The sequence below is a fragment of the Lactuca saligna genome, chromosome 4, assembly GCF_052625555.1.
Source record: "Lactuca saligna cultivar CGN05327 chromosome 4, ASM5262555v1, whole genome shotgun sequence".
Classification (NCBI taxonomy): Eukaryota; Viridiplantae; Streptophyta; class Magnoliopsida; order Asterales; family Asteraceae; genus Lactuca; species Lactuca saligna.
The window spans coordinates 121,684,285-121,756,373 of record NC_136420.1 but is presented as its reverse complement, the minus strand read 5'-3'; the positions used below and the strand labels follow the sequence as shown (position 1 = coordinate 121,756,373).

General features: G+C 34.0%; 6 protein-coding genes across 8 annotated transcripts; 4 read left to right on the top strand and 2 right to left on the bottom strand.

Annotated features, from left to right (window-relative positions):
- Positions 1-25,668: 25,668 nt before the first annotated feature.
- On the top strand, positions 25,669-28,532 carry LOC145042714 (adenine phosphoribosyltransferase 5-like). The gene is made up of 7 exons (XM_078991179.1): positions 25,669-25,859; positions 25,939-26,049; positions 27,258-27,350; positions 27,873-28,022; positions 28,109-28,167; positions 28,230-28,292; positions 28,379-28,532. The coding sequence occupies exons 1-7, from the start codon at positions 25,769-25,771 to the stop codon at positions 28,391-28,393; spliced, it is 582 nt and encodes a 193-aa protein (XP_078847305.1). The 5' UTR covers positions 25,669-25,768; the 3' UTR covers positions 28,394-28,532.
- Positions 28,533-38,030: 9,498 nt separating this feature from the next.
- LOC145042713 (uncharacterized) lies at positions 38,031-40,256 on the top strand. Its single transcript, XM_078991177.1, has 5 exons — positions 38,031-38,529; positions 39,138-39,264; positions 39,376-39,584; positions 39,657-39,830; positions 39,925-40,256. Exons 1-5 carry the CDS (start codon positions 38,317-38,319, stop codon positions 40,009-40,011), a joined length of 810 nt encoding a protein of 269 aa, XP_078847303.1. The 5' UTR covers positions 38,031-38,316; the 3' UTR covers positions 40,012-40,256.
- A 3,946-nt stretch (positions 40,257-44,202) lies between these two features.
- LOC145042712 (signal recognition particle subunit SRP54 2) lies at positions 44,203-46,797 on the top strand. 2 transcript variants are annotated; one of them, XM_078991175.1, is made up of 9 exons: positions 44,203-44,680; positions 44,784-44,883; positions 44,958-45,111; positions 45,189-45,339; positions 45,424-45,572; positions 45,670-45,770; positions 45,865-46,022; positions 46,089-46,203; positions 46,270-46,797. In XM_078991175.1, exons 1-9 carry the CDS (start codon positions 44,450-44,452, stop codon positions 46,599-46,601), a joined length of 1,491 nt encoding a protein of 496 aa, XP_078847301.1. In that variant the 5' UTR covers positions 44,203-44,449; the 3' UTR covers positions 46,602-46,797. The 2 variants fall into 2 exon arrangements, with proteins under 2 accessions (XP_078847301.1, XP_078847302.1); XM_078991176.1 differs by having other exon boundaries at positions 44,567-44,680; positions 44,745-44,883.
- Positions 46,798-49,763: 2,966 nt separating this feature from the next.
- LOC145042710 (PX domain-containing protein EREX-like) lies at positions 49,764-53,033 on the bottom strand. Its single transcript, XM_078991174.1, has 9 exons — positions 52,599-53,033; positions 52,328-52,429; positions 52,073-52,171; positions 51,914-52,000; positions 51,712-51,820; positions 50,898-51,118; positions 50,586-50,795; positions 50,209-50,409; positions 49,764-50,058 (listed from the first exon to the last, which is right to left on the bottom strand). The coding sequence occupies exons 1-9, from the start codon at positions 52,860-52,862 to the stop codon at positions 49,891-49,893; spliced, it is 1,461 nt and encodes a 486-aa protein (XP_078847300.1). The 5' UTR covers positions 52,863-53,033; the 3' UTR covers positions 49,764-49,890.
- A 4,371-nt stretch (positions 53,034-57,404) lies between these two features.
- On the bottom strand, positions 57,405-59,699 carry LOC145042709 (PX domain-containing protein EREX-like). 2 transcript variants are annotated; one of them, XM_078991172.1, is made up of 8 exons: positions 59,390-59,699; positions 59,163-59,273; positions 58,919-59,017; positions 58,759-58,845; positions 58,558-58,666; positions 58,072-58,463; positions 57,767-58,000; positions 57,405-57,673 (listed from the first exon to the last, which is right to left on the bottom strand). In XM_078991172.1, the coding sequence occupies exons 1-8, from the start codon at positions 59,588-59,590 to the stop codon at positions 57,521-57,523; spliced, it is 1,386 nt and encodes a 461-aa protein (XP_078847298.1). In that variant the 5' UTR covers positions 59,591-59,699; the 3' UTR covers positions 57,405-57,520. The 2 variants fall into 2 exon arrangements, with proteins under 2 accessions (XP_078847298.1, XP_078847299.1); XM_078991173.1 differs by having other exon boundaries at positions 59,163-59,300; positions 59,390-59,520.
- An 8,052-nt stretch (positions 59,700-67,751) lies between these two features.
- Positions 67,752-71,284, top strand: LOC145042708 (zinc finger BED domain-containing protein DAYSLEEPER-like). Its single transcript, XM_078991171.1, has 3 exons — positions 67,752-67,774; positions 67,864-67,970; positions 68,935-71,284. The coding sequence occupies exon 3, from the start codon at positions 68,951-68,953 to the stop codon at positions 71,018-71,020; it is 2,070 nt and encodes a 689-aa protein (XP_078847297.1). The 5' UTR covers positions 67,752-67,774; positions 67,864-67,970; positions 68,935-68,950; the 3' UTR covers positions 71,021-71,284.
- Positions 71,285-72,089: the final 805 nt, after the last annotated feature.

Here is a 72,089-nt window from a genome sequence, read left to right as displayed (position 1 = left end):
TGTAATGCAAATGAGCCCCATTTTATGTAAGTCGAATGTATAGCAAAAACATAACTATGTTTATCATGCCTTATCTTGTATTATTTGGAATGACAAAGGACTCTATCACTCAGTGAGTATTTTCTATTATATAATTATACCACAATAGAAAACATAGGTAAGATATGAAATCATCAAAGATTAACACTTTGCTCAACACGTTACAAAGTGTGATGAAAGTTGTAAGCTGTTAACTTGTTTTTAACATTTCTGCACTGTTTTGGAAAAATCACAGAAAAATCATATGAAGTCAAAAACTGAATCAATAAACTATGAGAGTTTAGAAAATGTGTTTAGTTTGTTCATAAATTTTATTATGATTTTTAGATGTCTCTAACTTTTGTGAAAGTATTCATATTCACAGACTGGTCCGAATTCGTAGCTACAGTGATAGGCAGTATTGTAAAAATCACCATAAATTGTAGAAAAATTGTATGGACATGTGCAAGTAGTCAGTTTAAAGGTATAAACCTGAACTATTTGCACCTAATACAGTTTCGAAAACTAAAAAGTTAAATGAGCTCAAAACAGTTCGTTAATGAATATTAAGTTTTCTGTTGAAAGCTGTTGTTTGAGTTTAGTTATGTTGTTGGTGATTTTAACTTGTATTCTCCCCATAAAACTTTAAGAAAACAGGAAAATGTGGGGGGTATGAACTCACCTTGAGTGATTTCAGTGGATGGATTTTGAAGAACGGAAGTGTTCAACTCAAGAACACTTAAAAGATTGCTTGAAGATTCGAAGTTCTAACATAAATATGATGAAGTTGGTGTAAGAAATCTATGATTGAAGTAGAAAGAAGTGGAATAATCATATTAAGGACGACTTTACTTAACAAAGGTATATAAAGAACTTGAAAATCAACCTTGAAATCTCGAAATCCTTAGAGAGAGAAGTGGGAGAGAATGGAGTTTGTTCTTTGGTGGAAGAGGAGTGAAGGTGAGGAGAGATAAGAGTTTTTCCAGCCTTTTGTTCAAGAGTATGGCTGGAAAAATGGTGGGAAAAGGACAGTGATTAGCTAGGTATGGTGGAATAGTGACTGGGGATGGTCATGGAGTGGGTATGGGAGGTTGCTTGTGTTACACACTAAGGTAAGGTCAACACTCCACCTCAAATACCTCACCCACTAGATTTTATTCCTAGATAAAGATTTCCCAAAAAATGTGTTTAAATTATAAATATTCATGGTCTTATATGTTAAAATATGATTTTTGGAGAAATTCCACATAAAAAACGGGCTTAGGAGGCGAAAGTAGTCGAAAACCTGACAATATGGATCGAACCTGCGAGGTTCGGTTCTTGGAAGTGTTGAGAACCGAAGGTGTGAAGAAAGAACCGAAGGTGCGAGAGGGAACCGAAGGTGCGAGAGGAGGAACCGGAAGTGAGGCTCACTCTCGGCTGTTGTCTGCGAGGTTCGGTTCTACTGTTGTCTGCGAGGTTTGGTTCTGCTGCTGTCTGCGAGGTTCGGTTCTGACAGGTTCTCTTCTGACAGGTTCGGCTAAGAGGGTTCGGCTCCTTAGAGGTTTCGGATCCTAAGAGGGTTCGGCTCCTAAAAAGCTGTTTTCGCGTTAACTCTCCGTTTCGCGTAGTTTTTGGCTAAGATAAGGGTCGGGATGACTCAGATGACTATAAAAATTTGAGAGAGAGACTCTGAGAGAGATTTAGGAGAGATTTCACATACACAGAGAGATATGGGAGAGAATTCACATACTTAGAGAGATTTGGGAGAGATTTCACATACTTTAAGAAATTTGGGAGAGATTTCACATACTTAGAGAGATTTGGGAGAGATTTCACATACTTTGAGAGATTTGGGAGAGGTTGAGGGAGACTTTTTTGTGACCTATTTGGGTATTTAGCTTTGCAACGCAAGGTTCATATACCCTGTTAAGCTTAGTTACGATGGTTGTATGCCCTCGAGGGATATGAAATAACGTTTTATAGAATAGTTTCATCACTTACCCTCATTAGGGTTTGGAATTTCTAAACGAATGAACTTTCCAAGTGATAACTTCTTATTAAAATAATGAGTTGCACAATAGTACATAGTGTAAGACCTAATATACAAGGGTTAAATGAGTTGACCGGTTTGACCGGTTGACTTTGACTTGATCGTAAATTGTCGATTGTCATAAATAAACAAATAAACTCCAGTTACATAGTTTTTTACACTCACTATCTCACACATTGACATACTCTATATTACTCCTAGTTACAGATAGCATTGGAGTAGACCAATTCATAATAGAATTGTTTAGCAAAAACATAGTGTACCTCTATTTGAAGAATAAGAGGTATTATCATCATAGAATTAATTGTGACTTTATCCATCAAGTAATCACTAACTACGGGTTACTCTAATACTTAAATCTTCATTAAGTACTTATGAGTGTTAGTCGCAATTTCTATAGCTATATCTAATCACCATGGACAATTTACTAATACTCCATGACAATCTTAAATCACTACTTACTTCCAAAATTATGACTAATTATGGAGGTTTGAGTAAATTAATACTCAGGAAGTGGGTTCCAAATATGCAATAGGAGAATACAGTGATAAGCTAATGAAATGATTGATCTCCATCATATATTAAGCTCTCTACTTAATACACGGAAAATTAGATAAATACTTATACTACTTAAGTTCCCAAATCTAAAAAAACTAAACTAAATGAAACTTAGGAATGTACTTCATTTCAAATTATGGATTCCTACCAAATTGATTTGATACAACTTGTCATGCTCAAGGCATACAAGTCATCAGATCAAGTACATGTCATGGAATGTATGATTGATCCCATAACAAAAGCATGTGGGACTCAACTTATTTCCTCCATCTCAACAGTGGTACTAGGACATTAGCATTGCTCAATGTCATGCCATGATTTATAAGCATGTCTTTTGGAGTTATGTATCTCGAGTTTCCTCAATCTTCCATGTACTTTGGCTTAATCCAATGAATTGCTTAGATGTATCTCCATAGATCCTTACATTCATTATATATGTGTGCTTATCCCATATGTTTCATATCAAAACAATATCTAAGCTAGGATTTTACAAAATGAAGACATCATTCCCTACAAATAGTATATTTTCCACATACAATACAAGGGTGACAACAGTGCTACCACTAGCTTTCACACATACACACATACACACACACACACACACACACATATATATATATATATATATATATATATGGTTCATCTTCATTTCTTGAAATTCAAACTCTTTAAATTCTCTCATTGGAACAAAGATTTCAATTTCTTTATGCTTGTTTCGGTATGTAAATGAACTTTATAAGCTTACATATCCTTCACAATCCATCTTGGTTTGAATATGTGGATTTTTTTCTATCCAATCTTGTCATCTTATTAAAGATGTACTTACACTTAGTAGTTTTAATGTCAAGTGTTGGATCAACTTCATTTCAAACATACATAGACTGAATTCCACTCTCCATAGCCTTCTTCTATCTTGCAACATTTAGATCATAACATAACTTACAGTAGTTGGTATACTTTGATTGTTATCTACCAGTGACTCGTTTACCTTAGTAATATAGTGTCAATATAACTAGGTGTATGACATGATTTATTAAATTTATAAGGAAGAGGTAGAGGTATGTTGGCTTACTTAGTAGGTCTTTCAACCTCGAATTGAATGCTAGGTCCAAATTTACGTTCTTTGTTGGTTGACTCTTGAAGCTTATCAAGATTCATATCTATATACGTTTACTAGAGAAAGAGTGTCGACTTAGGATGGGAAGACCACTGGAAAATAAGTCAAGAGGAAGGAAGGGCATAATATTATGGGGATGAGAATGGGATTGAAGCGGGTCCACATTAAATAAAAATAATCTTAAAAGTTAAAAAGTATTTAAAAATTACAAATTAAGGGTAATGTAACATCCCATAAATTTTGACTGATAAACTGTGTACATGAATTATGATGCAAAAGGGTATTTTGGTCAAAAGTGACAAAACAATATAAAATCTCAAATAATATATTGATTTAATACATTATTGCATGCTATCAAAATCCTTGCAATCTAGTTTAGATAATTTATTAGTGCATTATTGTTGATAAGGGTGAAACTGGAAATTTGACTAGGTACTAAACTATAGACACAATTACGGTATATGTAATTGTGGAGTTATGCGACGTGTAAATACTCAACCAAGACATATCAAAAAACTTCTAATTGTTTTTAACATAAAAATTAAAGTATGTTCCTATCTTAAGAAACAACAAAGACGTAATGCATTATATAGGAATCACACAACACATCTAGAAGTACAATGTTGAAATAATATGATGGTATAAACGTGACACGTAAAGATTAAATAACATGGCAACATTTAGTAAGAATGTGACGCGTAAAATATAAGTTACACGACGCATCGAGCAACAATATTATATCTAGAGTATGAGGTATAAAAATGTGGTTATTAGTTGATATTGTCAAATTTATTCATATATTTTTAGTGATATCTTAGTATTTTTAGCAACATTTTATATTAAAAAGATGGAAATGATACTTATATAGCTTATAATTTGATTTGAAGCTTTCAAGATGCTTTTATATAAAAAGGAACCAAATTTGTATGTTTTACAAGAAGATGGAACAAAATAATTGAAGAAAAAATATGAAAATTCTAAACTTAATGGTGCGATAATATGTTCTTAGTGACACCAAAACGATGATGAAGTGATAACCTTTGTCAACTTAAACTTGGAGAACACCCGATAAGATAAGGTTTAGCGACACAATAAATTATCCTTAGCGACGTGAACCCTTCAAAGATGGAAACCTTAAAAATACGGATAAACTTTCACTTTTAGGTGACTAGAAGTTGAATAAAAACAATTGTGACGACAGAAATCCTAGAGCTAATCTGAAGAAGAAAGATCATCATCAAAGCAAGATCCGAAGGAATCAATTAAAAGATATATGGTGGAATCATTCGATTTTGTTATTCTAATTATGTCTAGTATAGTTTTATGATTTTCAGTTGTATTTCTAACTTGATGATGGGCTAAAACTCATTTACTTTCGTTTAGAATAGATGAACCTCCAAATTATATATTGAATTCAATGATTCCAAATTAATCACTTGTTTATAATATATGCTTGCTTAAAATCCTAATGTGTTAAAGCTACTATTTTTATTTTTTATAGTTGAGTATTACTTAGATTAACGAACATCATTTATGTGTATGCTTGAATTATATAAATTGTATGACCCGTAAGATTGTATGACTAATGTCTAATCAAAACCTAGGTTTATGTATATATATATATATATATATATATATATATATATATATATATATATATATATATATATATATATATATATACACACAATCGCATATATGAAACAAAATTAATTATCTATAAGTTCAATAATTAAGCAAGTCTCTCATATTCCATACTAAACACCAGTTTTTAGGATAAACAATTCAATTGATCATTGTACTTAAGAATCTATTAAAACTGAAGGATTGGTAATCTGATTAGAAAACTAATCAATTTTGGAATCAATAAATAACAAAGTTTAATCCATTACATTATCTAAGAAATGAACCACAGTCGAGATGAGAATTGAATCTAAACAGAAGTACCTTTAAAATCCTGTTTACAATCTTTTTCTTCTCATTATCTATTTAGTTTTTGTAATATCGATTTCCATAATGGATTAGCTAAGGAATTAGTGGGGTCAAACAGGGGATTAATGGTATGAATTTTGAGTAAAATATAAGTCCATGGATGGCCACTATGTGGCATGACCCGTATGAGATGCGTACCTAATTTAAGACACCACGACGTGACACTACGATGGTCACTACGTGATAGCTGGGCTGGCACAAAACCCTAAGTTTTCGGGCTTAGGCTTATTTAAAGGAAGTGATGGCTAGGGTTTACTCCACCCTCAACCTTCATCACCTTTGATCAAACCCTAGCCTCCTTGAAGCTTTTGGAGTTCATTTTGCAAGTTTTGGTGATCTTCAAGGAAGAAGAATGAAATTTGGTGCATAGATCGATCAATCAAACCATCTCCATTCTTATGTGCATCTTCTGGACCATTTGTGAGTTCTAAAATTCCCTTCTTGGTGATGTCCTCTTATTAGATCTAGGTTATTTGGTATGTTTTAGTCCATATTTGAGTTGTGGATGGAAGAAAGTGATAAACTTTGCAACTTTATGGTTTTCCTTCATCCTTTGGTTATTATATCTTCTGGATCAAGAAAGTTGTATGCAAATTAAGAGTCTTGCATGAGTTTTAAGACATATTCTTACTTCTAACCTAAAAAAGTGGAAAACATGAATAGGTCATGCATGTCTATAAATATTGGATTTTTATGGACTATTATGCTCCCTGGAAGCCCCTTGGAAAATATGGGCTGAGGGCTTAACTGATTAATTGCTTAAGTAAATAAGTTGGTCGCAACTTATCACCACGAGTGACGAATTGGGTGTCACGACGTGGAGAAGATGGGAATCGCAACTGTTTTGCCGAGAAGGTGCCACGATGTGGCCAAGGGATGGCCACGCCGTGAAGGTCAACTGATGTTGACTTTGCTCAGTAACTTTTTAACTTGGTTGACTTTTGGTTTAATTGCTAGTCTTAGAGTGTGGATCAAGGTATGGCTTTGGGTATTTCAATAGGTGGGTTGGAGTACCGGTTTATGGACTTTTCAATTTGTGGTTGCATGACTGCGAGAGTGAGGTAAGACTTCTCACTATACTATGTAGGATGCTAGTTTTATTTGTGATACTTGCATGGAAGACCAGGATATATCTCGTAGAATATGTATGAAAGAATAGGATCCGACCCCTAGCATATGTACGAAAGACCATGTTAGGTGTATATCATGCACCTTTTTGCACAACTTTTAGTCCCTTTTTATTCATCTATTTAGCTTAGTTATATTTTATTATTCTTTTATAAGTATCATATTCATGTTAGTCCATGGAGCAACCTTATTTGCACACTTTCATGTCTCTTTCAAGTAAACCGGAGGTTGGAGCACGCTTTTGGAGGTGACGGATGTAACATCCTGAAATCCAAGTAAAGCTATTAAACCCTTCCATTTTGTCAAGATGTCAAAGTTGGTCCCTTGAGAGAGTTCTTGTAGCAAATGAGTATGCTGGGCGTACTGGGGGGTACGCTGCACGTACTCATGCACTTAATTTGGATGCGGACTCACCTGGGTACGTTGGGCGTACCCAGGGTTACGCTGGGCGTAATGGGTCCAAATGCAAACCCTAAATGTTTGGCTTGTGCATTATTTAAAGGATGATAAGGCTCATTTCTCAGCCTCCATATCAGAGAGTGAAACCCTAAGAGAGAGCCTTCCATCATCCATAGCCCGAGTGTGTGTGTTTAGAGCTAAAAGTGTTTTGGTGTGTTAGTGAAGAAGAAGGACAAGAGCTTGTGGAGGTTACGGCTTGAAGTGCAAGGTTGGATCTGAGATCTTCAGAGAAAAGAGCTTCATCTAGAGGTATAAAGTTCAAAACTTTCCTCTTTATTTGGTTTGATGTTGCATGGACCATAGGGTTAAAAGTCCCAAAGGTTGAGACTTTATGAGTGTAATGTGCTCCATGGACCTAGATCTGTCCCATTTCAATGGTATTTGTGTTATAGATCCATAAAGTTTCCATCTTGGTCGTTGATATGAGGTCATGCTTGAGTTATGAGCTCTCTAGAGTTGGGAAATGGAATATTATGGGTGATAGTGACTTGTCTAGCCATGAATTAAGAGGCTTAGAAAAGGTTTAAAGTCACCTACTTTATGGATTAAGAGGCTTAGAAATGGTCAGATCTAGAAGTTGGACGTGGGTCTTTACTGTTTAAGACCCCAAAAGCTTAGAGTCTGGAACTGAGAGTTACGCGGGGCGTAATCTCAGTACGCGCGGCGTAAGGGGTCGTGCACCCCGTTTCTGTGAAGACACCTGGTACGGACAACGTACATAATTGGTACGCGCATCGTAACCCGGAGAGTTGACTTTTGTTGACTTTTAGGGTTTGGTCAACTTTAGGGTCTTAGAGCCATGAGAGGGGTAAAATGGTCTTTTACCCTTCTGAGAGTACTAAGAAAGGGAATAGTCTAGCCTTGAGAGATGTATTGATTTAGAGTGTTTATTTCATATGATTAGGCAGAGGCTAGACCAGATTTTACAGAGTTCGAGATTACCAAGTTACCCTAGGTGAGTCTTCTCACTATACTTTACCTAGAGTGGTAATTAGAGTTACGTGATGGAGTATTTATATGTTTTTGCATGATGGGATTTCTATGTGCTTTATGCTATGTATGTTACAGAGTTTATAGAGTTTGGACCGTAAGGTCCACAGAGTTAGGGCCAGAGGGCCCATCAGAGTTATGGGACCGGAAGGTCCCACTGAGACGCATTGACCAGAAGGTCAAACATAGTTATAGCCTCGAGTGTCTAATATGTGTTTGCATGTGGTATTTTGGGGAACTCACTAAGCATTTGTGCTTACAGTGTTATGTTATGTGTTTCAGGTACCAATGAGGATCGCGGGAAGGCATCGGCTTGATCAGTACACACTTGAGGATCTTTTACATATTTGATCTTGGGATGTGATGTTATGAAATGATTATGTGATAAATTGATATTTTTATAACAATTATGAATGAAAGTGTGTTTTTAAATGTGAAAAATTATTTGAAAATTGTGGGTGTTACAAGTTGGTATCAGAGCCTTGGTTTGAGGGATTCGGGTGCACCTTCGGGCGTATCTAAACTCAAAGTGAGGATTTGAGAGGTTTTCAAAATAAAATTCACAAAATTTTCTCAAGAGAAAAAGGTTTTTGAAAGAGCAGAGCAGATCAATGTGTACGATCAAACAGTGCTCGAACGGTGATTTCCCAAAATACCCTTACATAATGAGTTATGCGATATGATATGATATGATATGTATGCTAGATTAGGCTAGGTATTCTTATTAGCACTAGAGTGACCTGATTTGTGATGCCTTAGCCTAGGGATTTTGCTGCTAGGAGATGCTTGAGAGTGAATAGATGGCAACGAGGAGCTTATGAGAGATCTGCTAGAGGGTAGACTGTGTATAGAGAGAGTAGAGTACTTGGGACTTGGGATCCTAGGAGGAGGACTTAGGATGAATACTGATGCGATGTGGATGGTAGTATTGGGCCCGTACTACTGAAGACACAGGAGCAGTGCGCAGCCCAAGTAACAATCCTTGGGGTACCGGGAACGAGTAGGGTCAAGTTATCGAGTGCGTGTATGTTCGAGCGAGTCTCTGATATGTTTTATGTTGTATTTCAGAGACATCATGGTTGGGACACACCACAGACCGAGGACCAGCGGGGTGAGAAATGAGGAGCTCCGCCAGATGTTTCATGAGGAGGTGGTTGCATCCATACGTGTAGAAATTCCAGAGATGTTTGGGTCTATCAAGACCACTCTGATTGAGACTTTCGATGAGAGATACGTGGCGGTTACTGAGGCTACAGCCGCTGCAGCTACCGTAGCTGTTGCTGCTGCCAGACCTCAGGGTGGCGATTCGTTGTTGTTCCGGGAGTTCAGCAACACGAAGCCATCAAAGTTTGATTGAACGCAAGATCCAATTGCTGCGATGAGATAGGTTTCTGATATTGAGGGATGCTTCTATACATGTTCATGTCCATAGCATCTAAGGGCCCGGTTTGCACTGAACCAGCTTCGCTTGGGAGCGAAGGACTGGTGGAAGTTTGTGACGACGCACTTTTCATCTACTGAGCTTGCCGCGGTGACCTGGGAGAGGTTCACCTCTATGTTTCATGATGAGTACGTTCCCCCGGTAGAGAGGGAACGTTTGGCCCAGGAGATTCTGACCCTCAAGCAGGGTACTGAGTCTGTTACTGTGATCACCAGGATGTTCCATGAGAGGGCGATGTTCTGCCCTGAGCACGTGTCTACCGAGCAGGCACGTATGAGTCGGTATTAGAGTATTCTGAGGAGGTACATACGAGAGTTTGTGGCAAACTCGTCATACCGAACATTTGCCGAGCTTCAGGAAAATGCTCGAAAGAGGGAGATAGAGCTGGAGACTCATGTTAGGGAGGAGGCGGAGTTTCAGGGGAGAGATCGGCGACCGGCTCAATCCCAGCCGGCAACCAAGCGGGCCAAGCCCGCTGATTCGAGATCAGGGAGCCAGAAGGGCCGTACTTGTGGCAAGTGCAGCAAGGGTCATGAGGGAGTGTGTATAGCAGGGTCTTGCTACAAGTGTGGCAAGGAGGGGCATATGGCTAAGGATTGCCCCAAGGGATTTGCAGTCTATTTTCATTGCAACCAGACCGGACACCGGAAGGCCGAGTGTCCGCAGCTGCAGGGATATGCCCCTGCTGTTGTTCGAGCTACAGAGAGTCGGTCGGTGAAGGTCGAGGCACCGAAGGCACGAGGGAGAGCTTTTCAGTTGACCGCGGAGGAGGTCCACGTGGCGCCCGATGTTGTGGTTGGTATGTATTCTTTCACGTAATTACTATGATGTTTATTATATGGAGTTCACATTATGTTATGCGTAGGTACTTTCCTTGTGTGTTCTGTGCTTGCTTTGGTGTTATTTGACTTGGGTGCCAGTCGGTCTTTTGTATCATTAGCCTTTAGTCAGCACATCAGTATCCATCAAGAGGCGTTGATTCGACCTTTGCGAGTTTCCATAGATGACGAGAGAGCAGTGTATGCCACAGATGTGATTCGAGGATGTGTACTCAAGATCTTCGGTGTTGATTTTCCGATTGATTTAGTATCGATTGCTATGGGAGATACTTGTGTCATTGTGGGCATGGATCCGTTGAGTAGATTTGGAGCGGTTATCGACTGCAAGCGATAGCTGGTGACCATACAAGACCCTAGTGGGGGAGTTCTTACGGTTTATGGTGAGGGTACCCGTTCTGGGTCACCATTTTGTTCAGCCGCAAGAGCGAGGCAGAGTCTATAGTAGGGTTGTAGTGGGTTTATGGCTTATGTGGTGGATACGAGAGTAGGTGCAGATAGATCGAGGTCGGTTGATGAGGTCCCAATAGTGCATGAGTTCCTGGATGTTTTCCGCGAGGAGTTGTCGGGTGTGCCTCCTGAGAGGCAGGTGGAGTTTCGTATCGATTTGGTTCCAGGGGCAGCGCCTATTGCCAAGGCGCCCTATCGCCTTGCACCTCCAGAGATGCAGGAGTTATCCTCGCATCTTCAGGAGCTACTGGGAAAGGGGTTTATACGGCCGAGTAGCTCGCCGTGGGGAGCGTCGATCCTTTTTGTCAAGAAAAAGGATGGTTCACACCGGATGTGCATTGATTACTGGGAGTTGAACATGCTGATGGTCAAGAACTGTTACCCCTTACCAAGGATCGACGATTTGTTCGATCAGTTGCAGGGAGTGTCTTGGTTCTCCAAGATTGATTTGAGGTCTGGATATCATCAGATGAGGGTGCATCATGAGGATATCTAGAAGACAGCATTCAGGACACGTTATGGGCATTACGATTTCGTGGTGATGCCTTTCGGGCTCACCAATGCATCGGCGACATTCATGAACCTCATGAACAGGGTGTGCACGCTGATATTAGATCGTTCAGTAATCGTGTTCAATGATGATATGTTGGTGTATTCGAGATCTAGAGAGCAGCATGATGAGCATTTGAGGGAGATCCTGGGGGTTCTGAGATCGGAGAGGCTTTACGCCAAATACTCCAAGTGCAATTTCTGGTTACGAGTGGTACAGTTTCTAGGATACCTCGTCAACCAAAATGGGATATTGGTCGATCCGGCCAAGATCGAGGCGGTGATGAGTTGGGAGGTGCCGAGATCCCCCTCGGACATCAGGAGTTTTCTGGGGTTGGCCGGCTATTATCGGGTATTTATCAAAAATTTCTCCAAGATTTCGATTCCTCTCACCAAGTTGACCTGGAAGGGCATAGCATTCAATTGGGGTCCAGAGCAGCAGACCTCGTTTGAGACACTTCGCCAGAAATCATGCGAAGCCCCAGTGCTGGCCCTTCCGGAGGGAATGGAGGACTTTGTGATATATTATGACACGTCGATATCGGGACTGGGTGCGGTGCTGATGCAGAGAAGGCATGTGATAGCATACGCTTCGAGGCAGTTGAAGCCTCATGAGGCAAGGTATCCCACCCACGATCTGGAGTTGGGGGCAGTAGTGTTCGCCCTCAAGACCTGGCATCACTATTTGTGTGGGGTTCGGTGTACTATATACACAGACCACAAGAGCTTGAAGTATTTGATGGATCAGCCCAATCTGAATATGCGCCAGAGGAGACGGTTGGACGTTGTAAAGGATTATGAGTGTGAGATCCTGTACCACCCGGACAAGGCTAACATGGTAGCTGATGCCTTGAGTCGTAGGGCAGAGGGTTCCCCATTACGAGATGTTTGTTTGAGATTGACAGTGATGACCCCGGTGTTGGACATCACTCGGGAGGCCCAGGTAGAGGCCATGAGACCGGAAAACCACAAGCGAGAGCGGGTGATCAGACAGATATTTGAGTTCATTGCTGATAGTCGAGGGCTTATGACCTTCAAGGGCCGGATTTGGGTGCCATTTGAGGGCGAGACACATGCCATTTTGATGGAGGATGCGCACATGTCGAGGTTTTCGATCCATCTCGGGGACACTAAGATGTATTTGGACCTGAAAAGAGACTATTGGTGGCCCTGTATGAAGAGGGATGTGGCGTGGTTTGTAGAGAGGTGCTTGACCTGTCCTAGGGTTAAGGCCAAGCACTAGTGTCCACATGCATAGTTGCAGCCACTTGAGGTTCCCCAGTGGAAGTTGGAACAGATTTCCATGGATTTTATCACCAAATTGTCGAGGACTGCGAGAGGCGTCGATGCAATTTGGGTGATCGTCGACTGGCTGATGCAGAGCGCACATTTTCTTACTATCAATGAGAGCTCTTCCACAGAAAGGCTGGCAGAGGTGTATGTGAGGGAGGTGGTATCGCGGCATTGTGTACCGATCTCAATTGTGTCAGATCGAGATGTGTGTTTCACTTCCAGGTTCTGGAAGAAGTTCCATGAGGAGTTGGGTACTAGGTTGCATTTCAGTACCGCTTACCACCCAGAAACGGCCAGATAGAGTGAGCGGACGATTCAGATGCTCAAGGACATGCTTCGGGCATGTGTGTTCGACTTCGGAGGGAGTTGGGACACGTATCTACCTTTGGCTGAGTTTTCTTATAACAACAGCCACCATTCGAGTATCGGTATGCCTCCCTTTGAGTTATTGTATGGGCGGAGGTGTCAGACTCCCATCTGCTAGGGGGAGGTCGGGCAACGAGTGTTAGGTAGCTCTGAGTTAGTACTTCAGATGACAGAGTAGATACAACAGGTCAGACAGAGATTGTTGACAACTCAGAGTCGCCAAAAGAGTTACGCGGATAGGCGACGATCCGAGCTCGAGTTTCAGGTCGGAGATTTTGTACTTCTGAAAGTGTCTCCTTTGAAAGGAGTGATCCGATTCAGGAAAAGGGGAAAGTTGGGGCCCCGGTACATTGGACCGTTCAGGGTGATCGCAAGGGTGGGCAGGGTAGCATATCGATTGCAGCTACCTGGGGAGTTGAGCCAGATTCATGATACCTTCCACGTGTCTCAACTGAGGAAGTGTATAGCCGACGAGTCGGCGGTAGTGTCGTTAGAGGATATCCAGGTGGACTCAGGGCTGAATTATGTTGAGAGACTGATCGCGATCTTGGACCGGAAGGTCAAAGTTCTGAGGAACAAGGAGGTGCCTCTGGTTCAGGTCCAATGGTAGCATCACAAGGGGTCCAAGCTAACTTGGGAGACGGAGTCAGAGATGTGGGAGCAGTATCCGAAGTTGTTTTCGGCATGAGACTTCGAGGGCGAAGTCTGGTTCTAGTGGGGAGAATTGTAACATCTCGAAATCCAGATAAAGCTATTAAACCCTTCCAATTTCTGAAGATGTAAAAGTTGGTCCCTTGAGAGAGTTCTTGTAGCAAATGAGTACGCTGGGCGTACTGGGGGGTATGTTGTGCGTCCTCGTGCACTTAATTTGGACGCGGACTCGCCTAGTTACGCTAGGCGTACCCAGGGTTACGCTGGGCGTAATGGGTCCAGATGTAAACCCTAAATGTTTGGCTTGTGCACTATTTAAAGGATGATAAGGCTCATTTCTCAGCCTCCATATCAGAGATTGAAACCCTAAGAGATAGCCTTCCATTGTCCATAGCTAGAGTGTGTGTGTGTGTTTGGAGCTAAAAGTGTTTTGGTGTGTTAGTGAAGAAGAAGGAGAAGAGATTGTGGAGGCTAGGGCTTGAAGTGTAAGGTTGGATCTGAGATCTTCAGAGAAAGGAGCTTCATCTAGAGGTATAAAGTTCAAAACTTTCCTCTTTATTTGGTTTGATGTTGCATGGACCATTTCTAGGGTTAAAAGTCCCAAAGGTGGAGACTTTATGAGTGTAATGTGTTCCATGGACCTAGATCTATCCCATTTCAGTGGTATTTGTGTTATAGATCCATAAAGTTTCCATCTTGGTCGTTGATATGAGGTCATGCTTGAGTTATGAGCTCTCTAGAGTTGGGAAATGGAATATTATGGGTGATAGTGACTTGTCCAGCCATGCAAAGGTTTAAAGTCACCAACTTTATGGATTAAGAGGCTTAGAAATGGTCAGATCTAGAAGTTGGACGTGGGTCTTTACTGTTTAAGACCCCAAAAGCTTAAAGTCTGAAACTAGGAGTTACGTGAGGCGTAATCTCAGTACGCGCGACATAGGGGGTCGTGCACCCCGTTTCTGGAAAAGACACCGGGTACGCCCAGCGTACATGTTTGGTACGCGCAGCGTAACCTAGAGAGTTGACTTTTGTTGACTTTTAGGGTTTGGTCAACTTTAGGGTCTTGGAGCCATGAGAGGGGTAAAATGGTCTTTTACCCTTCTAAGAGTACTAAGAGATGGAGTAGTCTAGCCTTGAGAGATGTATTGATTTAGAGTGTTTATTTCATATGATTAGGTGGAGGCTAGACCAGATTTTACAGAGTTCGAGATTACCGAGTTACCCGAGGTGAGTCTTCTCATTATACTTTACCTAGAGTGGTAATTAAAATTTGGACCGTAAGGTCCACAGAGTTAGGGCTAGAGGGCCCATCAGAGTTATGGGACCGGAAGGTCCCACTAAGACACATTGACCAGAGGGTCAAATAGACTTATAGCCTCAAGTGGCTAATATGTGTTTGCATGTGGTATTTTGGGAAACTCACTAAGCATTTGTGCTTACAAAGTTATGTTATGTGTTTTAGGTACCAGTGAAGATCGCGGAAAGGAGCTGGCTTGATCAGTACACACTTGAGGAGCTTTTACATATTTGATCTTAGGATGTGATGTTATGAAATGATTATGTGATACATTGATATTTTTATAACAATTATGAATGAAAGTGTGTTTTAAATGTGAAAAATTATTTGAAAATTTTGGGTGTTACACCGAAAGGCATTGGTGAAGACTGCGGGATGATCGGGCGCAAAACGGAAGAACTGAAAAAAAACCAAGTTTGGGTTCGGAGTCAGAGGGCTACACGGGGCGTGTTGAGTTTGGCCTAGAAATCGAACACTAGGCGTGTTTGACCATTCCATGCATTTTGACTTCACTAAACACGACTCGTGTTCATTTAGCCTATTTGGACACGGGGCGTGTTGGTCGAAATGAACACTTTTGAGCATTGTACTTTGGAGCTGGAATCGAGGATTGATGTTATGTTTTCATTCAACACGACCCGTGTTGATTTACTCTATTTTGACACGGGCCGTGTCCGACTTAAAAACTGCCTTTTGGCAGTTTTTTCCATTTTTCTTATGTCGGGAATTGGTTCAATTTAGGGGGTATCAAAACATATCATAGCGCGATTGGAGAGGAGAATTCGAAGGTTTTTGCAAGGGTTTGTTCGTTAATCATTTGGAAACATTAATTATCGTATTTGTAAGTTGTAATTACACTTAATTTCATCTTTTAGACTTCTGATCTTGTTCTAGCCACATGTGGCTAGAACCATAACATCTCCAATTTCATGTTTTGACTTTTTGGTTGTGAATCAATCATATGACCTGATGTTTGTGTTTAAATTCTATCTAGTGAAACTGATTTTACTTCAATTGAATGTTTGATTCTAATAATGATTCTTATTGGCCATTTGAATTAGGGTTAGGTCATTCAAGTTATTCATTTTGCAAAATCCGTAATTGTTTTGTGAATTGAACTAAGTAACAAGCATTAAATTGATTTCTTATGAATGAGTTTAATGTAAATCTTTTCACACATTCTTACGCTCCCAAGCTTGTGAGGAGTATTGGGTGTTGTTGGGAACATTCACAATAAGCTTAATGCAATCTTTTAATCTACTTCTAAGAGCTTGTTTAGATTAGGTTAGTAAGGTTAGAATTAATCAAAGAGCTTTGTTTGATTGATTAATGTGGTGAATGGAAAGTGTTAGAGCTTGTTAACACTTTCAAGTACCAAATAAGATAGAATGAAACAAATGTCTTGTCATCTTTGATTCACATTGCTGGATTGTCATACATGGAGTTGGAGTCCTTACAAAATCTGAACTTAAATCATTTGTTTAGTTGTCTACTCATGTTTTAAATTTGTTTGTTTATTCATTGCATTCTAAACCTCCCTCTTTATTCTTGGTGACCATAGTACCTTACGCAAAGAGGTATAGACTAATTATCTTGTGTCTCTGTGGATCGAACCTACTTACCTTGTATTACATTTTTAGTCCAAGCAGTAGTGTTTTTGGAGTCATTTGTACCCCTTTATTTGTTGGGTTTGACACTCCTAACAAATTGGCACCGTTGCCGGGGAACATGGTGTTACTAAGTGTTTTATGCCAAGATCTTTTCGTACAGGTAAACCATTGCCAATTATCTCGGAGATAGAAAGGATTGCAAAAAAGTTAAGGAAGCAAGCCAAGCTTCGTAAGAGGCAACCGGTTTTTAGTACTTCTTCATCATCTACTCCCCCAATCATCAACATTTGGGAGGACATACCCCTCTCAAGTGTATCAGCCTCAGAATCAGAAAGTCTATCACTCTCACCACAACCATCCTTACCCATAAATACCACTCCACCCTCTTCACCTGTTCATAATATCCTAAACACTTCACCTACAGAAACATCACCACTTCTCAAGCCATGGCAGATAACCCTGGAGGGAATCAAGGTCCACCAAACCCACCACCTAAAAAAACTCTCCGTCAATGGTCAAGACAAGAGGTTACTCAACAACCTCTTTGCATCACATACCCAACTGCCACAAACCTTGAACTAAAATTCGAGCTAATCCACTTACTCCCAACTTTTAGAGGCCTGGAAAATGAAGATCGTCACAAGTTCCTCACCGAGTTCCATGTAGTATGTGTGGGTATGAAACCACACAACATCATAGAGGACCAAATCAAGCTTAGGGCAATCCCCTTTGCAGTGCAAGATACAGCCAAAGATTGGATTTATGACCTCCCACCGAGAACGGTGACTACTTGGGTAGACCTTGCGAGGGTGTTCTTGGATAAGTACTTTCCCGAAATGAAAGCTTCAGTCCTACTGAGGGAAATTATCGGAATCAAGCAACACAAAAGAGAAGCTTTCCACACATATTCGGAAAGATTTAAGAAACTTTATGCCCGTTGCCCAAAGCACAGGATTACCGAGTATCATATCCTACAGTACTTCATTGAAGGCATGACCCCAATGGAAAGAAGACTTCTCAATGCTTCTAGTGGCGGATCTTTACCCGATAAGACTCCAACCAAAATCCACAATCTAATAAAGAACGTGGCTGAAGATTCCAAACATTCAAGCCATGATGAAGAATTGTACACGGATGCACCCCGAGGTGTAAAGGAAGTTCAAACTCCTCCGATTGAAGCTCAATTGTCCGAGCTCACAAAAGTAATAATGATTCTTATTGGCCATTTAAATTAAGCTTAGGTCATTCAAGTTATTCATTTTGCAAAATCCATAATTTTTTTGTGAATTGAACTAAGTAACAAGCATTAAATTGATTTCTTATGAATGAATTTAATGTAATTCTTTTCACACATTCTTACACTCCCGAGCTTGCAAGGAGTATTGGGTGTTGTTGGGAACATTCACAATAAGCTTAATGCAATATTTTAATCTACTTATAAGATCTTGTTTAGATTAGGTTAGTAAGGTTAGGGTTAATCAAAGAGCTTGTTTTGATTGATTAATGTGGTGAATGGAAAGTGTTAGAGCTTGTTAACACTTTCAAGTACCAACTTAGATAGAATGAAACAAATATCTTGTCATCTTTGATTCACATTGGTGGATTTTCATACATGGATTTGGAGTCCTTACAAAATCTGAACTTAATTCATTCGTTTAGTTGTCTACTCGTGTTTTAAATTTGTTTGTTTATTCATTGCATTCTAAACCCCCCCTTTTTATTGTTGGTGACCATAGTACCTTGCGCAAAGAGGTATAGACTAATTATCCTGTGTCTCTGTGGATCGAACCTACTTACCTTGTATTACATTTTTAGTCCAAGCAGTAGTGTTTTTGGAGTCATTTGTACCCCTTTATTTGTTGGGTTTGACACCCCTAACAAATTGGCACCGTTGCCGGGGAACACTGTGTTACTAAGTGTTTTATGCCAAGATCTTTTCGTACAGGTAAACCATTGCCAATTAACTCGGAGATAGAAAGGACTGCAAAAAAGTTAAGGAAGCAACCCAAGCTTCGTAAGAGGCAACCGGTTTTCAGTACGTATTCATCAGCTACTCCCCCAATCATCAACATTTTGGAGGACATACCCCTCTCAAGTGTATCAGCCTTAGAAACAGAAAGTCTATCACTTTCACCACAACCATCCTTACCCATAAATACCACTCTACCTTCTTCACCTGTTCATAATATCCTAAACACTTTACCTACAGAAACATCACCCACTTCTCAAACCATGGCAGATAACCCTGGAGGGAATGACGGTCCTCCAAACCCACCACCCAAACAAACTCTCCATCAATGGTCAAGACAAGAGGTTACTCAACAACCTCTTTGCATCACATACCCAGCTGCCACAAACCTTGAACTAAAATGCGAGCTAATCTACTTACTCCCAACTTTTAGAGGCCTGGAAAATGAAGATCATCACAAGTTCCTCACCGAGTTCCATGTAGTATGTGTGGGTATGAAACCACACAACGTCACAGGGGACCAAATCAAGCTTAGGGCATTCCCCTTTGCAGTGCAAGATACAGCCAAAGATTGGATTTATGACCTCCCACCGGGGACGATGACTACTTGGGTAGACCTTGCGAGGCTGTTCTTGGATAAGTACTTTCCTGAAATGAAAGTTTCAGCCCCATGGAGGGAAATTATCGGAATCTAGCAACACAAAAGAGAAGCTTTCCACACATATTCGGAAAGATTTAAGAAACTTTATGCCCGTTGCCCAAGCACAGGATTACCGAGTATCAGATCCTACAGTACTTCATTGAAGGCATGACCCCAATGGAAAGAAGACTTCTCAATGCTTCTAGTGGCGGATCTTTACCCGATAAGACTCCAACCAAAATCCACAATCTAATAAAGAACGTGGCTGAAGATTCCAAACATTCAAGCCATGATGAAGAATTGTACACGGATGCACCCCGAGGTGTAAAGGAAGTTCAAACTCCTCCGATTGAAGCTCAATTGTCCGAGCTCACAAAAGTAATAATGATTCTTATTGGCCATTTAAATTAAGCTTAGGTCATTCAAGTTATTCATTTTGCAAAATCCATAATTGTTTTGTGAATTGAACTAAGTAACAAGCATTAAATTGATTTCTTATGAATGAATTTAATGTAATTCTTTTCACACATTCTTACACTCCCGAGCTTGCAAGGAGTATTGGGTGTTGTTGGGAACATTCACAATAAGCTTAATGCAATATTTTAATCTACTTATAAGATCTTGTTTAGATTAGGTTAGTAAGGTTAGGGTTAATCAAAGAGCTTGTTTTGATTGATTAATGTGGTGAATGGAAAGTGTTAGAGCTTGTTAACACTTTCAAGTACCAACTTAGATAGAATGAAACAAATGTCTTGTCATCTTTGATTCACATTGGTGGATTGTCATACATGGAGTTGGAGTCCTTACAAAATCTGAACTTAATTCATTCGTTTAGTTGTCTACTCGTGTTTTAAATTTGTTTGTTTATTCATTGCATTCTAAACCCCCTCTTTATTGTTGGTGACCATGGTACCTTGCACAAAGAGGTATAGACTAATTATCCTGTGTCTCTGTTGATCGACCCTACTTACCTTGTATTACATTTTTAGTCCAAGCAGCAGTGTTTTTGGAGTCATTTGTACCCCTTTATTTGTTGGGTTTGACACTCCTAACAGACCAGGATCCTGGAAATTATATGTAAGACTAGGATCTGGCCCCTGACATTTGTAGGTAGGATGCTAGTTGTCTTCGTGATACTTGCATGGAAAACCAGGATATGGCCATTGGCACTAGTGTGTAAGACCGGGATTCAACCCTTGCCATTGCAAGGAAAGACCACGATTGGCCCATGGTAGAAAGTGACTGTAAAACTATGTTTTGGCCCATAGCATTCATTATCTTATGTATGATATGTGGTATTTTGGGGGACTCACTAAGCCTTGTGCTTAAAGTTTCATGTTTAGATGTTTTCAGTGTTTCTTATATTAAAGAAATAGTGTGGCTCGATTGCATCACATCCATTGGAGATGTCCGCACATAATAACTTCTTGACGATACTCTGATAAATGTTTTGAATAAATGGTTTTATATGGATCTTTAAAGTTGTAATTTGAATAAATATTTTTATAAATCAAAATTTTCGGTTTGAAATTTGGGACATTACAGTTTTACCAATTTAGACGTTAGTAATTGAGTTTAGAAGTTTCTAACTTTAAAATCAGAAACCTCCTCCCTCCTTTAGTATTATTTTCTTTAATTTAACTAATATCAAAATTATAAATTTGAACATTCTTGTTCTCCGAGAGTTCGATACATTTATTTACCATCACTAAACTTTTAGACGATTGGGTTCACTACATGTGTGTGTGATAGTTGAGTTGTGATAGATTAGGATTAATAACACTTGATAAAATTTTAGTGTAAAAAACACATCATCAGTCCATTTATCACATATATGAGTTCCAATGCTCTCTTTAAGGCAATTTTAAAGTTTTAAAGCTTAGAATTTAAAGCAAATCAAAAGGGGATGCAAGGGAAGAAAATAATCAAACCATCTAAGTGAATCAAGGTGCATTCTTTCACCTCTAGTTAAGCTTCAATGTTCAACAATGGTGGAGGTCGAAGAAATTTACTATAACTTTTTCCAAGTGCTTTGAATTTCCAAGTCTGATATTGTTATAAGTATCATGATCATGATTCTAAGCTTATTTTGATAAATATATGGTTGAATTCTTAAATTTGAAGAAGATGAACTTAAACCCTGATTGGGTAAGATGTTAGATAAGTAAAATTATGTCTTCATGAATCAAGACATATCTATGAGATACTCGTAAAGCATAATTGATTTTGTTCACAGAAGTTTGGAATGAGAAATTCATATGATCAAGTGTATGATCATTTTATATATGAGTTGGAATTAATCTCTTTATGGATTAAGACATGTTGTTAAGAGCTTAATGTTCTATTTGAATAAGCTTTGGCAAGCATATTAATTAAAGTGCACCAAGTGAAGGATAAAAGTCAAAGTAATAGTCAGTCTTCACTAACTAAACAAGGTGAGTTTTATGAAGCTTTTTAACTTGGAGTACACAACTTAATAAATTAAGAACTTTTTTTTAAAGATACTATTTATAAAGTTAAGTATTATACATGTTTATGTTTATATGATTTTGAAATAAATAAGTCTATGTTATAAATTTTGGTAAATGACTCGTGTTATACATGGTTGATTTGAAATTACTTAATATTGTTATATGATTAAATTGTAAAGCATGGCATTGTATGTGATTGAATCTTGGAAAGAAAAATGTGATCATGCATCATTGTGTGAACTCCATAGTAATGTAAAAGAAATGTAAAATTCGGCTAGCCTATGATGTCCCACAAGGAGACTAATGAGATTCTGTTGGGAGAGTATCTTTCATCGTGAAACATGATTCTTTGAACGATGAGGCCATAATATGATGATTTCTTTTCATGAAGTAGTCAACAACTACACTCGCACAAGGTGACTTTTTGGTCATTATCGACTAAGGATATAAAATGAAAATTAAAATGACCAGCGAAACTGAACGGAACCCGTAAGTCTGCATTGTGTGAAAACATGCATTGCATAATTAGAAATCATTTTAAAGCTATTGAATTTTTTTGGGGCAAATGACATAATAGTCCTTAAGTTTTCACAAAAAAATGTTGGTCTTACCATTGAACGTGTTTTAGATCCAATAAAGTCGGGTGTTTTGTGTAATTTGTTCATTTATACATTTTTAGTCGGTTTTCAGGTATAAAACCCTTGAGTTTTCAAAATTGTTCGTATTTACGCTTAAATTTTTAAAATTGTTCGGATTTACCAAATGTTTGAAATGTTTTAGGTCTTAACCTATATGACTCGCGAGACAATTTGTCTTATGTATGTGTTTGTTTTTAATGTATTGTATCTCACGATCAGATACAAAAAACTAGAAACCGAAAAGATTAGGAGCGAGCTTAAGAGACCGGACATAGTTTATAAATCCACGGTTTTACAATGATTTTTGCCTACATCATTTGTAACATCCCATATATGTCTTTTGGAAACAATTAAAAATGTTTTGTGTGTGTTTTCGTTGGGACCATATTTTGATAGATGTGCATAATGCCATAAAATATTATAAAATGATAGTGCAAATTAAAACGTCGGCTGTTACAAGCAATTTGTTATTTTATATGGATTTAACATTTAAAAAAAAAGTTTTCAACTTTAAAAATCAAACCCCAACAAAATCATAGTAAAAAATTACTTTTGGACTTCATTAAAATAATATAAACAACATTTACAGTTTTATAAAAACATCGGTACTACATGGATAAACAAAATTGATTCAGAATTTATAGGTTCATATCAAATTTTGCATGTACGTACGGTTTGGTTTTATATTATTAGTTAAAAGTATTAAATAAAATTGTTTATTCAAAAAATGGGTAGTCCTAACTCCTGTTCAAATCTAAGCCATCAACACTAGAAAAGGACTAGGTCACTTTTATGAACTGCGAGAGTGGAAACAGAAAAGTCAATGGTTCAATTGTCTTTTGATAGTATATTAGAAAATATTATCAGATTAAAATAAAAGTTTATTTAAATAAGTAAAATATTATCTCCTACTTACATTATAAAATTCTACGTGGTTATTATAAAGTATTTGCCAAAAACTTCATATCAGTAAAAGTATAAATATATATTTATATAATTAACAACACAGTTTATATCTTATAGATTTATTTTTTGCTAGAATTTAATGGTGTTTTCGTATATCATTTTCATTCCCTATTTTTAGTGGTTAGACTTGACGTTTAATATAATATGTATTTTTTATACAATTTAATTGTTTATTTATTAGTATTCAATTTGAACCTACCCATTATTTTATTTATAAAGTTTTGTACTTTATCTATTATCCATTATTATTAATTATTGTTAATCTATTATTAATAATACAAAATTACAATACAATATCTTGATTATAAAATCATACATACACGCATGCATGTATTAAAAACATTTGCTTTCTAAAAATCCAATAATTGAAACAAAAAATAAAATAAAAGTTTTACAAGCTATACTTCATGTTCCTACATCATTTATAAAGTCTAATAAGTTAAACAAATATAAAAGAAAATTTTCATGATAATCCTTATAAAAGCCAAGTGGGAACACAGCATTTATTTTGTCATTTATATGTCTGTGATAAAATATCTTTTAACTTATATTAGGAGATAGATGTTTTTTTTTTTTTGTTACATGTTAAACTCAATAATTTAGCTTATTAGGTTTATAGAATTCAAACATACCTATATTTTTAGAGAATGCAACATTCTCACAAAAGAAGTAAACTAAGGTGTTGTTTGTTTTTTGTCTGCAGATCTGCGTGATCACTTCTGTCTGCGCCGTGCAGACCACGCGCAAACATATGCTCTCGCAGACTGTTTGTTTTTTGAAAATGCGCAGATCTAAAAACGTCTGCGCGAGGTCTTCTTAGCGCAGACATGGACCAATGTCTTCTAACGTCTTCACAAGTTCAATAAACCTAAACTAAAACTTAAAAAAAAATACTTATTTTTTTTTTCTTTCGCCGCCTCCCACATCTATTATGTTGAAAGAAAACACCTTTTAGATTTCTTGCTTATAAGTGATTATAATTTTTTTTTTATGCTTATTTAATTATTAATGTATATATCTTTTATTAATTTTTTCTCAATAATATTAAAAGAAAAAAATACAACATAAAAACTATATTTCTACTTTTATGATTGCGACCAAATTTTTTTAAAAAAAAAAGTGATATGCCTATTGAGACCAAAAAACTGAGTCATATTAAAGTTTTTATAAAAGCAATGCATTTCGATTCTAATATAAATTATATAAGTCATTAATAATTTTTGTATATTAATAATTTCTATTCTAATAAGAATTGTCTAATATATTACTAATTTTCGTAGTTCATAATTTTATAAGGAAAAAAAGACTCGGTGATGAGCATTTCGCACGATACGATGAACCCAATGTCTCGTTTCAAAATAATAATATGGTCGTTGATGCACAATATATATTGAATTGTTTTAAATGTTATTGTTATTGTAAAACCAAACTTTTTTATTGTAAAACTAATTTAATTGCATAAATTTTATTTTCAGTGTTGTATAATTATTATTATTAAAATTTTGGTGTTGAAAAATCATTTTATTTAAAGTTCTGTTTATTTCAGCAGTCTGCAGACGTTAAAAAACAAACAGTCTTCTTATTGCAGACTGAAGACGTTTGGTCCATCTCTTCTGCTGCAGAGGCTTGCAGATGTGGCCCGCAAACTGCAGACATTTTGACTTCAGAAAAACAAACAACACCTAAGAGTGTGTTCGTATGTAGTTTTTGATAACCTTTAATTTTAGCTTTTAGAAAAAACTCAAAAAAATAAAATTTTCTTTTAGCATGTTTCTAGTTTTTAGTTAAACAAAAAGTTTAAATCCAAAAATCATTTCAGGTAACATTTAATAAAAAAAACCCTTTTATAATTTTATAAAATTGACTTAATTATCATTTTCTAAAATCAATGATATTTTTTAGATAAGTTTTTTTATATAAATATTATATGTTTTAAAAACTTTAAGTATTTTTGTCAAACCTTTATATACGCTATAGTTTTTAGATGTTAGCTACCAAATATTTTTACCAAACACCCTCTATTCAAATCAAATTTTTTTACATACAATTTTATTTGATAGTTTAATGATTTTTTTTTCTTTTGAATCTTTAACATCAAAGTACAAACACATTTTCACAAAATCCATTGAAATTAATAATTATTTTATAATAATTTGGTTGAGAAGAAAGTACATGTTTAATTCGGTTATAAATAAGCGCACACAGGACATGCTTAGATAAGGAAGTGACTAACTGTTCCATTTTTCACTCGCCCCCTTCCGACCATTTTCACCGGAAAATTCTCTATTTACAGAGACATGTTTGCAGAAGAAAATGGCTTACATGGAGACCCAAGGATAAAGGCCATTTCAGATGCCATAAGAGTCGTTCCTCACTTCCCTAAACCAGGTATTTTGCCTTGTTTTTTCACTCAGGCTTTTCGTCGAACAGGTTGTGGTCTAATTCGTCAACTCCTTCTTTTCTTCAGGGATAATGTTTCAAGATATCACAACGCTGCTGTTAGATCAAAAGGCGTTCAAATACACCATTGATATCTTTGTCGATCGTTACAGAGATAAGAAAATTTCAGTTGTTGCTGGTATTACTTCTGTTCACTCCTTCTCTTATAAGCTTTCATGCATAGATTCTCTGTTAAACATGTGCTTCTTCCTTGTTTGGTTTCTCTGCAAAATTTAGGGAAAGGAATATGATACTCCACCAGTTTATCTTATTCTATTTGCATGAGTAGATCAGTGTGTCAGTTTGTGAGTATTTTATTTTATGATTTTTGAATTCTTTTTTGATGATTTGGTTTCTGCAACGACTATTATCCCAAAACATTTTTCCTTTCGATAAAATGTTCTGTGAAAGAGGGAAAATACATGCTCTGATTGCTGAAATTAGGGTTCTTAACATTTAGGAATTTTGTGGACCAATTTTGTTGTTTCTCAGGTCGATATCTTACAAGATGTTCATCTTTTCAAGAACACTGTTAAATCCAACCTTGTGGCAACGATTTAACCTTTTCTGGATAATAAATAAAATAAAAATAATAGAATATTTCATGTTTGATCTTTGACCTTGTGGTCAAATCAATTAAATCAATTAAAACTTATCCAATCTGCCCCAAGATCCTAACTTTTTTTTCCCCTTGTGTATTTTTTGGTTTAAAGATTATTACAAAGAATGTAAATTTTTGTTATTTGAGGGTTTAAATTTTACAGGGGGTCTATTATGTAAAATTTTCTTTTTCTCAACAATAAAATTTAACCTATTTTGGCTTGATATTGTAGAGACAAAATATGATTAACATTATATAAAGTACATTTTGTAGCTCTTTTTATTATCTATTGTTCCTATTCATTTCCCCCCCTTAGATTTTTTAAGAATGAATGATGTAATATGTGGACCCCATAACATATCACATGGATTGTTCTTATCTAATCTGAAATTAACATATCAATATTAAATTCTGTCATTAAGCGTTGATTAAATATTAATGACATTTTTATAAAAAAGTGACAACTAACCTTGTTAGTTAGCTAGATTTTTTAGAGACAAAACTTAGCAATATCAATTACATCAATCACGACTAATCTATTAATTCATTATTGATTGATGACAAAACATATTTGTAAAGTATAATCTCGTCTGAATTTATTAAGTTATGGCCTCACAAATGAAAGCTCTGTTTATATATATTTACTCTTTGATACAATCAATTTTTATATGGTTTTTATTTGCAACTATTATTTTGAATAGCGATTAAAGAAAATTCTATAATATAATAATAATAATAATATATAGGAGTGGAAGCTAGAGGATTTATATTTGGCCCTCCAATTGCATTGGCTATTGGTGCTAAATTCGTTCCATTACGCAAACCAAAAAAATTGCCAGGTATGCATTAAATCTTTTAGATTTTTTTTTTCAATATTATAACTTGACACCAATAATTCATCTATTATTTTCTTATACAAGATCGGTTTCTTATATATATATTATTATAAAGTTGTTAACTTTAGGGAAAATCTTGCCTTTTGCCCCTTGGTTCAAGGGTGATATTTTTGCCAAAAATGTATGGAAATTTGTGGTCCCCATAATTTAACTTTTTCCCTTTTCTATAAAACTAAAAATTATTTTTTTTGACAAATCATTTTCAATAAATCAATATTGATCTCATTTCGAAGAAGACATCTATTTTAATTTTAAATGAGTATTTCCTTACAAATAATTTTATATGTATTTGATTATAAATTATAATAAAAAATTATAAATCGTACCTCCTAAATTTAAAACAATCTTATATGTAAACCTAGTACTCTAGTATAAGTGGGACCCATTTTTTTTTTTTTAATGAAACGGAATCTATGTACCTGATTTACATCTGTCAGATATAATCTAACCCGCATTGAATTTCAGGTGAAGTTATATCTGAAGCATATGTGCTCGAGTACGGTACGGATTGTCTAGAGATGCATGTCGGGGCGGTGCAGCCAGGGGAAAGCGTGTTGATTGTAGACGATCTGGTGGCCACAGGTGGGACCCTCTCGGCAGCCATAAGGCTTTTAGGTATACATTTTTTATATTCAAAATAGCATCTTACTTTTACTTTATCACAATAATAAAACACATTTTCAACATGTTTTTTTTTCTAGAACGTGTTGGAGCCGAGGTTGTTGAATGTGCATGTGTAATTGGATTACCACAAGTGAAGGTAATAAAATTTATTTTTTATATTCTTTTGTTCCACTTGAATTTAAAGTTATGTGCCAACAGGGTAATTGGAGGCTAAATGGCGTACCAATGTATGTTCTCGTGGAGCCTCGTCTAACCGACTTGGTACTTTTTTTTTTTTTAATTTAATAATGACCAAATTACACTTGAGTGTTTTTTTTTTTTTAAATGCTTGAATGTTATTTAAACAGGAATGTAGCTTGTGAGAGATGTTGAAGAAAATATTATTGGGAAAGCTTTTGGGGTTTTGGAGTAGTGGGGATTTGTTGGGGAGTCTTGAGGGCTTAAAACATGACTGGAGCTTTTCAGAAGAATTGGTTTTGTGGGGAGATGGTGGCATTGGTGTAATTGTTAGGGTTTTTTTTTTGGGGGGTTATTAGGGATTTTACCCGTTGGAAGATTAGCTTTATGGGTGCATTTTGTAGGTGGATACATTACTTTAATTGGATTCAGAAGTTGGATTATGAATATATGGTTTAGTGATTTCTTCATGAATCATCATTGGTTTTAATTCAATTCACAACTTTTTCTTCCATCATAAAAAATAAATACCACAAAAGACTAATAATGATTCATGCATTTTACCTCGTAATCAAACCTCGTGAGTATAAATCGCTTCGCAAATTTTGTTGTACTATTGTTTTAACTACTAACAATAATTGCGCACACATGGGGAATGATACTGCGATTGCTACCTTGTGGGAAAAATTAACCTTAAGTTGCACGTTGGTGTGTTGGCCCCATTTTTTACCCAATAATCTATGGACTTTAAATACTCATTGAAATAATCTTTGAAAGGCTGTAAATCTTCCACGATTTTCTCGTTACGACCTATTGAAAACATGCTATTATTAATATTCCAAATTCATGTGTTCCAATCCATTGCACCGGTCGCCCAATGACTATTGTTGTAGTTAATGAGAAGTAAAACATGTATAATAATATGAACATTATATTAAAAGATTCTAAATTACAAATAATTTCAGGTTTATATAAAAAAAAAAGTACTTGCCAAATCAATATTACCCTAGACGTGGACCCATTACCAATTAGGATTTATGTATCATAGCGATAGAAAGACATTAAAACAAATGAGAATAATCGTCCGGAGTCTCGTATCTAATAGTAAAATATTCCACAAATCAATATATTGGTGATAAAGGGGTAAATTTTAAGGAGCCATTTACTCAATTGTTTTTGTCTAATTGGTGCAATTGCATCCAAAATCTGATCTGAGAGATATGTAACTCTTTTATTATGGTCTCGACGCTTTCATTTGATCATAAATACAAGTGGGAGTAATGTTATATTTTCTAGCACAAATGAGCTTAAAGGGACATTTTCTCGAGCTATCTTCTTTGTCAGTCCTTCTTCCTTCTCAGAAACACCATTAGAATGGAGCTTTCTACCAACCAATCAGCAAACAACTCGACTTTGTTTAATGTAGGTTGTAGTCGTGGATGTTTGCTAACAGCCTAGTAAATGAATGCAAAATTGTTTATTAACTTTAAATAGTATACTAATATATAATTAAACTCAATATACCCAGTACGGAACTACAAAGGAAAGACATGCCTCCTAGATAAATTAAAGCAAAGGTCGATATAACTACAAAGGAAAAACATGTCTCCTAGATAAATTAAAGAAAAGGTTAACATTGTATGACCTTGTCATGAAGTGATTAGTATGTCTTGCAAACTCAACATATACTTTGACAAACTTATCCCATATCTAAATATGTAAAGTCATAAAATGACAAACATTAACAAATCTAAATATCATTGTAATGAACTTTATAAGTAAGTTGATAGTTTACCTTGAAAATATTCTGTGGATACTATACTTGTAATCATTCTCTTGTGAGTGTGTGTGTGTGTGTGTATATATATATATATATATATATATATATATATATATATATATATATATATATGGGTAAAGTGAATATACCTAACAACCTTATATAAGCTTAGGTACCTAACTTCATAATACTACATCGGTTTGTATCATATTTACAATGTAATTGCCTTTGGTTCTTAAATTTCAACCCCATAATGTGATTACTTCCAAAATCTTTTGACTTTCACCAATATCTTTCGTTTACATCACGTCTTTCTATCGAATACCACCTGATGGGCTTCATATCCTAGCGCTACAAATGAAAGGATGTAGGAGAAATATAATGATGAATTTCCAAATTTTTTTGAAATAAATCAAGTTTAGGGATGAAGTTTAAGAACCTTGGATGATTGCAATGAAAATTTAATGCAAAATAATGTAGTTTGATGATGTTAGGTACATAAGCTTATATAAAGTTGTTAAGTATATTCACTTTACCCTATATATATATATATATATATATATATATATATATATATATATATATATATATATATATATCTCGTAGAATCTTTGAGACCTTTAGTTTTACCTTTGCGGCCCATAGGGTTTGTTTAGTGAACCTTATGATCATTTTGATTTACCTTTTAGTGAATAACTTTTACTTTATTTGGTTTATAAGCGTGGGTATTTTTAACTATTTTACCCTTTTTAATGTTGTGTATTTACTTAAACACAAAGCAATTAATCTCTATTGGTCCAGTATCTTATCTTAAATAAATAATTATTGTTTGATCGGAGTAAAAAAATTATAAACAGTTTTTAAAATTGTTTATTAAATTGTGAATTGCTTATTTTTGTAAAACGGAGAAAATAAATAAATAAATAAAAATAGTTAAATACAAATGTGACCTACAGCTTATTACGAAAGCCCGGTAAAGGCCCAAGTCCAGTTATCATAGTGCCCAGTTTTGTAAGTTATCTCTAGGCTGTAGAGATGACCATCGATATAAATTGTGAATACAATCGTTCTCGTGTCATGAGAGAATTAAAAACACACAAAGTACGAAAAATTTATTGTTCCTTTATTCAAACAATATGCATAAAATGGTGTAGTTGAGCCAATTTAACGTGAACATTTCATATGATAATGATAGAAACTACTTTTTGTTGCAATTCTTTACTATGTTGTTTAGCAGTGTTACTATGGTTATACTAATATTATTTGTGTATTTCTCTATATAAAATAATTTATCAACAAGTCAAAATAATTGGGAAATAATATCATAATCATAACAACCAGATTTTGTTTGAACGCTTTATTAAAACAAAAAAGACCAACAGGAACTGGCCCATACAACCTGAGAAAGTAAAAGTACAAGATGCAACGTTTATGTTGGATTATTTACTGCCATATTGTAAAGAGTAAAGTAACCATACGATTTCTAGAAATAAATCGTTTAAAGTGAAATTATCGTATTCAGGTAACTTAAATTGTATCAGTAGGTATGATATGATAGGGCTATGGAATATTTTCGTAGTTGTCGAGTGTTTGAAAAATTGTAGGTTTTGTTTGGGATTTTATCGTAGGCTTCTTAACGAACTCTTATATTAATGCGCTTTTCATGTAACACAGAGTTCTTAGATAACTTGATGGTGGAAGTGTTGTCACTTTTATGACAATGCTCTTATTGATCTCCAAACCCAGTTCTTCAAGTACTCTTCTAACCTAAATTGCTTGATAGGCACATGTTGCATCTGTAACATATTATGCTTTAGTGGAAGATAAAGTAACAATATATTGCTTATTTAATGATCAACCCACAACTCCATTGTCCCATAGGAACACATAATCAGATGTATCTTATATCGATATATCCTGCAAAATCGTTGTCCTTGAACTCTTTCATTGATCCTTATCCTGTTACTTTTATACCAAATCTCAAAGTCAAGTGTGCCAATTACATACCTCAACACCCTCTTTGTTGCTACATAATGTACTTCAGTGGGTTTAGCCATGAATCTACTTATTAAGTTCACCAAAAATTGTATATTCGACTTAGTAGTGGTGATGTACACAAGACTTCCTATGATTTGCTTAAAAAGAGTCTCGTCAATTCTTTCTCCTTCATCAGATTTCAACTTGCGCCCTAGAACTAATGGGTTAATCGCAACATTGAAATCCACCATCTTGAACCTTTTAACTATCTCAATAGCATGTTGGGAAATATGTATGTCATGAGTGGGTTGTAATACTTCAATACCGAGAAAAACCTCATCTTACGTACATCAGAATGTTATTGGTATAATTTTTTCATGAAACAAGTCTCTCTCTCAATAAACCGTATAAACAGAGTACAAATACAGAATAGGCTATATTGAAAATACAACGGGCTTAATATGTTGAATACAATACATATATAGAAATACAACTATACGCTAACATCCCCATGCAGTTTGAATGGGGTCATGAGACCAAATGTTCAAACTGGATCTAAAGTCAAGGAACAAAGGAGTCAAAAGACATTTTGTGAATATATCAGCATACTGAGAGGATGAAGGAACATGAAGAACCTAGATTTGACACGTAGCCACGTGTTCACAAACAAAATGAATATCAATCTAAATGTGTTTGGTGCGATGATGTTGAACTAGATTGTCTGTCATATAAACCGCACTAACATTGTTGCAATAAAAAGTTGTGGCTTTGTCTGGAGGCCAATGCAATCCAAGACGTCTCGGCTACCGCATTCGCAACACCACGGTACTCAACTTCAGTAAAAGACTTGGAGACGTTGGCCTGTCTATTGGATATCAATCTCAATATGCTCAGCTCATGAAGAAGATCACGAACAAAATGAATATCAATCTCAATGTGTTTGGTGTGATGATTTTGAACTGGATTGCCTGTCATATAAACCGCACTAACATTGTTGCAATAAAAAGTTTTGGCTTTGTCTGGAGGCCGATGCAACTCATGAAGAAGATTACGAATCCAAGACGTCTCGGCTACTGCATTCGCAACACCACGGTACTCAACTTCAGTAAAAGACTGGGAGGCGTTGGTCTGTCTCTTGGATGGCCAAGAGATAAGGTTAGAGATGAGGAAGATACAAAAAATAGATGTAGAGCATCTAGTGGTAGGACATTCGTATCAGAATAAGTAATCAACCCTTGAGAAAGGGTTGTAACGCCCGTAGATCCGGGCTAGTCAATTTAGAGGTAATAGGGGTCGAAAATGACTTTTCTACAAAAGATTATTTAGAATAAATAATCTTAACCAAGTTGTATAATATATCACAAGGTTTCCGTACATATAAAAAGCGTCAAAATCCGAGTTATAACGAAGAAGTTATGACCCGTCAAAGTTTCACGACGGAACCATCATGACACCGGGAAGCGTAAATAGTGATTTTATGATGGAGAACTTTTTAACCTTAGTGATCTAAAGGAATGTCGTAGAATATGTTAAACCGAGAAAATCCATAAAAAGAACGCCCAAATCTGACTTCGTATGAATAAGTTATGATTTTTCTAAGATTCGGCTTAGCAGTGCACGACCCGAAACTCGAGTTTTAGTTTGAGCGGTTTTTGGCTTACGTGAATTAAATGAGAGTTGAAGACTCATTAATAGTAACTTAACAGTAAAAAGACATACAAAAACAGAGTCTGTATGAAGGAGTTACGAATTCTTCGCGATCATTTAATAGTCTAAACGCCTCGTACTGTTAAATTTAATATCGGTGGAGAATTAGCCGACAGAGTCAAAATGAAAGTTGTAGATATTATTTTTACCTACGCGTGGATATAAAGAACATCAAAAACGGAGGTCGTATGTGAAAGTTACGGATTTTAGAAGTCGGAAGTGTGTTGTGCGAAAATGGGTTATGTGACACAATCTTGGCCATTACTTTCTCCCCAAGTCTTGCCACTAGATGGTGACATTTGGTACTAAGTTCAACCATTTTCACCCTATAAATAAAACTCTCCCACCTTCATTTTCTTCACACATTTCTCATTCTTTCTTCGCTTTACTCTCTCTTTCTCTCTCTCTCTCTCTCTCTCTCTCTCTCTCTCTCTCTCTCTCTAGAACCTCTCTAGCCCTGAAACCCTCCGAAAAGCCTAAGAAACCTCCCTAACACGAGGCGGAAGCCCCTGAGTGCTCCACGGCTCCGAGAAGAAGAGCTTTTCTGCACGAGAATGCTGCTCCAAGCAAAGTATGGTTTTCTATAAAACCCGCTGTAAGTGAGCTACGCCTACGCTATTTTTAATATAGCTTTTATTTAATTATATTAACGTTATTATGAACATATAATAAGTAATTGGGCAATTATTATGGGTTATATAAGTATTATTTAACGGTTATATAATAGTAATAATAGCTCGACGATTAATTAGTCTCGGTGAATAATAGACTAAACTCTAGTGGTAATAATACTAGGTTTCGTCAAAGGAAATTATTTTTTTTCAAGAAGTGAAGCGCTGTCTGAGTTCGGAATCATCACCTTTTCAAGTGAGTGCATAGTTACTTTCATCTTACACATAAGTATGAAGTATTTTATATAAATTACGTGCTATGTGTGCATATTATCTGAGTACTTGTTGTTTATGCTAAATGAACGATTTTATACATGTTTTAAATGATTTAAACTGTATATGTATTTTATATCTACGATAATGTTGGGGTAAACATGGGTAGATATAATAGATGGAATATGAGTTGAGAGGTGTTATAGACCACGAGATGAGGGTGAGAGGTAGACGATGTGAGAAGCCTTTTTCCCAAATGATGGCCCCGTCATTCAGCAGAGTATGGATGACAACCACGGACTATTCTAGACAGTCCAGTGGAACACTAGCAGACTCGCAACCTGTAGGTGTTGTGAACGATGTGTTCACCCGGTGTACTCTAAACCTTGGTGATCATACAAACTTGATGCCTAAACCCTGGTGATCATGCAGACTTGATGCCTAAACCCTGGTGATCATGCAGACTTGATGCCTAAACCTTGGTGATCATGCAGACTTGATGCATAAACCCTGGCGACTATGCAGACTTAGTGCCCGTTGTGTAAACCGTGGCAACGATGGACTTTGTGTCGATTCCTTAGGATGATCCTTAGGAATGAATGAACGAGGAATACCTGATTCTTAGGGTAGATCCTTAAAATTAAAGAAGATAATGGGGATGGGTAATTAGGTTGATTGTTTGATTGTTTAAACATAATAATTATATTATTGTGGGTTGAAAACCTTATGTACTCACCAGGTTTCCCAACCTGACCCACTCGGTTTATTTATATCACAGGTGTTGATATGAAGTCACATTACACTGAAAGATTAAAGAGATGTAGATTACTAGTGTAAATAAATGTAAGTTCTGTTTATGCTTATGTTTCTGTATTGACGATGACATCACAAACGTTTTAAAATGAATAAAATACGTTTATTCGAAAATATTTTGATAACGTATTTATCGTATTTTTCTGGGAACAAATTCCGCACCATTTTTATGAAAAGTACTCTGATTTTTATAAAGCATAAACAAAATCGGTCTTTTCTGGCCGTGAAAATGGGGATGTCACAGGGTCGAATATAATTGAAGGTTGTGAATATCTAACACGCGATGGTATCGAAGAATGCACTTTAACGCATTAAAATGAAGTTCTCATGGGTCATAAATATGAAGATACATTTCTTGAATTGCATAGGTGATGTTGGGTCTCGTGAACGTCATGTACTGAAGAGCACCTACGAGGATGCAGTCTAAAGTACTGTAAGAAATCGGAGGACCGGTGTCTCAAATTTTCACGAATATGTCAGCAAGAGTACGAGCAGGCTTACAGTTTAACATTTTGGCTCATTCCAGTATCTCTAAAACATACTTCTGTTGAGATAAGAACATACCTTGTAAGTCTCGTGTGGAACCTATACCAAGGAAATAACTGAATTCACCAATATCAGTCCTGACAAATTCACTAGCTAAGGTGGTGGTGATGCACTGCAATAACTTTGTGGATGAGTATATCATATGTTGACGAGGAAGCTTTTGGGCATTGTCTGATTAAACCCAATTGGAAAAAGTTGTTGGTAGGCTGACTGAGGAGCTGGAAGAAGGCCGACTTGGTTGACATTGGGCCAGGCAGTAGAGAATTATTGGTGAGCTTCCCCGAACGACAGAGGGACCCACCCCGAAGGAGACCATACACATTAAGTTGATGTTGTCGTCCTCCTTGACCACCTCCAAAGGAATAACTTCTACCCCCATGTAATGATCAACCACCTGAGCGACCGCCACCCCAGTAATATTCACCACTACTACCACCTACTTTGTGGCGATTTTGTTGAGAGGAGCCAATGTCCTACCCCATTATTGATAATACCCACTCCAATTGGCCCCACCCTTATTAATACATGCATAAATTATTGTTAGCATAAGCAGAGAACAAACACATTCGCACCACCAAGTAGCAACCTTCCCAACCTAGATAAAAATAACACACCTATTACACAAATTGAGGATAGATGCACCTTGCTGATAAAGACTTTGAATTTATTTATTAAAGGTGAAGAGTTCAAATCTAGTCGACCTCCGTTGTTCTCTTTTTTCCTCGATTTTTTGATTAGAGGCAATACGTTGATGTGATTCTATATCTAAAGAGAAAAACAATATTACAATAAAATTGTGAAAAAAAAAATTGTTTTTACGACTTTTGTGGCATTTTTCCAAAATGAAAGACATAAATTATATTATACTATATATTAAATACAAATGAGCTTATGAATAGTGAACTTTATAAATTTTAAATTTTTATCATAAATCTTTTCAATTGGCACATTTACTCCCTATAATTTGTAATTTATAGAAAATGTCATTGAGTTTTTCTTTTTAATAGTAAAACTCCATATGTTTAATATTTTTATATGTTGCTAGCTTTGGCCCCATGTAAAAAATAATTAACAAAATTATTCGTGTAATTAACCAAAAAAAATATCAATCTGCATTTTTTTATAGAAACCATTTTTATGTTTAAAAAAAATTACAAAGTCATTAACATCTATCAACCCCCCCTACGGCCAAAAGTTGCACATGCAACCTTCACTTACGTCCTCGCAATTTCTATTTATCATCTTATTCATATAAAATAATATGTGAAATTCGCTAATTTCTTTTAAAATCTCTATTAATATGGATATAAAAATATTTAATTTCTTCAAGTTTTTCAATGGGATATATATATATATATATATATATATATATATATATATATATATATATATATATATATATATATATATATACTAGCTGTTACCCGCGCACAGCGGCGGGGACAAATAGCTTCTTTCAACGATATTTTTTTAAAGAAAAATGTTATGTTCCAAAAGAAAGTTCATGTCGTGGGTGAGAGGAAGGGCGGTAGTCGTGATAGTGGTTAGTTGAAGGTGGGAGGAGGCAGAGCGGTTGTGGTGGTGGTGGTTATACTATCTTGGTTACTGGTTAGGGTTCTTCGAGAGAGTGTGCGTATATTTCTTACTTTGAAGGGATTACGAAGATAGATATTATGAGATGGTTTGTTACCAATGTGAGAGAAGAGATCCTCTATAAATTGTTGACATTGACCGCTTCAAATGGTTGAAGTGTTGAGATTGGCGGGTTCAATTTGCAAATGAATTATTCTATTAATTTGTTACCAGATTTTTAGGGGATAAATGATAGGGTTAAAGTTTTAATATTATTATATTATAAATGAGTTGTACTTCAAGCTTAATAGTTTGGACATCTTAAAAAAAATAATATTATTATATTCAATCTATTTATAAAAATAGTTAGATTTCTTTTATAGGTAGTATATATATATATATATATATATATATATATATATATATATATATATATATATATATATATATATATATATATATATATATATATATATATATATATATATATATATATATATATATATATATATATATATATAAACGAAGTAGTGCGAAAAAGGAACAAGTAATGTTGTCACCCATTTGAAAGTTTCCCCAACTTCAAGGAAACACGCGCCCTGCATATCCATATCATACGCTCGCTTCCCCCATAATCCACCGCTTTTGTCAATCCAATCCCAATCCCAATCCCTCAACAACTATTTCACTATATTATCCAAAATCAAAACCCTAACCCTAAATTATCCACCCAATTCATTCAGATTCTTCTGTTGTATACGATCCCATTGATTGGATTGTTGGTTTCTAGGAGGAGCAGAACTTGATCTGCCTTCGATTTGGTGACACAATGTCTGCGATTGTGTGTGGGAAAAGATCTTTCTTCGAAGAATTACCAACGTCATCGACTTCTACGGCGCCTCCTGTTGCCAAGAAGCTTCGTTGTTCTTCTTCGAATTCGACATCGACTTCTCCCGTTCGCCTTTCGCCTCTTACCAACTCACCGCCGTCCTCCGCACTCATCGATCAGCTCCGGGCGGTTTTCCCTAACATGGATAACCAGGTTTCATTTCTACAGTTATCTCACATATGCGTCTACGTGCAACTTCAAAACCGTTCAATTACTGCTTAATCTAGTCTTTTAGATTAGATTGTCAATTAGAAGCCCGAGCAAATTCTTCTTCTGTAGCTGTAGTTGTATCTGTATTTAGATTTACACTTTTAATTCATATGTGATATTGATCATTGCGTGAATTTCGGCCTTGCGTCTGATTCACTTTTTGCTAGACAGGATTGCTAATGTTAATCATTTCTGTTGTTCTTTTTTGGCATGGGGAAACTGATACCTATCTTTAATTAAATTCAACACTTTCTATCTGTATGTATAAAAAAAAGTCTCAAACTTGTTTTTCAAGATATTTTTGCTTGTTTAGTTGTTCAATCAAATTTCAAACCGACTCATTTTGTTTCCTGAATCCAATGATTCAAATCAATTTGTCTAGAATCTGGAAACTCTATTATTAGGCTATGCGATTGCATAACAAAGTGCATTTTGTAATGTCAAAAATCGATTGTACACACATCTCTTTGATGCACCAAATGTTGATCAAATTTCAAAATATAAACTATATCTTAATCAAAATCTAAGGCTTTATTCATGTTTACTTCCAGCTTCTGGAGAAAGCGCTTGAAGATAGTGGAAATGATCTAGATTCTGCCATCAAGAGTCTTAATGAACTTTATCTTGGATATGTAGATGCAAACTCATCTTCTGTTGCATTATCATTATCAAATACAGGTATGACATAAACATGATGTTCTTATTGTAAATTTTATAAGTTATAAGTTATAACTATCCCATAAACATGATTCATTGATTGATGCAAAAAACTTGTATCTTTTATAACAGCTACCAATGAAGAATATACAACTTTAGAAAACCAATCAGCTCATGAGAAGAATCCCAGAAATGGTGCAGAATGGGTGGAGCTTTTTGTCACAGAAATGATGAACGCCACCAGTGTTGATGATGCCAGGTGTCGCGCCATGAGAATGCTCGAGAGTTTGGAAAAATCTATAACTCAAAATTCTGGTGATCATGCACAAACCCTTCATAAGGTTGGTGAGTGTGTGTGTGTGTGACTGTGTATTTTCAACTTGTTTTTGTGTTGACCAACTGTTTGACTTTAGGAAAACATGGTTGTGAAGGAGCAAATTGAAGTTCTATTAAGGGAAAATACAATACTGAAACGTGCTGTATCCATTCAGCATGAAAGACAGAAAGTTTATGAAGAGAGCACTCAAGAAGTGCAACATTTGAAACAGTTGTTGTCAGTGTATCAAGAGCAATTGAGGATACTTGAGGTCAAACTTGTAACTTTGACTTTGATTTTATTTATGGGGAAAAAGTAAAAACATATAATAATCATAATAGTAAATTTTGTGGTATGTAATGTAGGTGAATAACTATGCATTGACTATGCATCTAAAGCAAGCTCAAGAAAGCAACTGTATGCCTGGAAGGTTTCATCCTGATGTGTTTTAATTAGAATAATGATATTTAGGAAAATGATCTAATTAAGATATATAAGAATGTTATTGTTATTGTTATTGTTTGTTGTTGTTGTTAGGTGATTAATATATGCCATGATAAGGCGTGTAGATTGTAAGATTATATTATGTTTAAAAACATTGATTGAAACGTTAATTTAGATGACAAGACCTCACTCACGTTTAATTTGTATCATGGTTTGGTGTTTCTATCTGTTAGTGTTAGTATTTGAATGTATATATTTGTAGCTTGTTTGTAAAATTTCTCCCACTTCTAAAATATGAGTTATTTATTATTATGTGCGTTTTCAGTTAAATAACATTCTTATGCCATTGTATAGTTTCTAATACTTCTCTTGGACTAACGTAAATTACTTTTTTAGAATTGTTTATCCGTACGTAATGTATTATAAATGTATTTTTTTTTTTTTTTATGTTTTAAAGTATTTATTGTTAACCGGGGATGGTTAACTGATTGATGAATATGTATTCTTTCATATTTTAAATATTTTTTGTAGGATTTAACACTATTCAATCTTACTATCATGATATGCAAAGCGGAAAATACTCCTATTTAAAATTTTGATCTTAACAACCTATATTAAACATAACAATACAATTATTATGTATTTTAAGGATAACGAATATAACTATTATAATATATTAAACATAACAATACAATTATTATTTATTTTAAGGATAATGAATAACTCTATTATAATCAAGGTTGTCAAGATTGGGATCCTACCTAGGATCGTTTTAGGGTTTGCAAAATCGGAATCGTAAGATCGGGATCGAGATCCTAAGATCCCACAAAATAGAATATAATTCTAATTTATAATATTAATCATAAAAAATATTTCAAACATTTAATTTTTCGTTCAAAAGTTATAAAAACTTTAAAATATTAGTCATAAGTCACAATAAAAATGATAAATGGTAGATTGGTAAAGGGTAAAAGACATAAAATGGTAAAAAAAATTCATTTGAAAAAAAAAATTTAAAGGAAGGTAGAATAGGATCGGATCTCGATCCTACGATCCTAACTACGATTTTACGATCCTACCCAAAATACGATCTTTTTACGATCCGGATCGTTTTTCATACATAGGATCATAAGATCGTACGATACTACGATCGGGATTGCGATTTTGACAACCATGATTATAATCAAGCCGTGTTTATTTGAGTATCACTTTCTAGCATTTGTTTATATTGTTTAAAATAAAAAAAAATACTAATTACCTTTGTTTATTTATAATTTTCATTTAAAGTGACTACTATGAATAATATAGATGTTCACTTTACAAATTTATAAGAGGGCCGGGTGTGGGCAACGTGCAAAGCATGTTATCTTACGTGGCAAGCACCTTTAACGGCGCCATAATGGGGAACACCGCCCCAGGTACCCGTTAAAGCGTGTTACGCCATTAGGCGTGATCGTGGTAACGAGTGGTAACGCAATAAAATTTAACCGTTGTGAATTTTGATCCGCTGAAAACGGTAATATTATTGTTGTGAAATTAATGGGAAAAAAAATTACTGCTTAATTTAATTTCACTATATATATATATATATATATATATATATATATATATATATATATATATATATATATATGTATCATTTTATTTCACTTCTATTCTTCTATATCTATCTATATTTCTCTATATCTATCTCTATTTCATTTAAAACAAAAAAACCACTATGGATCAAAACCCGAATACACCTCCTCCAAAGACAAACACATCCACTCCATTAGGTTTTGCGGGATATGAGGGATACATGAACCTTCTAACCTCCCAAAACACAGCACAAATTCCATATTCCGGCAATTTTTTTAATCCTGCCTCACCCCCACTAAAATTCCCTACCTCGCCATTTATGCAACAAAATGCAAACATTCAACAAAACATTTTTACCGCATTCGGTCCCATGCGCCAAACAATCACACAACCCACACCCACACAAGAACCCGTTGTTGAGACGCAAGCTGGTGGTAGTCAGAGAGCATCGTGAAAAAAAGGGAGACCAAAAAAGAAAGGGAAAGAGGTCGTTGTCGGGACGGACGAAACGGAAGCACCTCCAACATGGTGGACACCGGAGGAAGAGCATGCGTTGGCGACGCCTTGGTGCGGTACTTCAAAACAACCAACTATGGGGAACGATATGAAGAGAGTTGCTTTTTGGGATGTCGTAATCGTCAAATTCCGCACAATTTTGAACAAGGGTGACACGTATCGCAATAATGATATGCTTAGTGGCAAATGGACTCAAATTAGCCGGAAGTGCACCAAATTCAATTCCATATACAACAAACTTTCTTCGCAACGTCAAAGTGGTGCCAATGATTTCGATGTGTTTAGAGCCACGAGGGAGGAATATCACGTGCAAATGGGGCACGTATTTGAGTATGAAAAAGTATGGGAGTTAGTGAGCAAAGATCCAAAATTGATGAAAACACCAACATCATCGGAACAACAATCCAAAAGGTCTCGTGGTTCGGGTTCGGTTGACGTTTCCGACGGACACACGAACATCGATCTCAACGCGGACACCGATGAGATCCCGGACGAGTTTGATGACATCGAGGAAATCTCTCCGCCACGACGACCCATGGGGCGCGACAAAGCGAAACGCACTTAACGACATGCGGAGAAGAATGAAAATCGGCTTCGAGAGCACGAGGAAATGAAAAAAAAAATTCGACGGCCACACGAAAATCGTAAATAAAAGATACGAATTGCAACGGGAGCATTTGGATTTCCTTCGTCAAGAAGCCCAAGAAGATCGCATATCGAAGGATTTGACAATTCTTACGACAAATGAACAAAATTTACCACCGAGATGAGCTGAAGTGATACGGAGGATGAATGCACAGATATTAAAAATAAAACGAATTAGAAATATATGAAGTAAATAAAAAAAATAAAACAAATTAGAATAATAGAAATTAAAAACATCAAAATAATAATAATAATAATAATAATAATAATAATAATATGTGTTATCCCATGTTATTTGTTGTTTTCCATTTCCACCCTAGGTGTTATAACACCGAATTGTAACTAGGATGATGAGGTGGACAATTTGGGTGTGATAACATGTTGCCCACACCTAGTAGTCTAAATATTACTTTTAACTTATCTACTTCATATATATATATATATATATATATATATATATATATATATATATATATATATATATATATATATATATATATATATATATATATATATATATATAATGTTCGATCCATACGATCTAAACATAAAAAACATTAAAATATTTATTTTTATATGGAAATAATATTAGAAACCGGATCTTTATTCTAAGAATGTCTTTCGTTGGAAAAAAAAAAAAAAAACTTATTTTAAATTCCAAGAAAGACGATTTGAAGTGGTCTTATGTTTTGTAATGACAATTAACAAGAGTTAAGGACAACTGTTATCGAAAGTTGGTTTGTTTTTTAGAGAATCTTTTTACACACCGACAGTTATATGTTGTGTTATTTAGAGTTCAAAGTAGAAAATGAATAATTTTTTAATTTTAGATAAAGATCATGGTGTATATAAAGAAGTGTTTACAAGTTTATGGAAAAATAATACAATTGATTTTCTAACATATGTCTAAGATATATATATATAAGAAGTGTTAATTATAAAAAATATTATCATAATTAAATATAAAATACATTAATTATAGAGAATAATTCTTATTGAAAAATATGAAATGTATTAATTATGAAAATATTATTTATAATTAATGCATTTCACATTTAATTATAATATTTTTCTCATAGTTAATATTTCTTATATGTGTTCGGAAGAAATATGCTCGAAATATCTTTATTTATAACATATTCTATCAAATGCCTACATACACATAACATAAATTAGACATTCAAAATAATGTATATATTAGTTTTAACTAATTATTATAAGCTTATAGATAAAAGTTTTATCTTTATTACCATTTTAAATTATCAATAGTGCTTTTTCTTTTTAAGCGTACACGAATTTTAATATAATATTTAATAAAATTAATAAATTTTTATTACTTATCTTTGATAGAAAGAATTTCTCTGTGTTTTTTCTTGAGAAATTAAATGTGATATAAATAATATTAAATTAAAACATTAAAACTTTGACTATAAAATAAATAAATAAAATAAAAATCTTGATTCCGGTGGCAAACAAAACATGAATCTTGATTCCTACTTATCCATCCTCCCGCCGCAGTTAACCCGCCGGTGAAAGCCGGGTTCTCTTAGTCTTATCCCCCTTTTCGTCCTTCCAAACCCTAAATTTGAAATCCTATCCGTTTCCCCAAATTTCGTACGTTCAATTGGTAGCATAATTGTCAGGTTTTCGGACAGAATCCCCTCTAATCTAAACATACATTTTTCGTTGTTAATAACATAATCGAAGATGGTGTTGGCGGAGCTAGGGGGGAGCATTTCACGTGCTCTCCAGCAGATGAGCAACGCCACGATCATCGATGAGAAGGTTCTTAATGATTGCCTAAACGAGATCACTCGCGCTCTTCTTCAGTCCGATGTTCAGTTCAAGCTCGTTCGTGAAATGCAAACCAATATTAAGAAGATCGTCAATCTCGATGATCTCGCGGCAGGTCATAACAAGCGCAAAATCATCCAACAGGTAAGCTTGTGTTTGACATCGTCTTCCTGGTTTCAAAATTGAGAAGTAACGCCTGAATTTTTAGTCTACCGATGAAGAATTGAGCATTCTCTTCTTACCTTAGGCTATATTCAATGAGCTCTGCAAGATGTTGGATCCAGGAAAACCTTCTTTCACACCCAAAAAAGGCAAACCAAGTGTCGTCATGTTTGTTGGTCTACAAGGTATAATTATGATCATAAATCTTATACCCTAATTCTTCTCAAATTACATTCTTACAAATTCGGAATGATTTTAGGTTCTGGAAAAACTACTACTTGTACAAAATACGCATATTACCACCAGAAGAAAGGCTGGAAACCAGCTTTAGTATGTGCAGATACATTCAGGGCTGGTGCTTTTGATCAATTGAAGCAAAATGCAACAAAAGCTAAAATTCCTTTCTATGGAAGGTAAATTTGCATCCATAGTATCCTAAACATATTTCCAGTTACTTACTATCAGCTTCTTGATTACCATTTTTCAACAGCTATATGGAGTCAGACCCTGTGAAAATTGCTGTGGAAGGTGTAGAAAGATTCAAGAAAGAAAACTGTGATCTTATTATCGTTGATACCAGTGGTAGACATAAACAAGAAGTAGCTCTTTTTGAAGAGATGCGTCAAGTTTCTGAAGCAACAGTATGTTACTCAAATCGATTATTACTTTATAAATTCAATTCCCTATTAGAAAATAATCAAAAGTGGTATTTGTAAATGTTATAGAAACCGGATCTTGTTATATTTGTGATGGATAGTAGCATTGGTCAAGCTGCATTTGACCAAGCTCAAGCTTTTAAACAAAGTGTTGCTGTTGGAGCTGTAATTGTTACTAAAATGGATGGACATGCAAAGGGAGGTGGAGCTCTTAGTGCGTAAGTGTCTTTTTAGTATATGACGGAATTGAAGGAAGGAATGGAATCATCCATTCCATTCCATTCCATTATCTTATAAAAAATTCTTGTTTCTCAGAGTTGCAGCAACAAAAAGTCCAGTAATTTTTATTGGAACCGGAGAACATATGGATGAATTTGAAGTTTTTGATGTTAAACCATTTGTCAGCCGTCTTTTAGGTTCTGATCTTTTCTTCTTATATTTATATATACTTCCATTCCATGTGAATTTCTAAAATTAAATTATATTTTCAAAATTTGAATTTATTATTAGGAATGGGTGATTGGTCTGGATTCATGGACAAGATTCATGATATTGTTCCAATGGATCAACAACCCGAGCTTCTACAGAAGCTCTCAGAGGGAAATTTCACATTAAGGATTATGTACGAACAGTTTCATAATATTCTCAAAATGGGTCCCATCGGCCAGGTTCATCTTTTGTATTTAGTAAATAGACTATAATACCCTTCAAATAACACAATTTTAAAATCATAGGTTTTCTCAATGCTTCCGGGGTTTAGTTCAGAGTTAATGCCAAAGGGTCAAGAGAAGGAAAGTCAAGCAAAAATCAAACGATACATGACAATGATGGACTCAATGACCGATGAAGGTGGAAATATAAATATTTTTTAAACATTGAAATTAAATAATTAATTAGTGGGATTTGATTTTGTAGAGTTGGATAGTATGAATCCGAAGCTAATGAACGAGTCAAGAATGATGAGGATAGGGAGGGGATCGGGTAGACAAGTGAGGGAAGTGGTGGAGATGTTGGAGGAATATAAAAGACTTGCAAAGATTTGGAGTAAAATGAAAGGACTTAAGATTCCTAAAAAAGGGGAAATGAGTGCTTTGTCTAGAAACATGAATGCACAACATATGAGTAAAGTTCTTCCTCCACAAATGTTGAAGCAAATTGGGGGGATGGGTGGATTGCAAAATTTGATGAAGCAAATGGGTTCAAATAAGGACATGATGGGCATGTTTGGAGGAGCTGGAGATAAGTAGATCTTTTAATTAATTAATTAATTATTTTCTTAAATCTTTTATTTTATAGTGTAATTGTTATTTCAGGCTAAAGTCCTATAGGCAATTGATTGTTAAGAAATTTGAGTTTTTTTTTTAGTCTTTTGAGAAAGAGCATGTTACTCAACCTTTGTAAGTACCATGAATGTGTTTATTATATACATGTTTTTTTTTTTTAGTAATTCGTCACCTTTTTTATTTATGCAGTTTGTTAGCAAGATTAGTTAGTTTTTTTTTTAGTTATTAAATCATTATATTTTTAACCGTTTTTTTTTTAATTATTTGGTTTTTATATCAATATAAAATACAAAAAATAACACTTTTACTATTTTATTTATTTAGCAATTTAATTATTTCATAAAATAATATTGATTATAAACATTTAAGAAAATTGTTGTTATTATTAGAGTAAATTACAAGAATGGTCCCTATGGTTTGAGGTAATTTACGCTCTTGGTTCCTAACTTATTTTTTTAACTCGGAAGGTCCCTACCGTTTGTTTTTGTTACGCACTTGTCCCTACTGTTTGTTTTTGTTATGCGCTTGGTCCCTGTCTTACTTAAAATGATTATTATTTAAATAAGAAAAAATAGTGGGGTAGGTAAGGTAAGGTTAGGGTGTGGGATTGGGGGTGTATTTATTTAAATAAATTAAAAAATCAAGAGAAAAATAGTCTTTTTAGGTAAGACAGGGACCAAACGCATAACAAAAACAAACAGTAAGGACCTTCCGAGTTAAAAAAATAAGTTAGGGACCAAACATACAAATTACCCTAAACCATAGGGACTATTTGTGTAATTTACTCATATTAATTATTAGGGAAAATAACTTGTCAAGGTAATTAACTTTTCTTCTTGTTCATGTGCAATTTTATATTTTTTTATTTACATTTGACCTCAAATGTGTATAAAAAAATTCTCTAAATGTGAACTTTTTTTTTTTTTTTTTTTTTTTTTTAAATTTCTTACAACATTTTTATGATATGTTTTAAACTTTACTTATAATTTTTTAAACTTTTTTTATATACTTTCATATAATTTTAATACAAGTGCTTTTAAACCAAATATTTTATAAATGTTTTAATTTTTCTTACAAGTTTTTAACCTTTTTTTTTTTTTTTTTTTTACATTTTCATACAATTTTTTTTATAACTTTCATACAGTTATTTCTAATTTTTTTTTACAACATTTTAAAAGTGTTTTACAGATTTTGTACGACAATTTAATATTTTTTTATAACATTTTAAAATATTTTCATTAAATACTAGTTTAAAACGTTATATTAAAAAAATTAAAAGTTTATAAACTTCTAATTAAAAAGTATTAAAATTTTATAATAATTTTAAAACATTTACATTATATAGATTTTTTTTTTGTTTTTTCATTTGTTAAGTAATATTTTCTTTTTATTTTTTTTTAAAAGACCCTTCATACTTATTGTTACATATTTAATTTTATTGATAGATACTACTTACTTTAAAAATATTGTGTATGCTTAAAAACAAAAGAAAAAAATTATAAGAGGCTATATAAAATATTTCACAAAACAAAAACACATTCATCAATTAAAAATTAAAGTTTAGAATTGATCAATATTTAAGAAATTATGGATATTTTAAAAACAACGTTGAAAAAAATAATACAAACAAATATGAAAAATAAAATCGCTATTAAAAGTGACGAAAATGACTCAGGGGCGTAGCTACTAAGCCATAAGGTGGATCCTAGGATCTACCTAATTTTTTAATTTAATTTACGATATATAGTGTAGAAAAATTAGAAACTACCTTAGAAAAATAAAGGATCTACTTTGAGTTTGTTTTTTAAAAAATATCATAAAAATCATTTTAAAAGAAGAAAAAATAAGTTACCAGGATCAATTTGTTATTTTAAATAATGAAATTGATAATAAAAATTAACCACTCTTAATCGATATTCTCAAAATATCAATAAATAAATAAATTGCTCTAATAAAAACAAGCTCACATGCCAAAGACTCTTATTCTACGTTCACCGCTTTATCAATGGAATAATAATCAACTAGTTTTTCATTAAAACGTATGTTTTTTTTTCATTTATATTTCAATTGGTTTTTTAAAATTTTTAATCGGTGGGGCGTGATCGGATTTAATAGGTTGAACTGATTAGTCCGGGTTTTTTTAAGGTACACTATCCGATCCGACCCGACCTGACATAAGTGTTGTTGATTTTTTTAGTGGCTTCACTTAATTTGGGAACCATGTGATTTTTTCGTGTAGATTCGCCACTGAAATAACTTATCAGAGTAATTAACTTTTCGTTTTTTTATATTTAGACATTTTTTTTTTGTTTTAAACATTTAACCATTTAACTTGTTAATGTGTTCACATATTACCATTGTCACGTGTTATAGCCGGTGACTAATAATATGTGAACACATATAACAAATTAAATGGTCAAATGTGTACAAAAATAAAAAAGTTGCCTAAATGTCAACAAAGCGACAAAAATGACTACCTGATAAGTCATTTTCCTTTAATATTATTATAAATTTTAGTTTGTTGTTACAGTTACTATAATGTAATAATAAAGGTCTTGTTTTTTGGTACTTGGTATAACTAATATTGATTAATACATTGTTGTTGGAATTAATTTTACCTTTTTAAGCATGATCATAATTCTTATTGCTATAAACCACAAAATTACGAAACAAAAACATCAAAACATAAAAAGAGAACAAATAAGTATGATCATATATAAATTATACAACTAAAGACATAAGATCATAAAAAGAATAACATGAGTGTCATGATTCTCTACATAGTTCAAGATGAATTAATAAAATGACATCATTTGATAAGACTTCTTGACACTTGCGACATACAATGCTCGATTTCAAGTTGTATGAGAGAATTTTTTATACTCGACTATATAACAAAGACTAAAAAGGTAGGATCTGATCTGGTTAAAGATCTTAAAATCCTAGTCCGAGTTTTAAGATCTCTATACTAGTATGGATCGTAATCTGAGCGGTATCATTTTTCACTTAATAGGATTAGAGCTTATGGTCAACATTAGGATCTTAACAACCATGCTTTTAATAACTCATTCTATGACCTCATTTATACTATCAAATAGTAGTATTGACATAACCATCCATATTCCATTCCTGAAACACACCTTTTTCATTACCTCAATGATCATGGGTTAACATGAGCTCAACTAAATAGTAAATATTATTACATTCGTTTACATATCTCACAAGAGCCTTTGTGCATTATTACATCATTATGTCATTCTTCAACATTGTCCTCGAGAGTATTCCCATGCTTTTTACTCATAGCATGACGGGTGATGGAGTTGATTTGTTTTCTCAACTTTGCATTCTCAATTAAAATATTACCAAATAACTTCCTTAAATCATCATCTTCATTTGCACAATTTTCACCAACCACTTGCACCTGATAAAATTACCAACATACAAGAATACTTAACAGGCTTAATGTATTAAGTACTTCATCTACACAGCTATACATGCTGTTTTTTTTTTTTTTTTTTTTTTTTTTTACTTAATCTGGATAGAATGACTTAATGGAACCCTGAACATTTACCTCTTCAAGTAAAAGATCGATTTGAGTATCAGATATTTCCAACACATCAATGACATCTGATGAAGAAGCATTCATCATCAATTTATCATCTTCAACAAGAAATTTGGCACTACATTCTTGAAGCCGATTGCAAAGAATTTCACATTCATGCAAAAATGTCGCTTTAGAAGCATTTCCATCTTCCCATTTTTGCTTCTCCTTCTGGTTTACATCCATATAATGCACAAGAAATTTTATATAACAAATTCATATAAGGATTATTAATTCCTTCAAACACCATTTGTTAAACACAAAATTGCAATTCTTTTATGTTATGAAAATTGAAAACATTGTTTGCATAAAAAAAGAAAGAAAAAAATCCACATACTAAAAGTTACCTCTAATTCAACTTTTTCTTCCAGACATTTGTTAAGTTCCTCCTTTAGTTCTGAATGTGATGTTCTAAGAGAGTTGACTTCCTCAATATCTGATTTTGACTTCAATTCCACCTCATCTTTCTCTTTCCTCAAAATCTCAATCTCTTTCATCAACATTTCATTCTTTTGGATCATGGTTTCTTTCATTGATTCTGCATATGCTCTAGCCTCCTAATATGTATATATTATTTCCAACACATTATTCACCATGAATATTACACACACACACAAAAAAAAAGGGTTCATGTGACAAAAATAAATACATACTTATACCTGTTCAGTTGTCACTCTCAACTCCAATTCTCTACACTTTCTTTGAAGCTCTTCCATATCGATGATATTTTCTCCAATTGAATTATTAATACCTCTATCAGATACATTTTCTATGGTAATTTCATCATAATTTTCCTCTTCAGGAGCACTATGATCAGATGTTTCATGGGCACAGTTGTTGTCCATGTCAGCATATTCATTCTGATTCAACTCACAACATGCTGAAATACAAATAAAGTAGTTTATTATACAAATAAGTAAAATCACTTGAGTTTTGCAGCACTTATAGCTAATTTTATACTTAAAAGAAGAGAAAGTGTATAATCAATATTCAATAATCGTTTGTAGTTAATCCATTTTAAAATGTTTATTATGTTTAATAGAGTGAATATTATACTTGTACATATTTTCAATTCATCATATGTATTAATGGGAAAAAAAAAAAAAAAAAAAAAAAACTTATATCAATACTAGCTAAATAATATTAGATTTACATAATAATAAAATATTCTACAAGCAACAAGATATAAATCTTAAAGACAATTATTATCCTGCCATTTTTAAGGAAAATTGAATAAATACATCTAAGTAAAGATTTAACAAATAACTGCTGGAAGGTAAAACACGATTGAAATTTTCACAAAAATGAAACAAAAGAGTAAAGATTTTCATAAGAAAGGAACAAAAATGAAAGGTATAGTGATTATAGTGTCATTATACTTCTTAAAAAATGTTTAAGGTAGCTATGTGGAACAAATGTAAAACTTGATTACTATTGAATGAAATTGCCCCTTAAAAAGAAATAGAAAAATACCTTCCCTTGCAGCTGCTTCTAACTCCAAAAATATAGCCACAGGAGCAGTTCTAGAAACATCAATATCAGACAATAACTTTGTCATCCAACCCTCCAAAGCACACATTCGCTGTAACAATTTAAACCAATTAAGGATATAATGTAACAAATCTCATAGATTTATAAAAAACAGAATGGAAAAACTTGTGAAGAAAGAACATACATCTACCAAAACTTTCTTGCTTCTTGTTTTCAAAAGACTCTTTGGGGGAGGTGGGGGCAAACTTTTCTTAGAAAATTCCTTTTTGAGCTGCAAAAAGAAATGACATATTAGAAAATGATAATGTTTGGAAACCAAAAAGATAATAAATTCTTGAAGAACCTCAGAATATAGGTTCAAGAAGTCGTTAAATCTTCTTGGTACTGTTCGAGTTGTGGTGATTCCTTCTGGTGATTGTATACCAACTTTAACACCATAAAACTGCATGAAGAATATAAAACATCAACATGTATCACATCATAAATTCAATCACATAGATAAAGTAAGAAACTAGCTAAGTATATGTAATGATGAGATTCCAATGTTGTTAGATTACTTGGATTCGTATTTCATTGATTAATAATCAGAAAGGCATACCACAGAAGAGCCAGCAGACGCTTCGCTACTCAAAGAAGGAATTGTGACACAGTAACTCCATCCTTTGTGTAAATCATGAGGCCAAACAGAGTTTCTGCCTTCCTGCATAGAGATTTCTAGTTCTATGAATGAAATTTAGAGGTTTTTAACTGGAATTGAAATTACGAAAATTCAACAGAAGCTCACTGGATTTCAAAGCATGAGAAAATTACAGAGACGCATATAAATACATGAAAATAGCTATCAGAGAGAGGGTAAATGATAATCATACCCAATTCAGAGGAGGTAGACTCCAGTCCATGCCTAGAGGAAGAGGAGAAGTGCCGTCATGGCGGTGCTTCGGCGAGCTGCTAGGGGTTTTGCTTGGGGACCTCTGCCTCGGCCGCGGCGGCGACCTTCTTCTGACATAGAGCTCATCATCATAATCAATTGCCGGTGCCCTCCGAGAAATCGAATTTCCATAGATTGAACCGTTGATCGCCGGATCAGAAAAACCGTAATCGTAGAAAGATACATCGTATCCGTACATACTCATGGTGATCTTCGCCTCCTTTTTAACAATTTCGTAGCTGCCGTCTTCGTTGCCGATTACGTCCTATTGCAATGGTGTAAGAAGCTTACTGTTTCCTCCTGCTCTCTCACTCGAAGAATGGTCAAATAGTATTGGTCTATTGGAATGCGCCGAAGGGGGGTGATCAGTTTACACTTTACAGACCACATTGATTTCGTTTTTCAGATTTAATAAATAAATATGAAATAAGGTTTCGGAATGTGATTTTGTTTTTCAGAATAATAATAAAATATTTTGATAAATATAATTTTTTTTTAAACTACAAAACTAACCTAACTCATAAACTACTCTTTAAATCGATCTATGTTTATAACTAGACTTGAATCTTCAATCTTAGAAAAAAAGCAAATGTACATCCACTAAAATCAAAAGAAAAATCTGTTTGTTTCCTTATTGTATCTCGTTATTTTCTTTCTCAAACTCGACGATCACAACCTACCAAGGAAAAAATAAAATTGTAGCCTCTCTTTCTTTCTAAATCAATAGCATATACATGATTTTCTATCCCTCACATTCAAAATGCAAGCTTTTTTTTTTAATCTTTTTCAAATTGGCGATGAAGGTTGATTGGTGGTAGTATTAATGGTGATGTTAGGGGTGACTCTTTAAGTTAGGTGATGAACAGAGGTATGTGTTTTTTGGAGAATGGAAATGGTAATGGTAAAGGGTATTTGGTGATAATGGTGGGTTAAGGTGGGAGTTTAAGGAAGAAAACATTTGGAAAGGGAGAAGAATGACAAATAAGGGAAAAGAAAAGTGTCCAGATATTCTCGAATTGAATCAAATGTAAAATTTTCTCTATCAAATATCAAACATGTTGGTAGGATTGAGTTAGACAAAAATGTTTAAACGTACACAGTCAGGCCGAAATCAAACATCCATTTAAAAGGGTAACATTATTCTTGTTTTGTAAGTTCTTTTTAACAGAAAATTTAATTTATTCCTTAATTACTCATAACTCCGCATGTGTTCTCATCCTCAAAAAGGGAAGCAACATCTAAATCATATCTATAAATAAATATATTTTATTAACTAATTTATTGAAAGCATAACAACCTCCATCCATAACCCACCATTAGATACCATTTCTCCGTTTTGCTTTAAGCTACGAGGTGTATTCCATTGTATGGTGTGGTAGGGTGAGGTGGCAGTTTCACCACAAGTAGAAATATCACACCCTGGGTGCGGTGAGGGTGAAGTGTTTCACCATGCGATTCTTCTTTAAGGTGCGACTCTCTCTCTCTCTCTCTCTCTCTCTCTTACAATATAATATATTAATGTTTGATGAAGTAAAGTGTGACCATTTCTTAAGTTTTGAAATGTGAAAAATGAAATGTGACCGAACCCCAACCTTATTTTCTATCCAAAGACCAGAAGCCCCATTGCTCACATCAACACCACTTTCAAATGAATTTAGGTTTCTTCACTCTTTTTTTTCCATCTCATTTTCCATGGCCTAATTTACAGGAATCAAAAGATATCGATTCAAATTACACGATACACAATCCAAAATACGTTGATTCCAATCAATTCTTTTTCCATCTCTTATTTCAACTTACACTTTACACAATGGAGATTATACAAAGTTATTTTTAAATTATTACTAACATGATTATGGTTTATATATATATATATATATATATATATATATATATATATATATATATATATATATATATATATATATATATATATATATATATATATATATATATATATATATATATATATATATTTACTATCTTATAAAAGAAATCTAACTATTTCTAAAAATAGATTGATTATAATAATAATATTTTTTTAAGACGTTCAAATGATGAAGCTGATAGTATAAGTAATCATTAATAAAATAATATTAAATTTTAACCATATTTTGAATTCAAATATTTATCATTAAATCTCCTTATATTTCTCAACAATTTGATATGGTTTTCTCAAATCTCGGATTCATTCAAATTTTGAACCCTTTTAGATATCCTTAAATTTAGCATGTTGATTCAAATATCCCTCCAATCGCATATACCTCTTTGCTCCCTCCTCTACTATAAAGTCCACCGTCCAGGAACAAAAAATGACTTCATTTCCCAAATAACACCATAGTTTGATTATTTTGTCTTCGACGTGTACTTTCTTTTGTAACATAACATTTTTGTAGAGGAAACATATCACTAAAAGAATTTACACGTCCCGCCGCTTTGCGCGGGTGCACTGCTAGTATATATATATATATATATATATATATATATATATATATATATATATATATATATATATATATATATATATATATATATATATATATATATATAGAGAGAGAGAGAGACTAGGCCCACTTCTACCCCCACCAAATACCAAACATCATTTACTATTTTCTCCCACTACTCACTTCTTTAGGACGATGGACTCCTTTGGAGAAAAAATTGATTTACTATCCCCCCATCACCCATCCACCTTAAGAAGGTGTTGTTCATTAAGATCTATGTAGTCAATAGCTACGTTGTAGTGGTTAGCGGATGTAAGGAAACGTTATTTAAAAATAACGTTTAGAAGTGTTGCGATTTACCGCGATTATGGTCACCGCTATAGTGGTGCTATAACCGCTATATGAATAAATTCTATTTTTGGACTATTTTACATAAAAAAAAAAAAAAAAAAAAAACTTTTTTTGTGTACCATTCCATCGAATAAAATTATTTTTTCTTAGTTCAAACCAAAACTTTTGTATCATTCTATTGAAAATTTGTAATTTTGTGACTATCATGACTTCCATTGAATCCATTAGGGATAAGCATGGGTCAGTTTGGGTCGGTTTTTGGCTAAAACCAAATCAAACCGTAAAAAGTCGGTTTTTTGGTTTTTAAAACCATATAGGTTCGGTTTTTGCATTGGTCAATTTTTCGGTTTTCTGGGTTGGGTTTATGGGTTTTCGGTTTTAAACCATGGGTTTATGAGCTCCTGTTTTTTTTTCTAGTTTTTGGGTTCAAATCTAGTGAAAATACGTTGCGATAAATAGTATTGCATCTACTTTAAATATACTAAAATAAAGACTACGAATTCTAGTATTATAAAAGCATAAAAGTGTTTAAAATATCAAAGTTTAACACCATTAACAGTTTGTTGAAAATAAACATAAAGTATTAAAGAGATAAAGTCTAAAGTCTAAAATTAAAAGTTTAAATCATAATATAAATAATATATATGTGGGTCGGTTCAGTTTTCATGGGCGGTTTTATACGTCAAAACCAAACCAAATCGTCATTTTTCGATTTTTATAAAATTCAAACCTAAACCGTCGGTTATTGCTTTGGTTTTGGTTTTTCAGTTGCGTTTATGTTGGTTTTTTTCGATTTTTCGGTTTTCGGTTCGGTTTTTGCTCATCCCTATAATCCATGTATATGTTGTCTTACTAATTGTGTCGAAAACTTGAAGTATTACATTATGATTAACTATCAAATTACTTAATCGTTTCATTTGATAATTGTAATTGTGTTAAAGTATGATAAAATAGTAAGTATTGCATATGTTTTCTTGTTGACTGTGTTAAAATATGATTAACTAGGGCATTGGTAACCGGTTTGTGAAGTATAATTAACTAATTATGATATGTGAATTATGATTAACTAAATATGATATGTGAATTATGATTTACTGATTAACTAATTAACTGGATTGGGTTGAACTTTAAAGTATAATTTACTGATTAATACTGTAATATATATAAATTCTAAATAACAGAAAAAACGCTATATCACCGCTATACCGCCGTGAGAACCGCGATATCAAATAGCGGCTGGTGACCGCCATTATATTTTTGACCGCGATAACGACTTAGATTGAAATGCAACAAACATCACGAGGCATAAGCCCATGAATTTTATGTTGATAATGCTAAAAACAATTTAATTGTGACGAATTTAATTACTGATAAAAATGTATTCAAAATTTCTAACACGTTTTTTGTTGATTAAATCCCTTAACACCCTTTTTTATAAGTATTAATTATTTACCTTTCAAAAAAAAATTATTTACCTCTAAAGCTACTTTTAATTCTTCATACATAGCAGTCGTCCATTCTAAGGATTTGAAAGCTTCATTATATAATTTTGACTCGCATTGTGTGGATAATGCTAAAGTATAAGCTTGATATTTAGGCAATAAACTTACATGAGTAAGAAATAACACTTGAAAGAGGACACCAATTGTTTGCTCATAATTCGTATTCCACCAAAATACAACTTCTATGATGTTTGTTGAAATGTGACAAAGAGGAACGTTGCTCGATGTGACTAGTTAGTAAACCCTCAAGGATCAGTTGAAGTTGATGTAACTTGGAGTCTTCAAATGTAGGATCATAAGCAAAATGAACAAATTAACGTTTTTTTCTTGAACTTTTATATTGATAACACCGTGAAAAATGAGTTGTTATTAAATCGATAAAACGATAGAAAATAAACTACATTCTTGTGTTTTACCAATAACCATGTGTATGCAAAAGTGGTCCAAAGATATAAATGATTTTCGTTTTCAGATTCCATGAGCTCAACTAAATATATTATTACATTCCTTTATACATATCTCCACAAGTATTTTCAATAGTAAGTGTAGATTACATTATCGTTATTTCATTTAACAGGTTTACTAAGAGCATGACTAATCACAGAATTCACTTGTTCTCTCAACTTTGCATTCTCAATTAAAATATCACCTAACAACTTCCTCAACTCATCATCATCATCTTCATTACCATTGTCACCATTTTCACCAACAACCCCTGCCTGTTAAATGCCCATATCCATAACAATATTTAAAACGCGTACCAAATTCGTAACAAAAATTAAAACTTGGGCCAAAAGTGTAAATTTAGTTACCTCTCCTGCAAGTATAAGACCAATTTGGGTATCCGATGTTTCCAACACATCAATGGTATCTGATAGTGATACACAAGTATCCACCAGTAATTTATCTTCTGAAATTTTACTAAAAGATTTAACTTTCAATTCCATCTCTTCTTTCTCTTTCCTCAAAATCTCAATCTCTTTCATCAACAATTCATTCTTTTGGATCATGGTTTCTTTCATTGATTCTGCATATGCTCTAGCCTCCTAATATGTATTATATTATTTCCAATACATTATTTGCCATGTTTACAAAAAGGTCTAAAAAGTAAATTTACCTGTTCAATTGTCAATCTCAAATCCAATTCCATACACTTTCTTCGAAGCTCTTCCATGTTTTTGTTGCTTTGAATTCTTGTTTCAAGTTCCATTTCCAAATCTTTGACTTTTGTTGTGAAGTATTGTCTTGCAACAGTTTCTTCATTTAATCTTCTAATCAGATCTTCAATGTTTACACCATTTTGTTCACTTTTTAACCCTGAATTGGAATCTCTTTCATCTTCATCATCATGATTTGTATTTACATTTGAAGCATCAGTGTAATGTTTGTTGATTGAATTAAGTTCATCAGAATTCTCCTTTTCGAGAGATGAAGAAGTAAGATCAGATGTTTCATAGGAAGAACTCTTGTCCATGTCAGCAGGATCATTCTGATTCAACTCATTGCATGCTGAAATACCAATTGAATAGTTTATACAATTATATAAAATATTAAATTTATTATTTAATAGTTAAAAGAAATGGAAATAGAAAGAGAAACATGCCTTCTCTTGCAGCTGCTTCTAACTCCAAAAAGATTGCCACAGGAGCACTTCTGGACACATCAATATCTGACAATAGTTTTGTCATCCAACACTCCAAAGCACAAATTCTCTGATAAAATATTAAGAATCATATAACAAATCTTATGAATTTATTTCTATAAATAAAAAAAGGATGCAAAAACTTGTGAAAAAAGAGCATACATCTACCAAAACTTTCTTGCTTTTTGCTTTCACAAACCTCTTTGGGGGAGGTCGGGGCAAATTTTTCTTAGGATATCCCTTTCTAAGCTGCAAAAAGAAATGAAATATTAGAAAATTGATAATTTTTGGAAACGAAAAAGATAATAAATTCATGAAGAACCTCGGAATATAGGTTTAAGAACTCGTTAAATCTTCTTGGAACTGTTCGAGTTGTGGTGATTCCTTCAGGTGATTGTATGCCAACTTTAACACCATAAAACTGCATGAAGAACATAAACATCAACATGTATCACATCATAGAAAAAATTCATGAAATTATCACATAGATACAGTAAGAAACTAGCTGATTACATGTTAAATTACTTGGATTCGTATTTTATTAACTGAGAATCAAAAAGACATACCACAGCGTCCGAAGAGCCAGCAGTCGGTATGCCACTGATCAAGGAAGGAATTGTGACACAGTAACTCCATCCTTTGTGTAAATCATGGGGCCAAACAGAGTTTCTGCCTTCCTGCATAGAGATTTCTTATTTCTAGTTCTATGAATGAAATTTTTAGGTTTAGAATTGGAATTGGAATCATCGAAAACATGATAAAGCTGTGGAAATGCACAGAGGTGTCGAAGTACCCAAATAAGAGGGGCGAAACTCCAGTCCATGCCTAGAGGAAGAGGAGAAGTGCCGTCATGGCGGTGCTCCGGCGGCCTGATGCAATAAAGCCCATCATCATGCTCAACTGCGGCTGCCAACCGAGAAAGCGAATCTCCATAGAGGGAACCGGAGATCGCCGGATCAGAAGAACCGTAATCGTAGAAAGATACATCACTCATCGTGTTCTTGGACTCCTTTTTTAAACAAAATAAAATAGAAAAAAAAAATAATAATAATAAATTCGCAGCTGTCTCTTCGTTTGGATAGTGATGTTACTTTCTATCGCAAAACCATATTGATTTTGTTTAGTAGATGTAATAAAACCAAGTTGTATAATTGTTCTACTTATATATAATTCATCAGTTTTTACTTTCGTGTGCCATTTGTGATCGTTTCGAGTTTAAGATTTTTTTTTTTTTTTTTTTTTTTTTTTTTTTTTTTTTTTTTGTCAAAACTAAATTAAAGTGATAGCTGCAAGTTGTGAAAACTATGACTGTAAACGAACCAAACGTTTAACGAACTGTTCGTGAACCGATCAGCAGAAAGTTCATTTATGTTCGTTTATTTAATAAATGAATGAAGATTAATACAAATTTTTGTTAGTTTAATTAAATGAATGAACATGAATAATGATCTTGTTTGTTCAATTATGTTCGTGAACGTTCGTTTATTTTGTTCGTTTACACTTGTTTATGTTCGTTCATATAAGTTTTTTTAATGTCCATATATATGTTTAATTGTATTTGATTACATTACTATATTATATGTTCATATATGTTTGAATTATGTTTGTTTATCTTTGTTCATTTATGTCTGTTCGTTTATGTTCATTTAGTATATTCACGAACATAAACAAACAAATATGAATAATGCAATTTGTTAAACGAACGAACATGAACAAGAAAATTCGTTCGTTTATCCGTTCGTGTTCGTTTATTTATTCGGTTAACTTAAATGAACAAATATGAACACGTCTAGTTCGTGTTCGTTTACATCCCTAGTGAAAACTATAGTTTTTATTTATTATATAATAAATTATATAAAACGACAATTAAAATAGAATGTATTAATTTTATTAAGGACAATTCTGGAAATTAATTTAAAAACTCAATAATTTATTTTTTTAAACGTTATATATGAAATAGTTTTTAGATTTGAAGTTTTTTATTTAAAGTTTAAACAAAAAACTAAAAGTTCATATTTTCAAACAAAACTTCTTGTTTATTTTTATTTATTTATTTATTTATTTTTGTTAGAAACTAAAAGTTAAAGCCTCCCATAAACTCGTTACCAAACAAGTCATAAATATATGTATTTCATTTTAATTTAATTGCCATGTTATTATATATATTTTGTGCAAAAAATGATAGGAACTTGATAACGTTGGAAATAGTCTAGAACTCTAAAATACTAACAAGTCAAATATTAATTCATTTGGAAACTAAAACCGACACTTAATATCAATGTTTAGCAACAAATAATCATTTCCTTATTTTCCTTATAATGCATTCACACATGGCATGACATGTTTATAATATGTAACACTTTCAAAAGCAACAAAATACATTTAAATGTGCAAAATATTTACTTGTTAAAACGAACAAACTTTGCAAAAGAATATAGGAGTTGGTTTTGGCTAATTATGTTTTTTTCTCATTTGCCATGTTTCAACACTCTTCATATAGTCACTAGCTTGATTGCCTAATGAGTGTGTTGTCGCCTTTGAAGTGGCACACATCAACTAACTCATCATAGTCACCGCTCACCATTGCATGTCCAAATATTATAGTGTTACATTTATTTGCTTTCCTATCCAAATTTTATAGTGTTACATTTATTTGCTCTCCATTTCCTGTCTAAATTTTATAGTGTTACATTTATTTGCTCTCCGTTTCATGTCCAAATTTTATAGTGTTACACTTATTTATGGAACTAAGAAGCCATAACAAACAAAATTAATCATTTTATCTTGTAAGGGTGACCGTAGGTGTGAGATTCGTGTTCCGAGTAATTTTCCATTTTAGTTTAAAGTTTAAAAAAGTTGCAATTTGGTCCTTACGCAGGGCGTACCCTGTAGGTATGCCATATGTAACTCATTAAGTGGATGACGAGGTTCCTTTGAGTACATTGGGCGTACTCTAGTGGTACGCAGGGCGTACTCATGCAGGTCCTAAAGCCTAATTTTTAGGGTTTGGACCATATTTAAAGGACATTATACCTTTGATACATTCCTTACCCTCAGCCTCCACTCCCCCATTCCCTCATTTCGAAACCTTAACCCTTGAAAGTTTCTTTTGGACCTCTAGAGTGATTTTGGTGCTTTGTAGAAAAAGAAAGATTTCATTATTGGTGTTTGGTGAGCTTGGAGCTTGTGGGTCCATAGTCTTCTTTCCATTTGCAATCTTCTAGAGGTATAAAGCTCACACTTTTGTGGTTATTTGGTTTAGATCTAGGTTAGGGTTAGTTTTTCATAAATTTGGTCCCATCGTTTGGTCCTTGTGCGTAAAAGTTACTCCAAGACTCAAGTTTGCTACTTTATGATGTTTTATGGATTTTAAGTCATAAAAAGGAAGTCCTTTTTATTTCCCACTCATATAGGAGTTTGAGATCATTTAAGGATGCGTAGACTTAGGGTTTGATGTTGGGCTCTATTAAACCATGTAAAAGCTTAAAGTTGTCACTTAATCATTTAAGGCCTCCCCAAGATCAAAATCTATAAGTTGGGTATTTGGTCTATAAACATTAAGAGCTAAAAGTATGGTCTTGGACAACAGGGGATTACGTTGGGGCGTAACCCGTAAGTACACTCGTTATAGCGGGTTTTGTCTCGTTACCTTTTCTGTGATCTCGCTGTATGCAGGGCGTAATGGGGAGTACGCATGGCGTAATCCCAGAAACCCATTTGGGCCATTTTTGGGCCTTGAACAGTTGGGTCGTGTATGGGAAGGGCGAAAATGGTATTTTTCCCTTATTAAGATAAAATATGATTTAGACCATTGATTATGGGTTAAAACCCTAATATTAATAAGGGTTGATTTTGGGTTATGATCAGTGTGAGGAGTTGTGGTAGAAGCAACTAGAGTGTGTGATTCGATTATCTTCAGTTAGAGGTGAGTCTTCTCACTGTGCTTGTCGATTGAAGACACCAATGTCGACCCACTAAATTGTGTATGTAGGATGTTAGATGTCCTTGTGACTCTTACATGTTTGTATGATTGGGTTGAAATAAACCCCATGGCTAGGCCCATTATTGTATGATTGGGTTGAAATAAACCTATGGGCTAGCCCATGAGTATGGGATGGGTTGAAAGAGACCCCAATGCTAAGCCCATGATTGTATATTGGGTTGGAATATACCCCAGGGCTAGACTCAGTTGTATGTGGTACTTTGGGGAACTCACTAAACTTTGTGCTTACAGTTTATGTTTATGATTTTAGGTACTTCCGATACGAAAGGGAAGGGCCCAACATGATGACATAGCATTCCCCCTCATGATTTTGCACTTATGATTATTTGTACTCTAATGTTTTGACATTTTGTATTGTGGTTGACTTTGAGACGTCTAATGTATGGAACTAATGATTTTTAAAAAACGAAAAATTTTATCATTATTTTTGGGTTATTACAATGGGTGTTTGGTGTTAGTGTATTTCATATTGGTGTCACATGGTCTAGTTTATGTGTGTGTGTGTGTGTGTGTGTATATATATATATATATATATATATATATATATATATATATATGTTGGAGTTTCTCTTCTTTACACAATGACATTTTTAAAGAGACAACTTTGGGCTCCACATATTCTTAAATGATATCAGAGTCGGTGTCCTGCATACCTGCAAACCTGTGGTTCAACAGATCCCTATTTATCATCATCGAGTTTGACTCTTTGAGGGGAGTGTTAGTATATTTATATCGGTGTGACACAATCAAATAAGTGTCTATACATATTTGAGTCTCTCTTCTCTCTACAAGGGCTATTTTGAAGAGACAAACTTGAGCTCCGTATATACTTACACAATTACAATTGGTGGAACAAAATATACTTCGATAAAAGAAAATTATTGAAACAATTCTTATTCAAGATAACTTCTAATAATTCAAAAATAGAAGTATAATCCGGAATTATAGAAAAGTCTAGAAGAAATGTTGCAATCAAGCACCATGATTTTATGTGGTTTACCTTATAACGAGGCTACATCTACACGACAGATACATATCCAACTTCGACTAGATCCATTACAATGAGGAAATTTTAAAGATAGAAGTAAATTGTAGTACTTGATTTCAATTTTTACTTCTCGGATAAATCACAATATTTTTAACCGCTTACAAACTTAATAATTAGTTGGACTCACTCTAACTAACTTATCCTATCCAAAGAGTATACAAGTGGAGTTGTTTTTGCTCTTCTAATCTAAGATTGATAATTTCGATGTCTTTGTAAATGTAGCGACGAGTAGGTGCGCATAAAATAACCGATTTAATTCAAACCAATAAATCAAATTAGATTTTTTTGGAATCGACAAATGAATATATTGATAAAAGTAAAAGGGAACCATGCTAGCAATAAGCTAAGCGAGGAATGAGCAAAAGTTTTAATTTACAGGCATAACAACGGACAATTGCACCGATACGCCAAATAAAACCCATATTAGAGCTCATATGCTTGAACCAAACATACACCATTGTTTTAAACATATCATCCACTTTAGATGGAAGGGATATCTTGTTGAAAAGTTGGTCATTTCTTGCATTCCAAATGCTCCATAAAGTGTCATAGCATATACCAAGCAACCATTTTCTTTTTAGGGAATTTCCCCACTTGTCCGCAAAATCCAGAATGCCTTTTACATCGATGAAGTTCATAGCACGAATAGGGTTCTTGGGACTCATATAACACTAAGGGTGGCAAGCCTAAGCCTAGAAACATACTTGTACCATAAAAATCCATTATTGGGACCAAACAGATCCAAAACACCTTTACCATAGATCTAACCATACATGAGGCAAGTTGTGAGCTTTTTTACCTCAAAAGAGTACTGGATGATGATGATATCTCATATCCTTGAGCTCAAGCTACATAAGTTCCTCTTCACCAACTTCTTTTTTCTCCTTCCAATCTTTAAACCACCAAAATAGGTTTCACTAGATCAAATCACACAATATGAGGAATGTTAGGTTTTCTAGGGTTTCTAAGTTTGAGAGGCTGGTAAGGAGGCTAGGGTTTAGGACATAATGAGGTATTTATATGGGTTAAATCTTAAAAACTAAGGATTTGAGTCTGTCCGCGTACGCGTATCGACCCTCCGCATCCAATACTGCCACTACGCTCGGCGTACGATAAGCTTATGCCCATCATACGTCTTCAGATAGCCCAAATATATAGTAGCCCACTCACTAAGGGCCCAACTGAATAATCCAACCTTAATCTCATAGTCCAACAATTAATTAGAAAGAATATTGAATAATTATCATTACCTCAAGTCACGGGTGTTACAAAATGCATTTAGGCTCCTTAATTTCTTGATTGCAGAATTAGGTATTGTTTCACAAAAAAATAAAAATAAATAAATAAATAAAAATAAATAAATCAGTGGAACGATAATACATACTTAATATATCATACAATATATGTTATTTGATTGCAATTTAAACATATAATCAACGTTGTTGACATATGAGAATCTGAAAACACACATAAATTGATCATGACACATAAGATAAACATGCACCTAAGCACACGAGCAAGCTATTAATCCCTTATAGCAACAATATAATGTTTTTGCTCAATAAAGTAACATATTAATTGCATGATAATGTATTTACTTTCCTTAAACAACCTTACATCTCAACGATCTAATATTAATATCACCATCAATACATAACCAAAAACATATAGATCATGCCTAGTATTTCTCATGGTTAGGCCTACAAACCTTTGGCCTGATTTGTCACACACGACTAAAACAAAAAATAACATGTATTGTGATTCATATGAATTGGACCGAAACAAAAATCAATATTTATGATACATATTCTGACTTTTTGTGCTACTAGAAAGATGTATAGTAATATAGGACATTAATTCATTCTCGATCTCTTCTCAAAATAATTGAATGTTGAGTAAATTACACGAATGGTCCCTATGGTTTGGGATAATTTGTGCGTTTGGTCCCTAACTTATTTTTTTAACTCGGAAGGTCCTTACTATTTGTTTTTGTTACGCGCTTGGTCCGTACTGTTTGTTTTTGTTACACGTTTGGTCCCTATCTTACATAAAAAGACTTTTATTTAAATTGGAAAAAATGATAGGGTAGCTAAGGTAAGATGATGTATATGAGATTGGGGGTGTGATTATTTAAATAAATCAAAAAATCAAGGATAAAATAGTCTTTTTAGGTAAGATAGGGACCAAACGCGTAACAAAAACAAATAGTAGGGACCTTCTTAGTTAAAAAAAATAAGTTAGCAACCAAACACGCAAATTAACCTAAACCATAAGGACTATTCGTGTAATTTACTCTTGAATGTTTTCTTTATCTTCATCACTGTAAATAGATTTAAAAATCTTGTCTAGTCCGTAAATAGATTTAGAAATCTTGACTAGTAATGTCCCTTTAACCCGTTTCAAACCACTGTAGTATCTTCGTACCCAGTCAAGTCAAATCCAATATTATGTTACAAACAAAACCCTATAATACATGAAGTTATTTCATCGAGTCAAATTGTTTATGGGAGTTGATATTTCTACTTATGTTTTTGATCGAGTCAAGTTGTTTATGGGAGTTGATATTTCTACTTTGATCCATACATTTAAAAATGTGTTTTTGACTTATATATATTTATTATGTTTTTCTTTTTCAATTAAAATTAAAGATGTATAAATTAAAAACATTTTATTTTCAAGTGAATGAATTCGTATGAGTATGCTAATTAATAATTTATTAAAAAAAAACATTCTTATGATTAGACCTTCAAACTCTTTTATTTATAATTTAAGATTTTTTTTAAATGATTAAAACTTAAAAAGGACAAGTCTAACCAATGTTTTAAAAATCAATTTTTTTTAGTTGAACCGGTATGGTGACTGATTCCCAGTTCAACCGGTTTAATCGGTTTGACCGTCGGGTCAACCGGTTTCTATAATTTGTCTGTTTACTTATATTTTCCTCCACATACATACATATATAAATAATTGATTTGATGTTTACAAGTTCAAACATTAAAAATACATATAAAAATAAGTTGTAGATCAATCAAATACATTAAAATAATACATAACCATAAGTTTTAGTATTTTACATCAATCAATATACGTCTAAAATAAAATCCTACTTAATAAATGAAGGTTTTTTGTCACATATCATCACCTAATTCAATATGTCACATGTCATTTTTTTTTAATTTTTTCAATTTCATTTAAATCCAATTGGCAAATTGTGGTTTTTTTTGGCTTTGTTATTAAATTATAAAAAAAAAATCTAATCTAAAAATATAATAAACAAAATAAGGAAACTTAAATGTCTCCATAAATCCTCACATAATTTGTCCCTTAATGTATTAAATTCAATTTAAATTCAAATCAACTTTATTAATTGAAAAACATAATTTTCGGACAATCCATTTTGAATTCACGATAAAATACAGAAACTTCCCAAAAATTGGTTTATTCACAGCTAATATTGATATTCTTTCTAAATTCAGTTTTGTAAATTATTAACGTTTAATGTTTAACAAAATATATTACTTTTTTTTAAAAAAAAAACTCGTGTATTACACGGATCTCACCCCTAGTAAAGTATAATACCAAAACAAAATATAGTTTTTGATGAATTCAAATAGTTTAAAAAACTTTATAACATTTACCATATGTTTTTATTTAGAAAAAACTAAATACATATGAAAATAATAATCAAAGTTTATTATATAAATTGTTCATTTCAATGTGTTTTTATTTGGTTTAACCGTTTTTTTTTTTTTTTTTTTAACTGGACGATTCAATCTAGTTCAAAAATCGATGTAAAATCGATGATAGTTAAAACCGCTATCTCCTCCTGTTCCCAATCCAACCGGTTCGACTGACCGGTTCAAACCGATTTTTAAAACATTAAATCTAACTTATTTGGCTAACAATGTGGTCTTTCTTATAAAATGTCGTGGATATTATTAATTCGCCGTATAAAAAATAAAAATAAAAGTCAAACAGTTCAAAGGCGTGAGGTCAAAGTTTTTGAACGGCTGAGATTGAATGAAATCAAGGGCGGTGGGCTGAGATTTATCGGCGCCAAGTGATATAAATGGACCTATGAAATCAGGCCTTTGGACTACTAGGGTTTAAGCGCAGCCCCCAAAACTGTAAGCCCATCATCCATTCGATCTTCTTCAACCTCCAAAAACCTCCGGAGTTTTTTTGTTTTTATTTCTGATTATTATTATTCTTTCAGGAAAATACTATATAAATCGAAGACCTTAAACCCTAGCTTCAAAATTTTTGGAAGATTTCTCAAGCGCGACTGTTTAACCTCTTTTATCGATCGCTGCCGCCTCAACGGTTAGTTTTATTCGACTAAAATCGTGCATGCTAATTTCAAAACTTAAACCCTTTGGATGATTGCTTCTGTGTACGGCTTGTTTTGTTATCGAGACATGTTTTGATCATGATCGACATGTTGGTTGCCTTCCTTGATTTTATATCTCTCTTCGTTGTATAGTCGTCATAAATCGCTTAATTTTAAATACATAACAAGTGAATTATTTTTTTTTTCTTTCGTTTTCATTGATCATGTCATGTATCTCGAGGATTTGTTGTGTGATTTTGGCCCTATACGTTTGCTGGTTGTTGATCTACGCAGATTGCAGAATGTGCATATTTGTTATCGTGCTCTTGTTGTTCCCATTGTCTTGTTTTGCCTCCATGATTGATGCTTTTATGAAGAAACAGTTCTTTTCAGTCCTTGTCTATGCAGGGTTGCACTATTAGCAAACTAATCATATAATTTGGAAACAGTCTGTCCTGCTATCCATAGTTTTGTTTAATTTGCTCTTGCCTATCTTTCCAAATTCAACTCTAACCATTGTGCCCTTACTATTGACATAATGAAAATTCCTCCTTTTGACGATTTAGGGGTCTGTCATTGTTGATTTTTCCAGACTTCAAATTGAACTCTATTCAAGCATTTACTTATTACTTCTAAGTGATACCTGATAAGCTTTAGGTTCAAGATTATATTCAGTCAATCAAGTAATTATCTGATCATTTACGAGTGTACGATAGGATCAACTGTAGTGATTGATACTTAAAATTCACATACATATTCTATATCTAATAAACAATAAAAAAACCAATCTCGCAAACAAAGAAAGAATCACAAGTAAAAAACATAACAATCTAAACATTCATCATGTTATCTTTCCTGTTCTATTTTCAGATTATTTCCGCATTTCCATGTCTCCCCATTAATAAATCCCATGAATGCGTATAATATATTATTATATACACTTTTCGTATATTGCAGAACTTACTATATATACATGGCTAACCCTACAAACAATGCTGAACCCCCAAATGCGGATGCAGAAATGAATAGTAAAAGAAGAAGAAAGAAATCCATAGTTTGGGAACACTTCACAATAGAAACCATTAATGCTGAATGTACAAAAGCCCGTTGTATGCAATGCAAAAAGGTATTCTCTTATATCACAGGCTCAAAGTTAGCTGGCACAAGCCACCTAAAACGCCACATCGCATTGGGAATCTGCCCTGTGGGCCGCACCAATCAGCAAGATGGTCAACTCTTGTCATTGACCCCTCTCACCCTTAATGAAAGTCAAGAAGTCAACGATCTTCCAAGAAAACGCCATAAAACCACATCAAATAGCATCTCTTTTTACCATAATCGATGCAGACATGATATAGCCAAGATGATTATAATGCATGAATACCCTCTTACCATAGTGGAATGCCCTGCCTTTTTAAACTCTGTAAGAGCCCTTCAACCCCAATTCCCAAAAATACCCCTGGATGGTATCGAAAAAGAATGTGTAGAGTTATACAAGAGAGAAAAACAAACCCTTTTGAATCTTGTAAACAGTGTCAATGGAAGAGTCAACCTTTCGTTAGATATGTGGTCAACAGATCAAAGTGTAGGGTATGCTTTCATAACAGGTCAATTCATTGATGATGATTGGAAACTCCATCGAAGGATCCTCGGAATCGTGTTGTTGCCGTTTCCGGAATCGGAATCGGCTTTTAACCACGCGATTCTCTCGTGTATTTCCGATTGGAATCTTGAAAACAAGTTATTTGCTATAACTCTTGATGAATCTTTTGCTAATAAAGAGGTGAGAAAGAATATGAAACGTTTACTTTCCGAAAAAAACCCTTTGATTCTTAATGGAAAACTCTTGATTGGGAACTGTTACGCGCGTGTGTTGTGTCAACTCGCTCAAGATTCCCTAGGGGCATTATCGGAAACTGTTAAAAAAGTTCGCGAGAGTGTAAAATATGTTGTCTTACTCGAGGGTACCCAAGAAACATTTAATGGTCTTAAACTAAAACTTCAAGTCCCAAGCACAAAATCTCTCGTTCTTGATGACCAAAATCAATGGAACACAACTTATCATATGCTAATCGCTGCATGTGAATTAAAAGAAGTGTTCTCTTGTTTAGACGCTTACGACCCAAATTACCAAATTACCCTCACAATGAACGAATGGAAAGAACTCGAAATCCTCTGTACATTCTTGAAACTTTTGATCGATGCTGCTAACATCTTAACGGGTCCCACGTATCCGACTTCAAACGCGTTCTTTCATGAAGTATGGAAGCTACAACTCGAGCTTAAAAATGGAACATTAAGTGATGATTCATTTGTAAGAAGTTTAATCACACCAATGTATGAAAGATTCAATAGATACTGGAAAGATTCGTTTCTCGTGTTCTCAATTGCTGTTGTCATGGATCCTCGATTTAAAATGAAGCTTGTGGAGTTCAGTTTCTCAAGAATCTATGGAGAATACGCAGCTGCTGATTGGATCAAAACAGTGAATGATGGAGTCTACGAGCTTTTCCTTGATTATGTTGTTCAAATGCTTCCGCCTCCAACTTTTGTTGTCAATGGAAACGAAGGGTTCGAAGAAGAAACGAGACTTCATTGCGAGATTTTGAAAACCGAAGTTGATGAAAACGAGATTTTTTTATCGACAAGTGACGAGCTTTCGGATTTCGAAGTTTACATCTCCGGAATCACGAGTCATGGGAATATGAAACCGGAATTGGATCAGTACTTGGAGGAATCGGTGTTACCCCGGATGCAGGAATTCGATGTGTTGGGGTGGTGGAAATTGAACCGGAAAAAGTACCCGACATTGTCGAAAATGGCATCGGATATTTTGTGTATTCCGGTGTCTACGGTTGGAAAGGAATCGGTGTTTGATATGAGATGTAGGAAGATGGATAGATATAGAAGTTCGTTAAGACCTTCGACAGTTGAGGCGCTTTATTGTGCTAAGGATTGGTTGAAGTATGGGTCGCCGGAATGTTCGCCGGAGTATTCGCCGGAATATTCTTCTCCGAGATCGGTGGTGAAGATGGAGTTGTAGGGGTTTTGGAAATTGGGGATTGGAGAATGGAGATTGGAGGTGGTTTTTGAATATTTTGTTCTTTAGTGATAAAGGGATAATTCTAATTTCTAATTTATTAAATTTTTTTTGCTGAAGAGAGAGTAGGTAATAATCTTTTTCCCTTTTGAGGTTTTTGATTTTTGTTAAATGGAATTATACCGGGATTTGTGGTATGATGTAAATCATTTGGGATAATTGGTTACCCTCCTGAAAAATCTTATATAGTTTTAATGTTGTTCTTCTTGTCTTATTATATTCTTTTACTTACTTTTTGTTTAGATTTTTGGTTTTCATGTTTAAGATGAAGACAAAAAAGAAGATATTAGTGGTTTCAACTTTAATTATTTTTCTTTTTTTGATGATACAAATTAAGATTGGGAGGATGATTTACATATGTGCAAGTTTGGAATGTGCATGATCAGCAATGGGATTTTGGGGCTTGAAATCTCAAATCTTATCAAAGAACCTTTCTTTGAATTAATTATCCTACAAAACTAAGGTAGAAATTCCGAATTGCTTGTTGACTTTCCCATATATCGATTTTTATTTAGTACTTTTTTATTTTAGTTATTTAAAAATGAATAAAAAAAGATAGAGATGATTAACATAAATGTCTACGAATAATTGTAGACCCAATTTTTTGCCAAATACAGAGATGACCATTGAGTCCGAATGATTTCGGAAAATATATAATGTGGGTTTCATTTCCATTTGCACCTTTTCCTTTAATAACCTCTCTCAAGTCTTAACTCTCAACCCCTACCCTATAAATGTTTAGATTCGTTGGTTTTTTCTTCTCCGAAAATGACAATGTGTTATGCTATTATATTGTAATATACTGTCTTTGTTAAGCGCTGGTAACGTTAATCTGCATGATGATAGTCTTCTTTGGATTTTCGGGTCCGAAACTCAGAGTTTTAACGTTTACGTATAATCCTTATTGTGTCTATGCGTGTCATACTGCATTGGTTTTAAAGAGGTTGTTTTAAGAGTATGCCCGCAAAATGTACTATTCCATGCATCCATTTCGGAAATGTTCCTTTGATTT

Coding starts and splice junctions, on each gene's coding strand:
- LOC145042710 (XM_078991174.1), bottom strand. CDS start 52,862: ATGAGTATGTACGGATACGATGTATCTTTCTACGATTACGGTTTTTCT. Junction 52,430..52,598: donor GTCTACCTCCTCTGAATTGG/GTATGATTATCA, acceptor ATCTCTATGCAG/GAAGGCAGAAACTCTGTTTG. Junction 50,410..50,585: donor AAGAAAAAGTTGAATTAGAG/GTAACTTTTAGT, acceptor GATGTAAACCAG/AAGGAGAAGCAAAAATGGGA.
- LOC145042714 (XM_078991179.1), top strand. CDS start 25,769: ATGTTTGCAGAAGAAAATGGCTTACATGGAGACCCAAGGATAAAGGCC. Junction 25,860..25,938: donor TCCTCACTTCCCTAAACCAG/GTATTTTGCCTT, acceptor TCTTTTCTTCAG/GGATAATGTTTCAAGATATC. Junction 26,050..27,257: donor GAAAATTTCAGTTGTTGCTG/GTATTACTTCTG, acceptor AATAATATATAG/GAGTGGAAGCTAGAGGATTT.
- LOC145042713 (XM_078991177.1), top strand. CDS start 38,317: ATGTCTGCGATTGTGTGTGGGAAAAGATCTTTCTTCGAAGAATTACCA. Junction 38,530..39,137: donor TCCCTAACATGGATAACCAG/GTTTCATTTCTA, acceptor GTTTACTTCCAG/CTTCTGGAGAAAGCGCTTGA. Junction 39,831..39,924: donor AGCAATTGAGGATACTTGAG/GTCAAACTTGTA, acceptor TATGTAATGTAG/GTGAATAACTATGCATTGAC.
- LOC145042709 (XM_078991172.1), bottom strand. CDS start 59,590: ATGAGTGATGTATCTTTCTACGATTACGGTTCTTCTGATCCGGCGATC. Junction 59,274..59,389: donor GTTTCGCCCCTCTTATTTGG/GTACTTCGACAC, acceptor ATCTCTATGCAG/GAAGGCAGAAACTCTGTTTG. Junction 58,464..58,557: donor AGAAGCAGCTGCAAGAGAAG/GCATGTTTCTCT, acceptor TTGGTATTTCAG/CATGCAATGAGTTGAATCAG.
- LOC145042712 (XM_078991175.1), top strand. CDS start 44,450: ATGGTGTTGGCGGAGCTAGGGGGGAGCATTTCACGTGCTCTCCAGCAG. Junction 44,681..44,783: donor AGCGCAAAATCATCCAACAG/GTAAGCTTGTGT, acceptor TTCTTACCTTAG/GCTATATTCAATGAGCTCTG. Junction 44,884..44,957: donor CATGTTTGTTGGTCTACAAG/GTATAATTATGA, acceptor GAATGATTTTAG/GTTCTGGAAAAACTACTACT.
- LOC145042708 (XM_078991171.1), top strand. CDS start 68,951: ATGGCTAACCCTACAAACAATGCTGAACCCCCAAATGCGGATGCAGAA.